General features: G+C 42.1%; 1 long non-coding RNA gene across 1 annotated transcript; it reads left to right on the forward strand.

Moving 5' to 3' along the window:
• The first annotated feature begins 14,869 nt into the window (after positions 1-14,869).
• LOC308525682 lies at positions 14,870-28,817 on the forward strand. The gene is made up of 2 exons (XR_013996462.1): positions 14,870-14,947; positions 27,903-28,817. It is a non-coding gene; the product is annotated as an uncharacterized lncRNA (long non-coding RNA).
• Positions 28,818-72,089: the final 43,272 nt, after the last annotated feature.

The following is a 72,089-nucleotide window of genomic DNA, read 5'->3' on the forward strand; positions in this document are numbered from 1 at the left end:
ATAGTCAGTGTCTCTGCAGGTACGTATTTTCAAAGATTCCCTGGTACACAGTCTGTACACATTTCATAGTCTCTTTTCTTGATTTTAAAAATATTCCCAATGTCTAAAAAGTGTTTTGAAACATTATCCTCTGTTTTTAAAAATAGCCTCCAAATATGAATGAGTTCAGTGTCTTTCCAGAGAGAAGTCCAAGGAGCCCTCAGTGTGTCTTTTGGGATCAGACCAGCTTTTCACCTATTTTGCTGAGGTTCAGAGGTATAGTCATTGTAAGAACAGCCCCCAAGTAATCTGCACATGTTTTAAAATGTAATTTGTTTTCCCACACAAATTCTGGGTGCATCATTCATCAATATCCAGAAAATCACAATTATTTTGATGTGGCAGAGTTGTAACCACAACCCTATGTATTTTCATAAATTATTAGAGTATGATAGATTCATTAGTATTTGTAGTTCGTACTGTAAAAGAAAGTTTTTTAAAACATTTCACCCCAAGAGGGCCTGTCTGAGAACATACCCTGCAGGGAAACCCCTGGAGTCCAGGTTCTGTCACTCGCAGCACAGATTTTTTTGATTATGTAGATTTCTTTTCCTACTGCAGTTTCATATGCAAAGCATGCATCGCCACAGCCACGCTATCTCCTAGAGCAGTCACTCTGAAACCGAATCTGGGGACAGTGCAGACTAAATAAAATTTCATTTTGATTTGGCCTCCCGCTGTGAATGGGGCTGCTTTGTCTCAGCCGAAGGAACCAGGAAGAAAGGTATGTCCTGTTTCGCATGGCTGCTGCGTGCCTGCAGGCTCGGCTGCCGGCTGCCGGCTCTGGGCTCAGCCTCCGCCCTCCTTCCATCCCCGGCTTCCATGGGGGCTGCGCGTCTACCTGCAGGGCAGACCCCTGGCACCCGCACCATTGTTTACTTTGGCATATGCTTAATAGCTTGCATGGCAGTTTGCTTTTTATTTTCAGTGTCTTTGTTGGGGGGATTTTTTCCTATTTCGGTTTTTGTTTTGTTTGCTTTCCTTGCACGTTGGCTTTCCCTGTTTCTCAAGGTGCCGAATACTAAAATACGAACTAACAAAAATTGTGTAAGTGCTGCTGTGAGGCTCCAGAGACGTCACTGGAAGATTTGTCATGCGAATTTTATTGTAAATTTCAAGATGCATTTAACAGCTTTGAAGGACTTCCATTTTCATGGCCCTTTTGAGCCTCTTTGGCTGAAGAGCAACCGCCCATTTTAGATAAGGAAGAAAATATAACATAAGGGCTCCACCCTGAGACTGAGCTCTCTGGCAATCACAGTCTGGGTCTGTTTTACAAAATGCACTGCGGCGTCTGCCTGCAGAGCTGCTGAAGGGGCTGCATTTTAAATGGTGACCTTCCCTGAGTCATCTCACCCCGGATGGTGGCAGGTGCTCTTCTCACACCGCCCCACCCTGTGGAGAAGGCATTGGCACTTGCGGGCAACCTGCTGTGATGCCCTCAGGAGCTTTGGGCATGATGATGAGGTACCAGCGAGGTTGACAGTGGTGGGGACTCAGTTCTCAAGGCCAGATTTCTCCTTGGAACTGTCATTGCCCTTGACCAATTCATATGGTTCCCTAAGGGAAAGAAGTTTTTCCCTGTTTACCTATAGGCCTACTATTAATCTAAATTAGATTATAGCAAACTAGTAACGCTGGATATGAAATAAATGAAAATAAATTGCTTAGAAGAAGAGCAGGGAGTGACTGCACTTTGACTCTGGGTTCAGCATAAATGATTTCACATAAGATATGGAGAGGCAGAAAAAAATACTAATTAGCCTAATAGGAATCCCACCCACCCACCCACCCACCCAGAAGTGTAGAAACAAAATAAATCATGTAACTTCGTTGAGTGTCAGAAAATAACTATTATAAGTCTATAATGGTGTGGCCATTCCACGGCTTGGTGCTGAGTGGGCCTCCGGGGGTCGTGTTTGATGCCATTTCTGCAACAGAGGGAGGCCTTTGCCATTACAAGGCAGATTTCCCTCAACCACAAAACCTTTAATTTCACTGTTCTGCACTTGTTAGCCAAGAGATGGGGGAGAGGAGACTCGGCCGAAGCCTTAGCGTTTGATTGAGAGCCCCTCACTTCTCATGCACCACGGTGCAAGGAACAATGAGAGAGTTAGTTAGGTAAAGAAGACTTCGGAGAAACAGTCGCCTGGAAACAGCACTGAATGTTGTTTGGCGAAGTTGGCACAGCCTCTCGGAAGAAACGGGAAATGGCCACGCTAGGCAGGCTGGCAGGGTTTGGGTTGGCACATGTGTAACTTCTAGGATTACCCGTACCAAGTCCTTTCACCCTGGCCTCACTGACAGGAGCACTTGCTTATTTTACAACTGTTAGTTGAGGATATTAAAAAGACCAAATCCATTTTTTTGTTTAATTTTTAAATGTTCTTATAGAGGCTACTTATTAGCATTATGGGGACTTTTTTGATAACTACATGAATGTTTCAAGAGGCAAAATCTGCTCTTTTTACATAGGCTTTTTAAAACTACACTTGTTAAAAACAAGGTACTGATGGAGTATTTATTTTTCCATAAAAATATAGATAGATTTACAGTAAGTAAATACAGCAGGTCCTAGAATAACTTGGTTTTATTCAACATTGTTTTTCTATAATGTTGATGAGATGCCCTGAGAACTAACTCTCATTTATATCAATTAGCCTATAAGAAAATTGTTATATATCATCTTGCTTAAAGTCACAGAACCTATAGATGATGTTAAGTGAGGACTTACAGTGTGTCTGTGCATATAATATATATATACAAAATGCTATTTTAAAATGTCACAAAGCTTACATTAAGGATACAAACAATAAATACATATAGCAGAAAAAATTCTACACTATGTTTGGTTTATCACATCATGTAATATACACCAAAGGTTAGCATTAAAACATGTGATACTTGTATTGATCCATTAAATTACCTAGGACTCCACTTGCAAGAAGCAAATTATTATAGTATGATTTAAGCTATCATGTGGTTTGGGGAGATGACCTCAACGCAGCATAAATGTTGGCTTTGGCAAAAGTCTATTCATCCCTGTCTTTTGATGTCTGCTGCGCCTGCTGACCTCCATGTTTTAGCTCATGTGTTCCTTAAACACCATAGTACAATAATTTGGTGGAAATATTGACTATAATGAATGTGACAGTGGCTCTTGGCATGTGAATTTAGTTATACATGTTTTATTTGCTGATGTTTGGGATGACTGTAATGTGACCTTCCATACTGCATTATCTGGACCCCTCTTCATTAGGGTTAGGGAATCTTTTTTCTGCCAAGGGCCATTTGGATATTTATAAGATCATTTGTTTAATATAATTCACTTAATATAAGTTTATGCTGCTTTGAAAAAAACTTCTAGGTTTATTGAATTTTGAGTCCTGCCTGTGGTTGCCTTGGCAGGGCCAGATCCAATGATTTTGTGGGCCTTACATGGCCCAGGGGCTGGACGCACCCCACCCCTGCTCTATAAGGAAGAGAAATAAACAACACTGACTGGAGTCCAATGTAAATTGTTGCCAAAGAAGATATTTCTGCTTTCTGTTGACCCCCTCAGGAAACAGTGGATACACAAGAAATGTATTTTGAGAGCGTGAACGACTGTGGTTGTGCACTAGAGAGAGATCAGGAGGCCCTCTCACCAGCTAGAGCCTTTCTCAACCTCCTCATGGTCATCACATGTGAAGGAAGCAAAGAGATTGGCAAGCCAACTGGGACCCACAGTCTTCCTAAGTGTACCAATCCACCAAACCACATGCGCATTTGTCTAAAGGAATAACTCTGTGACATGCTCAAACAGGTCTAAATAGAACCCCCAAATGTTAAGGACCCAGGTGTTCTATGAAGATCTAGCCAGAGCAGAGTCACAAGGGGCAAAGGAAGAAAAATCATAACATTCCCTGAACATGTCAGTATGAAAATAAGAAAAGAGTTTCAATCTATTTACACTCTGTAACTACTTCTTGGTTATAAAGAACGCACATTTTCTAAAGAAGTGTGGATTTTTTAAAAAACACAAATTTATATGGGAAGTTTATATTGTATTTACAGACATTTCGGTAAGAGTGGTAATAAAAAACCAGGAACAGTGAAAAGAATGCAAGTCAGAATGCAGACATTGGGCTTTGGTGAGGTGCTACTGACCACATCTCTGCAGTTTTTCCTCAAAGCAGCACACTGGACCGATATAAAACTGCTTACATTATTTTAATAACTATAGTTACATTTAATAGAAAGGCTATTTCCTACACCAATCTTCATCTGAAAAAAAAATACTCTGCTCTTAGATGTATGTGATAATATTAAAGGACATTCTAGATCCAAAAACTACATCAAGAACTAGGAACATTTTGATTTTTCTGTTAGGATTTAGGTAACCCTGGAAAATGCCCATGGTATAGCAGACTAGGGAAGAGACACAAATAAGGTTAATCCTTGAACAATTTGAAATCAAATTTTCCTGATGAAGAGAAGACTTCTATTTGACCTCTGAAATCAAAAGTTGTGTGGTCAGAGGAACTCTGTACACTGTGGCTTTCACAGACATGGAAATAATCTTAGAACTCAACATTTTTATCTCATGACAGTGTCCAGCAAATTGTAATGTTCAGAAAAAGAAAAAAAAAAAAAAACAACACAAAACAGACTTGAGTGTTAAAGGTACAGCACTAGATATTCTCCATTCAATGCCTTTCCTCAAAACATTGAAGAATTGACATGTTTTTTACAAAGCCCACATCAAATGGCCATTGTTCTTATCTCATGATCAGGCAGCAGGAGACCCTGTGGTTGAACTTCCCAGGCTACTCTTTTTACTCAGGGGTGCTTGCTGCTGTCACAGGGCAGGAAAATCCCGTAGCAGGCTTGGAAATGAACCACTGGCAGCTGAGATGGACTGAGCGTGTGGTGGGGGCTTGGGTTCTGCAGATGGAGAGAGCCGATGTGAGGCCCTGCCTACCTGAGCTGTTTTGTGTTCTTCCCCTATCATTTTTCCCAAGACAAAATAAGGAATTATGAGTTCATCTCCACACTGCTTCCAGGAACATGAGCAGGCATCTAGAGGCCAGACAATGGACTCAGCAAGGAGATGAGGTCCAGAAAATAATGCAAAGTTAACATATGAATCTGAGAATTCCTACTTTATTCCCAAGGCCAGTAGGACTCTTAAATCACATCCACCTTTCCCCACACACTAGACTGTAATCTTAGGGGAAGAAGCAGGGATGGGGGTAAATACATAAGAGATAGGTCATTTTATCTAAATGGAAGAATGACTACCAACTGAGGAAGATGGCTTAAATGATCAGGCCTGACAGCTTCAAACTTGATTGAACATATAATTAATTTCTCTCCCTTATCCTCACTCACTACTGATTGAGGGCTTGAGAAGAAGACAAGATAAGCTGCAACCAAAATGAAGAAAGTAAATTATATTTTTGTTTTATATGCAAGTTGTATTGTGACTGATGTCTTGCAATCACTATATTTGAAAGACCCTAGACCAAGAGTGGGCAAACTTTTTGACTCGAAGGCCACAATGGGTTCTTAAACTGGACCGGAGGGCCGGAACAAAAGCATGGATGGAGTGTTTGTGTGAACTAATATAAATTCAAAGTAAACATCATTACATAAAAGGGTACGGTCTTTTTTTTTTTTTTTTTTTTTTTAGTTTTATTCATTTCAAACGGGCCGGATCCGGCCTGCGGGCCGTAGTTTGCCCACAACTGCCCTAGACTTTCATTCATGACCCAAAGACATCTTAAAGACTTCATATGCCAACCTCAGAAAAATGTGGGAGTAGCATTGGCTGCCATATGTCAAACTAATCTTCTTCAATACCTGCTTTGCCACATAATTTTAACTGCAGAGGATTCAACCTCTCTTATGCATGGATCTCTCATAACAATTTCTCTATCTCTAAGAGGGATCTTTGGTGCCTAAGGATGGGTCTCCAGATGCACTGAAAATAATCTTGAATCCAAGCCTGGCCTAATTCAGGAGCCAACCTCAACAGGGGCACAAATAAAGCTAGGTTCTCCCAGTAATTGAAGAATGGAAACAGTGAGCCCACTTGCTGGGAGTTGTTGGAACTGAGTGACATGAACATCAACATGGCAGAAGACACATGAATTTTAACTCTTCCCAGAAGACCTAGAAGCAGGAGGTCTTCTTTCTCCTGCAGAACTGATCGGTCAACTTCTTAGCTTTAGTGCCTTGAAATACAATCCCCTCCTTCTGACTAAGTTTTCTAGAGTTTATTTCTGTGTGTTTTTTCAACTTAAAAGAATCTTTTATGCTGCCAACAAATATGTGAACAAAAAGTTCCTAGAAATCAGTGCAACTTCCTGGACGGTCAACCACACAGAGTGAAGAAGAAAGTCGGAGACCACAAAGACTCGCCTCTCCTGAGCTGGTGTCCACATACTGGAACGGAGAGGCTGTTGCATTCGGGAATGGTGGCGAATGCTCATGACGTCAGCCAGAAGTGTTCCAGAAAGGCACTAGATGTATTCAGAAATACCAGTGCTTTATAGCATGAGGATGCCATCTTCTAGGATTAAGTGTTCCAGGATACGGTTCTTAGAATAATTTTATGACAGTTATGCAATACTCCTTCTGCTCCATGGGCTTGTTTATTCATGTAAAACATGTATGAGGTATCATGAATGCAAGAAGAAAACTAGCTTCAATGTCAAGATAAAAGTCAAAAGAATCAAGAAGTATGACAGCATTCAAGAACAGAGGCAGAACCAAGCCACTACTCTAAGGATCTAGATACAATGGGGATCTAATTATTTCCCGAACAGAAACCAGGAAAGGAGTTTTGGAACACTGGTGAAAAATAGATAAAAATCTCAATTTTAAAAGCACATATTATTCTAAAGGTTTGCTACTAATACACAGATCTTTTAACTATACCAGTAAATCAAATTGATGAAATGGTCTCAATATAAAAAAGAACAATTAGTGTTATGTATGAGACATAAATTAAGGGTTGGTTTTCACCTAACTAACATCTTGTAATGTTTTATGTAATTATACAGTAACACAAATTATTGGAACTAATGTCAATGGTTTTATTAAACTAATGACTGTTAGTAGATAGTATATTAACAGTGAATATTTTTATAAACTAGGAAAACACTCTTTAAGTTCATAATATAAAAGGATACTATAAAAGGACCAGTAGAGAAATAGACAACTTTGGGGGGAAAGACTTCATCCAATTGTTATAATGGTTTGTTCTGTGTCTGTGTGAAGGGTGAAAGAAGGTGAATTTAGCTATACCGTTATCACCCGCCCACATTAAGCATGTATGTATTCCCATCTAGCCCATTATTGTCTGCTGTGCTTTTCACTTATAGACTCTTTTTATTAAAAAATATTTGACTCTTTTAATATTAAAAGTACTTTAAAAAGAATAGTATATGTGGGAACTGAAATATTTTTCAAAGCAGTAACTACCTGCGGATTAAGAGTTTTGTGGTACTTTTGTTTTTATCCCAGCTATCAATAAGTATTTGGAGAGTGTAAACACTAATGAGAGTGAAGAGCTAGGTGGAACAAGGGGATAGTGCTTGGAGTAATGGAATGAAATTAAGAAAAGGGAAATTTAGGTTGATTACTAATTACCAATTGAAAATCTTCTTAACTTTGAGGTCCATTAGCCGGTAGGGTAATCTTCCAAGGGACGTGGTGGGACTCCCATTGCTTAGATGTTTAAAATTAGAGTGGACAGAGCGCTATCAGGAACACCCCGTGGTGAGTGAACCACCTGGTGTGTGGAATGAGGGAGTTCACCTTGGCTGGCTTTATAGGCTCCCACTCCCCCATGACCTGGGGAGAGAAGAGAAGAAAGAAACTTACCCGTCTGTCCCACACAGACCTGACATGCCCAAGTGACGGGGGGATGATTTTAAAATATTTATCTTGCATTTCATCTGGAACAGTCTTCCTAACATTTCAACAGAAATCCCCAAAAGGCAGCTTGTATTGGCAACTAAGACCTTCCCAACATGACATCTTTCTGAAACTCCCGGACACAGGATCTGTGTAGCATTCTGCTTTCCAGCAAAGTAAAAACTGCAGCGACCAGAGAGTGACATTTAAGTAATGCTGCTATCATTTGTGGGTGTATATGTCCTCTCTTTCTTGGAAGCAAGGAGAGGGGTGAATGGAAAAGAAGGAGAGCAAGAAGTTGAGTGAGAACAGATCCTACTAGCAATTGGTAAGCAATCCACCATATTCTAGGGTCCTATAAGAGTGGATAGCAGCAATTACATGAGAAAAACGAGTATTTCTTTTTGTTCCCTGAGAGCCCATTGTGGTACCTGGAATTCAATTTCAGAAAAGGGTTTTTTGCTTAATGGGAACATTTCTGGATATTAATATGTTAGAGAAGATGTAGTTATTTCTTCTAATTTTAATGTAATATTACCTCATACTCTGATAGGGATTCTGTCAATCATAATAAGAAAGAATGTTATATTCATGTGGTGTTAGATTAGTCTTTCTCAGAATCTCTCTCTTTTGGTTTAAACAAACATACCGATACTCACAAAGAAGTGAGGCATAACCTAATATACACCTTTATGTAAATTTCTGAGCTGAATGAACAGTGGGAGTTAGAGCTGTGAGGCTAGAGATCAGGCACCCAGGCCTGGTACCTCTCACCACCGCAGGGGAGGCAGAGGAGGGCTGTGTCAGGGGAAGGAGGACAGAGCTTGTACACTGAAAGTCTGGGTTCAGGAAAACTAGTCTCCTCAGCCAAGTAGAATCCAACAGACCCCAGTCTTCTTACTTTCTGATAGCCAGTGCTTGTCAAAGTAACCCTTGGTCTTCAGAGAAGGAAATTTGGGGCAGGAGAAAATAAGCATAATGCAAGGATTAAAGTTCTCTTCTAAGTGTGTGCACACGAAGGGAGAAAGTTAACATATTAAAATTGTATCTTACATAAATGTGGGCTGTTTTTGTTTTCCATTTCTTCCTCGTGGCAAATTGTTCTTATGAGTTCAATGTTTTACTCGATTACAAAATTACTGAAGTCTAAGTCAGTCAATAAAAATATCTCACTCCTACCTATGGGTTTCACACATGAAATGAACATTTTTCAGGAAAAAAATTATCTTTTTCTCTCTTTATGACAAAAAATTTCTCCAGAAATGTGTAATTGTAGACAAGGAAATCTATGTTCAGAGTTCAGACACTATTGCTTCGACTTGGTGCTTAAAACAGATTCATGTGGCACCATTTAATAGGAATGGTTCCTGGGGGTAACCTGGGTCTTAGTTTTGAGCTGAAGGTTCACAGCAATTGGCAATGTGTGCCAACCAGTAGGCTGTGCAGTCCCCAGAGAGCTGTGCTGTGACTGTGGCCACCCTCAGGAGGGCCACAGCCTGAAAAGCCAAAGAAAGATACCAAATTTGAGAGGAAGTACAAAAACACCATGTCCATTTTCTTTCTCTTTTTTTTCATTCTTGACCAAGCTGACAAGAAAGGTTGATAGTTGACAAACTAAATTCTCTAGATAAGAAAGCAAGTGATTTGCTTTCAAGAAAGTGATTGGTTCTTGTCAAGATTCTAGCCTCCCCAAATTACCAGTTATAGTATCTTATAGTCAAAATATGAAATCTGAGCAATATTATTAATCTGAAATAAATACAAAAATGTTTTCACTACATAAAAAGCAACATGTCTAGGAATATTTTATAGTCACTCAAATCTACCTTGACAGCTGAGTAGACACAGTATGAAAATATCCCAGTGCTCACTTTGGGGTTCAATTGAAGGGATGACTCTGTTCTAGACTCAAACATTGCAATTTACTCTTGAGACAGTAATACTTCACACGTAACTATACTTTTATTTTACCTTTTAAAAATGTTCAGTTTTTATTACTAATTTAGTTTAAATATAACTTAGTTTCACTTAACCAACTGATAGAAGAAAAATGGAGTTGAAACTACACATCAATAATATTCACATACAATAATCATCTTGGTCATAATAATAGATCTAGCAGATCATGACCGCTTAATGTTCTGCATTACACTTGCTGAAATAAGCTTTCAAATGAGACTGGAATATTCATTTCACATAAAAATTATGAGTTCTTGACATTAGAGATGCACCAACACTGTTTTGTTGGCTGGCAGAGAGTTTAGATTCTATATTTTGTAGATAATTTATGTTCCAGTCCATCTCTTGGGGTTCTGGTTCTCCCAGTCATTCACTTCTTCACTAGACAAAGTCCTGGCTGAGGTAGGATTGTCCTTCTCCTCCTCTGCCTCCCCTTTCTTCCTCTCCTCCTCCTCTTCCTCCTTTCCCTCCTCCTTTTCCTCCTCCTCACCCTCCTCCTCCTTCTTTTTTTCTCTCATTTCCCCCACTTTAACAGCTAATGCTTTAAATTATTTTCCCATATACTCATGCTCACTACTTTAAAAAGTCCAGTAGTTTTGCTCTCTCTGGAAAGCATTTTGCATAATTTTCCTTCTCGTGACTGTGAGATAATATGAAGTACGTGGAGAGCAGCAGGCAAAACAAGAAAACAACACAAGGCCTGTGAGGTGTGAGCGTGCCTGTCCAATGGGGTCCCAGGATATTTCTCTGCAGTCTCTGAAGCAGGATAGGGTGAGAGAGACAAAGCTTAGACTAGCCCCTGAGAAGCCCCGTGTTCAGTGACGTCCCAGACTTACTCAGCATTCCAGCACTTTCCGTCAAGCTTGGCTGCAACCCTGGAGGCAGGCAGGTCAGAGGAGGAAAGGATGGCATTCAAGGCAGGTGTCACTTCCAAATCATAGAGTCTGTGAGAAGCACAAATCAGCATTCAGATCAAGTCTTCCCACTTTAAGCTACTTGTTAGCTTAAACCGGGATCCACTTAGCCAATACATGTGCTTCTACTCTGATTGACAAGGGAGAATTTTAGTTAATATGTCAAAGCAGAGGAGCTTATTAATGCTAAAGTTCAGAGACTGCCTTAGTCAATTTTGTCTTCCGACCCCACCCTGGCAGCCCATTGAATTAAATGGCATAAGGGCAGGTGTGAGGGAGAAAGCACAGGAAACTGAAAAAAATCCACGAATTGGTTTGCAGATGAGACCAGAAAATACTATGTAATTCTGCTGACAAGATAAGGCAAAATGAAATTACCGCAGACACCCCCAACAGATCATGCCGCCTAAGAGCTCTTACCAGTTCCCCGTCTTAACTCACACATGGCCTCAGGATCAACTGCACAGTCTGGGCCCAGTGCAGAATGGGACTGTGGGGCTTGTTGGAAATGATGGGGAATTTCAGGACAATGACAGCGGAGCATCAAGCCGGCAGGGCGTCCTGTGTGATGGCACAGGCTCCTCAGCTGGCAAGGGGGCCTTGGCTGGCATTGACTTTTCTCCATGTCATCTAGTTCTGCTTGGAAAGGCCCAGCAACCAGCTCAATGAAAAGGGAAACTACCTACCATTAGGGCTGCTTACAATAGAGCAGACGGCTTTATTAAGCAGAGTTCGTCTTTCAGTAGTAAGTTCACACAGGACCCAAACGATGATCTGTCAAAAATGTTGAGGGAAGGAGTGATTCCTACACAAGGACAGAGCCAAGTTTGACCTCAGAGGTCCCTTTTCCTGCTACAATTCTGTGAGTCAGACGATTCTCATTTTCTTCAGGTTTTTGGAAGGAGCCACTGTATATGATTTGTTAATGCCACCAGGAAGGACACCAAACTTCTTGACACTTTCACCTCACATGGATACGATAAATCTTAGTGCCCTAAAATCCTGACATTATGGTAATTTGACATCAGGAAAGGTGGCCATAGATCTCTGGGTGTCATGAGCATTTGCATGACTCCACTCAGCATGGAATGACCTAGTTACAAACAAGAAGGACAAGCTACAGTGCTTCATAACTTCAAAATCCATGCATCTGTCAGTGCTGTGCAAACCTCATGGTCCATACCCTTACCCATGAAGTATTCCAACCAACATGTTTTTGGTCATTGCAAGTCTTAGTATAATTGTGATGTTAGTAAAAAGAGAAGCTAATTTGCCCTGGCTGGTTTGGTTCAGTGGATAGTGCGTTGGCCTGCGGACTGAAGGCTCCCAGGTTCGATTCCGGTCAAGGGCATGTACCTGGGTTGTGGGCTCAATCCCCAGTAGGGGGCATGCAGAAGACAGCTGATCAATGATTCTCTCTCATTGATCAATAATATATATATATTTTTAAAAAAAGAGAAGCTAATTTAAAATTGGGAAATCATTTTTTTATTGATTTCAGAGAGAAAGGTAGAGAGAGAGAATGATTCATTGGCTGCCTCCCACATGCACCCCACTGGGATCGAGCCTAAAACCCAGGCATGTGCCCTGACCGGGAATCGAACCATGACCTGCTGGTTTATAGGTCGATATTCAACCAGCATGCCACAGCAGCTGGAGGGAAATCATTTTCATGAACAGTCTCATAAACAATTCTGGCTTGCTAAAAGAATTGTAAGGATATTAAATATGTTTATGTAGTCCATTTTTAAAAAATTCTCACCCGAGGATATTCTTTCCATTGATTTTTAGAGTGGAAGAGAGGGAAAAAGGGAAGAGAGAGGGAAAAACATAGATGTGAGAGAGATAAATCTATCGGTTGACTCCCACACATGCCCCAATTTGACCAGGGATGGAACTTGCAACCCAGGTACATGCTCTTGACCAGGAATCGAACCTGAGACCTTTCAGTGTTCTGCCCATTGCTCCAACCACTGAGCAACACCAGCCAGAGCAAAAAAAAAAAAAAATGAAAGACGCTAAGGTAAGAAGCTACTAAAGAAGTAAATGAAAATGTTGAAGTCATAAATTGAAATGCAAATTAGGATGATGCTGCAGGGTGGAAAAGCAGCTGAGGTGGAATCATGTGCCTTCTTGGGCTGATCAGAAAGAAGCCAGCCCGCACAGACAGCAGAGCAGGACAAGCTGCTCAGATCCTCAGCGCCCGTTTCACGCCAGCACAGGGGCAACAGGGGGAATGAGACTGCCAAAGTTCCCTGGTTTTGCCTAAGTAACAGAATGACTAACATTATTAATATCCTGGTGTTTTATGGAGTCCTTCTGGGCTGTGGGGCTACTTTAAATCTACTTCCCTATTCTGGCTGGCAGGCAGGTCGGTGTGCTCCTGTTTCCTTCCAGTTCTCATTCAGGAGCCCTGGCCATTGCATTTTGTCAGTAAACGAAGACGACGTCGGTCCCTGGCATCCTGAAGTGTTGTTGTGCAAGCAGCATGGTGTGTCAGAGCATGTCAGAGATGTGACGTAAATGGAATCACAGGGGCTCATAATGCAGCACAACAGGTGCACGAGATTGATGTTTAAAATGGTTTCTATTATTTGGCTTTTTTGGAATCAAGTCAGAATCAAGAACAATAGTGGCCATTTCAGATAAATTACTTCTGCACACTCTTGCAGATTGAGCAGCTGTACAGGAGGGGAGGGGGGAGCTGGGGTGCTTCTATTGGAAGGTGGATGCAAATGCATTCGTAATGTGTGTACAGTACAGTCAGTGTTTTACATTTTTGCTTCCATGTGCAATGATAAAAGTAGTCTCCTTTCCAAGATTGCATGTGTCATTAATACCACGGTTTAATAATTAAATACCACAGCTCTAGAGGCAATAGCTAAGATAAAAGTTTGCAGACAATCCATTATTTTTCTCAGACAGCTCTCCCGAAGAGCCCGTGGAGATGTAGCTTAATGATTTCATTTCTAAAATGAGTTGTTTAACAAAAACTTGGGTATTTACGCAGTTTTGTTCCAGTGGGCAGTATTCTCTGTTTTGTCAGGTGTGGAGTTATTAATGGTAGGAGAAGGCGGGAGGGGCTGTTCTCCCCTCGGTACACCATTATTTACTTGGGCCCACTCTCTGCCTGTTTTTCTTACATTACAGTTACTATTTGTAATTTTTAATGTTGGGAAGAGGAGGGTTTGTTGTCTTTTTAATCCTCTGTTAGCACTTCCATTTTATTAGCCATAATCCAGAGGGAGAGCAGGTGAGGGAGGCCGGCACTCGCGAGGGGGTGTCGAATTGTAGTGGGATCAAATGATTACTGGTGGCCACTCCTACTGGATGCCCCATGAAAAGCCCGTGGCAAAGGCATTCCTGAGCCCTGAGGAAAGAGGAGGCAACTGAGCAGGGTTTCCGTCATTGCATTCCCCGCACATGCAGATGCTCCCCGCCCTTTAAAGGTTTAAAGGCACCCAGGCCCCTGGCGGGTTTTCACAGAGACCTGTTCCCTCTGAGCGGTCTGCTCCTTTCCTCTGCAACTTACAATTTGCACGATCATTCTCACAGCCAACCCTGTCATTTAATTTGTTTCCAGCACTGAGCCTTGAATATTTTAAAAAATTATCTGAAATTTTTCAATCGAATGGAGAAGTATGTAAATGTATACAAAAACATGGCCTGATCTTTGATTTTTTTTAAAAAAGCAAGATGTGTGAACATGAATGCCCCCAGGTGATAGGAGTGTGAAATATGATAAGGAACAGTATTTTTTGGTATAAATATTAAAAATTTAAAACAAAGGTTAAATGTGAAAATTATGAAATGCTTTTATGTCCAACTTAGACACCAGCGGTCACACCTGTTCCGGTGGCGCCAGCGCCAGCGGCTGCGCATGCAGAGACCTGGGCGAGTGAGGGCGCGCAGGGCTCCCAGGGTCCTGCTCACCTGCCTGCGCGCAGTTGCCTGGTTTCCTCCGCTTGTGCGGGACTCCCCGCGGCTGATGTGGTGCGAATATGCGCGGTGACCTCCCTCCTTATGTCTTTCTTTCTACTCTCTCTCCCTCTAAAGGTGACTGATCGGCCGTTCCCCCTCTTAAGGGAGCGCGGGATGGACGCCTGCGCCCTGCAGAGAAGCCAGGACAGGTGGCTCAGAGTTATTTGTGTGACCTTTGGTAAACCTCAGGGAGTTTTGATAAAACTTGTATCAAAAATAGAATTACTATAACACTTTACAATAACCCACAGCAGGGGGTGTTTTTTAAAAAGGCTTTCTCCCCGATGAAACCCTTTGAGAATGATGATTTTGAGGCTTCTTTATTTTAAAACTGTATCAGAATTAGTACCAGAAGCCCTGTTTAAATGACAAGTTTGGGATAACATTCTTCCTCAAGTGGATATATAAGGTGCCCCCCAAAAACATACCTACACTTTGAATAATTATAAAGGCGGTGTTTATTAAAACAGATTTCAAAACTGAGCTCTCAGCTGTGAATGTGTGTGTACATTTTTGGGGACACCCTTACTCTTAAAAACCATTTAAATTTTTAAATCCCAGGGCGGGCTGTGGTTCTTTATGAATCGCCTCTGCCTTTCTCCCGGGAAGTCTGCCAGCGTGTGTGACTTGGTGGCATTGGCAGAATGTGAAGGGACCGAGGACGCTGTTCCGCTGGAAGCAGCCTGCCTCCCACATGAAATGTTTATGGAAGCAATTCCGCACGGTATGGTTTCCAGGGAAGGCAGCACACACCCCAGATCCGCAACTGAACCTTCCAACGGCGTGCAGTTTCAGTGTTTGATGTACCCTTTCGCTTTTATAAAACGGGTTCCAGTTCTCATACAGCAACTACCAGGCTGAGAAATGAAAAGTTCTTTGCATGAGAAATAGTATCCTAAGGTATATGAAAACTTGGTGTTGGAAGTAATTTTCACCTTTTTTTCATTCGTTTTTTATGGCTTTCCAAAGTGAAAACTCCATAAACTCCGAAGCCAAAGGGCCTTTTGAAAAATGCCACTTTCTGATTTCAGCCAAAGGCCACAGCTGAATCGACAAGGGAGGTTTCTAACGAGACAGTTGCTTGCTGCCGGCTATAGCTCTCACTTTTGTTTCCTATGGAAATTAACGTGGGACAATTTGAAAGAGTGATTATTTTAAGGCCCCACTGCCTTTCCTGATCCAGTGTCCACGGTATTTTCACAGAAAATGGGAGCAGGAAAAGCAGGGGGAGATGTCAGACCTTGTCAGTTTCAGCTGTGGCTGCTGGCAGAGAGCTGAAAGTTCTAGCTTTTCAAGTAAGCTACAGAAACCTCTGGTCTTTTTAACTTTTAAAACTAAATGTTAGTTGAAGTGTGACTTCACCTTCACCTGTCCCTTCTATGCCTGCCTTTTGCATTATGATTTTTAAGGAGGAAAAAAAAAAGACACAATAGTTCATTTGGGCAGTTATTGGGGAAAATTACACTGCTAAAACTTTGTTCCCCAAATTAACCCATGAATAATGGATTCTCCCTAACCATGGGCCACTGTATCTGTGAATGTAACTGCTTTATCCAATTGGTGATTCATTCAGACCCTTGGATTTTTTTTCCCTTTTGTTCCCTTCCCAATGAACATTTCTTCAGTAGTAACTTTTACTTTTTATGGGGTAGAAAAAAAAGGCAGGAGGTACAATAAGTATCAGTTACTTAGAAAACATGAGTTATTATAGATCATAATGCTGAAACGGACAAATGCGGAATGAGATTGTCTGCATGGGTCAACCTGTCTTGTACTCCAGTACCACCTACTTCTTTAGTATTCTCTAGTGATTTCACAAATTCAATATATCACCAAGTTTTTTTAAATACAATATATTTTAATATGTTTTTACTGATATTTTTAGGGAGTGTAAGGAAGAAGGAGAGATAGAAACATCCATGAGAGAGAAACATCAATTGGCTGCCTCCCGCAGGCCCCCTACTGGGGATCAAGCACGCAACCTGGGCATGTGCCCTGATCGGGAAAAGAGCCAGTTACCTTCAGCGCACGGGAAGAGGCTCAACCCACTGGGCCATGCTGGCTGGCGATGTTACCAATGTTTGATCCCCTAGTGATGTCCAGTTCCTTTCTTGTAACCACATGGTGGTTTAAGTGTGTTTAATAACATTCTACTTTAAGATGTCAGAATATATAATTAAATAAAGGAATGGGTTTTTTACTGCTGTATGTTATCATGGAAATGGAATTCTTATGATTATGTTACTGATGGCATCTGTTGTAAGTGTGTGCTTTCTATGCACCAGGCACTTAGCATGCAATGTTCCAGCTAATTCCCCAATGACATGGAGGTAGCTGCTGCTTTCCCTGTTTCACAGACAGGAGAAGGAGTGGGCTCCGTGAAGGCCCAGCGTCACACGGGAAAAGGGGCGTGGCAGGCAAGCCCAGGTCTTTCTGACCAAAAGCACACATTCTTCATAATTGTGCTCCCTAACTTTCCTTTTACCTCCACTCCCCACGCATGAGAGAGGGAAGGGTGGCAGACGACACGAAATGATTGTCAGTGTAGACGAATACAACACCGAAAGCTGAAAAGCTGACCGTTGGAGGGCCCAGAAGACACACTCAGTGTGGCCCAGGGTATTCGGGAGGACTGAGAGCTGCTCACTGGAAGACTCTAGAGTTTTCTTGTCTCTCACCCTGAAGCTCCCAGTGCTCCAGCCAGCCTCTGAGTCGGGGGCATCCGCCGCTCTGCCCAAACTTGTAGAAGGAAGTTGTCCTGTCCACCTCGCTTCTTCCCAAAGCTGCCAGAGCCCAGGAGCCAAATCCTGAATCTGAGGGGCTGGAGACAGGTGCCCTCCGAGCCATGCGCCCTCCGAGCCATGCTCACCAAGTCCCGGCATACTGGACAGAAAGGAGAGAGAAGGGGGCACCCAGGCATTGTCTCTTTTTCTAGGACATAGTTCCCACCTTTATACACCCCCCACCCCCCAAGCAACCCGTATGTTTCGGTGAAGAGCCCATCTCATATTTAGGTTCCCTCAGCTCAGCATTGCCACTATGTCTTTGATTAGAAGAACAGACGTTCATCCTACAAATGAGTTAGTGCCATTAAAATTCAGATATCTGCGAACTTTAACAATGGATGCAAATGTTGTATTTGCAGTTTGAATGAAGATCCAAAATTATGTCCCACTTTGAAGAAAGCAGAGAGGAACGGGAACTCAGGTGTCACTAAGACATCTGTGGTCTGGAGGGAAGGTCAGAGATGGGTGGGGGAAGGGCAGAGCTGGAAAACCCAGCCACTGCATGCGAAGGGGCCTCATTCAGCGTGCACAAGCATCTCTGCCTACACTAGTTCATTCACAAACTTGTAAAGGAAAAAACTTCTGCTTGCTATTGATACAAGGGAAATTTTCCAACTTAATTACTGAGGCAAATTGTCAACTTCCTTTTCTTCAGGAGAAGAAAGAAAAATATCTGCTCTTAAGGACCAAACTCTTACTGATTCCCACTCGATACTGATATTGTTGAGATAATGTTTATATATGTATTTCTTGAGGAATTATTTTAGACTGCTGGAGTAAAACCCAAAAATTACTTTGTCAGCTTACAAATTAAAAATACATGGTAGTTTTCTCAGCTGGTGTGGCTCAATGATTAAGTATCAACCCATGAACCAGGAGGTTACAGTTCAATTCCCAGTCAGGGTACATGCCCAGGTTTCAGGCTCGATCCCCAGTGGGGGGTGTGCAGGAGGCAGCCAATTGATTCTCTCTCTTCATTGATGTTTCCATTTCTCTATCCCTCTTCCTTTTGCTCTCTCTAAAATCAATAAAAACATTTTTAAAAATTAGAAATCAATTTTAAAATCTTTAAAAAAGAGAAATATTTACACTCTATTACAAAAGTATATTTTCTCACAATTTGTTAAAATTTTTAGTTTTATTTTTCATAATTAAAGCACTTGTCCATCTGGAAAATATTTTTGAAAACAATATTTATCAGTGTAAGGTAGGGATCTAATTTTATCTTTTCAATCTCTTCTTTTCTCCTACAGTTTTTCCTATTTATTGTGTGTGTATTACTCGCTGCTGAGTCAGCTTGGACTCCTGACCACCCGACGAATGAGTGATGTCCGCAGTCTGGCTGCTGAGCTCCTGTAGGCTCATGCCTAAGGCTCCTTTTAAGGAGTCAATCATCTCACATTTCATCGCCCTCTCTTCCTGCCGCCTTCTATTTTTCTTAGCATTGTTGTCTTTTCCAAAGAACCCTGCCGTCTCATGTTGTGCCTGCCCCATCTAGGTCAACTTCAGTTCTGTCATTTTTGCCTCCAGTGATGTTTCAGGCTCCATTTGCTCAGCACTTACTTGCTCATCTTCTGCTGGTCTGCAGAGCTCTCCACCACCATGTTTCAAATGAGCCAATTGTATTGCTCTCAGTCTTCTTCACTGTCTAACTTCTCATTCAGGCATAATTGGAAATATAAGTGTACGGATTATCCTAGCCACATCTTTGCTAGATGATCTTTCCTGATTCTTCCATTGCTGCCCTTCTCCTGATTTCTTGGCGGTAGTCTCTGTTATATCAAGCAAAATCTTTAACAATTATAATATCTTCATTGTCTAAGTGAAGACTGTGCATTTCTTCTATAGTAACCATTTAGTGACAAGTCCATTATTTCTTTTCTTATCAACCCAGCTCAATATAGGGGTGCTATACTAAACTCCTGTGTGTGTAGACACACACACACACACACACACACACATATTTACTCAAGCACAGATATAAAAATAACTATAAATAGAGGTAGATAGCTATAGATAGCGATTAGATAGATGATAGATAGATAGATAGATAGATAGATAGATAGATAGATAGATGATAGATAGATACATACACTCATGTGAATATGTGTCTGGTCCTGAATCTTGGTTCTATTCAATGGTCAATTTGTTGATTTTTCCATGAGCACCACAATAATTTAGTCACTATTGCTTTATAATAAGCCCTAACACTTGTTTTCCTCTTTTCCACTATTATCCTTATATGATTTAATTGCTTTGTCTGCATGATTTTTTATTTCCTCTTGCAATTTTCTGGTTACTTTAGGGCTCAAGTTTTTATTCCTGATGTAGTTGTCCTTCAGTGATGCTTATGGAGGGTAGACACTACATCTTCGTGTGAAAATCTCTAAATTTCAACGATTATTTATCTGCCTTTGGCATTCTATGCTCATAATTTAGTTATGACCTTCCAGTCCACATAAGGCACTGTTCTTTACCCCTGGCACCTTTAGAGCTCAGTGGCTTTAAAAGATTCTTCATTAAATTATATCTAGCCTGTTTGCTCTTTGTACCTGGAGAGCCTCCGTGTTATCTAAGTACATAATACTAGAACCAGAAGTCTAAGTATCCCCTTACCAGATCTTCACCAGATGCCACGTTGCAAAGGAAAACGATGACTCCAATTTCCATGGGCTTTATATTCCACTTACAAAGCAATGGCTGCATATTTTGTGGCTGGCATTCGTTGACTTTCCAGAGCATTCAAAGGCTAGAATTTAGAACACTTCAGGACAAGGACCCCCCTGGCTCTACCCTCAGCCCCTGTGCACTCCTTCTCATTGGTGTTATACTTGTCTCTTGATCCAAGTAGACCATTAAAGCTTCAGAAATAGGGCTGTGTTCCATTTCACTTGATATCTCTACAACCCAGGACAATGCCTGGCACATAGGGAGAATATTTTGAATGCTTGCCAAATAAAGGAACAAATAATATAGAAGCAACAGGAATGAACCAATACAAATCAATCCTTTATTTCATAAAGGACCGTGCTCTTTATATACAAAATGCTACATCAGGTGGGGAAATTCTTCTTAACTTTAAGCATGGATTTTTAAATAAGGATGTTGAAACTAAGATACTATTTTTGTGCTCAGAAATAAAATGTTAAATTCCTCATGGACAGAGAAACAGAGAGTGATTTGCAGCAGAGAGGAGCGTTCAGTCCCAAGAAATGGAGCATTTTCCAACCGCCCAGGATCACAGTTGGGTTCCTACTTAGGACTGATTTGATTCTCTGATGGGTTTGAATCTGAGAAGCATTATCAGCATAACAACTCTGAGGAGTTATTTAAATGTTACACATATCATATGAATACACCTTATTTGAGAACCATCAATATTGTTGTATATATCAAGGGCTCATTATTTTCTATTGCTGAGTACTATTCCATTGTTGCCTATATTGCGTTTTGTTTCTCTATGAAACACTTCATGAATATTTACTATTTCCATCTTGGGGCCATTACAAATAAACCTGGATGAACATTAATATACAAGGTTTTGTATGGAGTAAAGTTTCCACTGCCACTTTATTTCCTAAACACCCACCAGTGAAATGGATGGGTCATATAGCGGGTTTACTTACCTCACATGTGAAACGATATTCCAAATAGCAGTAGCATTTTACATTTCCACCAGCACAGTGTGAGCATTCTAGTTCCTCTACATCCTCATCCTCACATGATTATCAGTGATTCTAATTTTACCCAATCTAATATGTGTACAGTGGTATCTTGTGGTTTTAATTTGTATTCCCTAATCATTACTGAAGTTGAGCAGCTTTTAATGCAATTATGTGCCATCTATCTATCTTTTGTAGTGAAGTGTCTATTTAAAAAATTTTCTCATTAAATTTTTTTAATCCTCTCCTGAGGATATGTTTCTTGATTGTTTTAGAGAGAGTGAGATAGAGAGACATCAATGTGAGAGACAGAAACATCTATCATTTGCCTCTCCCAAACATCAGACCAGGGACTAAATCCACAACCGAGGTATGTGCCTTGACCCGGAATCAAATCCATGACCCGTTGGTGGACAGTATTATGCGCCAACCAACCAACTGAGCACACCAGCCAGGCCTTGCCCATTTAACTTAATTTTTATTTTCTTATTGTTGAGTTTTGAGAGTTATTCCTGTTTGGATACATTTCCTCAGGTGTGTGCTTTGAAAATATCTTCTCCAAAATGTGCTTTGCCTTTTCTTTCTATTAATAGTCTCATTGGTGAAAGGAATTACTTAATTTTGATGAAGTTTAATTTAAATCTCAGGTTTTTTTCTTTCATGGACAGTGATTTTGCTGTTGTCTCTAAGAGATCTCCAGGTAGGCAAAGTCACAAAGATATTCTTCTTGTGTTTTCTTCTAGAAGTTGTATAGCTTTAGGTTTCATATTAGGTCTAAGGTACATTTTGAGTTAATTTTTCACATAAAATTATATGTGTCAAAGTTCACTTTTTAATTTTGGATATCTAACTGGTCCTGCACTCTGTTGCAATGTGTATGTTGTTTTGTTGCATAAAATTTTTCTTTTAGCTTTTTGGTTCAGCTAAACATATCAATCCTTTTGTTGTTGTTGTTGATTTTATGCTTAGAAAAGACTTCTCAACCAAAGACCAAACAAATTAAATTTTCCCTAGGAACTTTAAATTTTCTTCTTCATCTATTTTTTAATTCCATGTTTTAATCCAATTGGGATATATTGTGGCAAACAATGAGTATATATATATATATATATATATATATATATATATATATATACACTAGTGGCCCAGTGCAAGAAATTCGTGCACAGATGGGGGGTGGGGGGGGGTGATGTTCCTCTTCCCAGCCTGCACCCTCTCCAATCTGGGACCCCCTGGGGATGTTCAACTGCTAGTTTAGGCCCAGTCAGACATCCTTCTCACAATCCAGGACTGCTGGCTCTTAACTGCTCACCTGTCTGCCTGCCTGATTGCCCCTAACCACTCTGCCTGCCAGCCTGCATGCCCCCAACTGCCCCACTTGACGGCCTGCTCGCCCCCAACTGACCCCCCCGCTGGCCTGCTTGCCCCCAACTGCCCTCCTGCTGGCCTACTCACCCCTAACTGCCCTCCCCTCCTGGCCTGATCACCCCTAACCACCTCTGCCTCAGCCCCACTACCATGGCTTTGTCTGGAAGGATGTCCAGAAAGTCTCTCGGACTGTCTCCCATTCTAATTAGCATATTGCCCTTTTATTAGTATAGATAATTCAATTAATTATATATTGTTAAATATATATAGTGTGTATATATATATATACTAGAGGACCGGTGCACAAAAATTTGTGCACTCGGGGGGGAGGAGGGTCCTTCAGCCCGGCCTGTGCCCTCTCGCAGTCTGGGACCCCTCAGGAGATAACGACCTGCTGGCTTAGGCTTGCTCCCGGGTGGCAGAGGTCAGGCCCAATCCCTAGGTGCAGCCCCTGGTCGGACTCAGAGCAGGGCCGATTGGGGAGTTGGGGCGCCGCCCCCTGTCATGCACAGAGCAGGGCCCATCAGGAGGTTGGGCGCAGCCCTCTATCACCCACAGAGCAGGGCCGATCAGGGGGTTGGGGTGCCTTCGCTCTCACACTCAGGGCAGGGCTGATGGGGAGGTTATGGCTCTACCCCGTCACACACAGAGCAGGGCCGATCAGGGGGTTGGGGCGCTGCACCCTGTCACACACAGAGCCGCAGGGTGATCAGGGGCTTGGGGAGCTCCCCCCTATCAGGCACAGAGCAGGGCTGATCAGGGAGTTGGGGTGCCTTCCCCACTAACAGAGCAGGGTGGATAGGGAGGTTGTGGCCCCGCCCCCTGTCACACACAGAACCGCAGGACAATCAGGGGGTTTGGGCGCTGCCCCCTGTCATGCTGATCCTGGTGCCAGGAGGCCTCGCGGCTCCGCTGATCCCGGTGCTGGGAGGCATATTACCCTTTTACTATATAGGGTAGAGGCCTGGTGCACGGGTGGGTGCCAGCTGGTTTGCCCTGAAGGGTGTCCTGGATCAGGGTGGGGGTCCCCACTGGGGTGCCTGGCCAGTCTGGGTGAGGGGCTGAGGGCTGTTTTCAGGCTGGGGGTGACTGAAGCTCCCAACCGCTCCTTTTTTTCTTTTCTTTTTTTTAATTCTGGGCCAGCTTTAGCTTTGAGGCTTGGCTCCAGCTCTTAGGCCTCCGCTGCTGAAAGTAGGTTTCTGGCCTTTGCTTATAATGTTGCAATCCTGCTGGCTGAAGCCCAGCAGTAAAGCAGGTTTCTGGGGTTTTGTTTAGCTTCTATATTTGTTACATAGTTGCTTAGAGTTGCAGCTCAGAGGCCTGCAGCGGCAGGTGGGGAACTTTGGAGTCCTCCGTCACTGAAGCAAGCAAGCCTCATGTTAGTTTCAAGCTGCCTGGCTGCCGGCCACCATCTTGGCTGGCAGTTAATTTGCATATCTTGCTGATTAGCCAATGAGAAGGGTAGCGGTCGTACGCCAATACCATGTTTCTCTTTTATTAGATAGGATATACACATATATACACATATATATACATATATGTAAATTTTTAGAACCCTACAAGATATCTAACACCAAAATGCTTCCCATTGAATGTAAGTTTGCATGGGAAACTGAAACTGAAGGAATAAGAACATATACGTGTTGGTTAGGACCAGGTGGAACTGAAACAGGAACTACTACTACGTAAACAAGATGGAAAAAATGTAAAAATATTAAATATAAATTTGATGCTAATACATTTGGAAATATTGAAGAATGTAAGAAAATATAAAATGACTAAATTGGCTGAAAAAAATGGACAAACTGACTATAACAACAAACAGAAGAAACTGGAGTAGTTTCAAAGCATTATCTCATGGAATGCTATGGATACAAATAGTGTTTTGGTTGAATTCTTTAAAAAATTCAAAGACGTTCCATGGCATATAAACTGAACCAGAGCATAAAAAAAGATGAAAAATCTCCTGGTTACATTTGCAAAGCTTATATGAAAACAAAACTATAGTCTAATCTCAGTTGTGCATATGGATCTAAGAATCCTAAACCATATTAGAATATCAATCAAATCTGGAGTACAGAGAAAAATTAATATCCCATACCCAGTTGGACTTTATTCTAGGATGTCATAGCTGGTTCATTATGGGAAATCTATTAACATAAAATCAAAAGAGTAAAATATATGATTACCAGAAGACATCCCCAAAGATCTATTTTTAAAATATTTTTCCTTTTGAGGTAATTCTAGAGTCACACACAGTTGAAAAAAATAATATAGAATATTTATGTGGAAATAATAGACCAAGTTTTACCATTGTATCAGTTTACATAACTATGGTAGAATATCACAACCAAGAAATTTATATTGATGAAATCTATCAGCATGACTTAGATTTCAGCAGTTTCATAGATACACTTATTTATCTGCTTGTTCAATTTTATAATAGTGTAGATTCACCTGAGGAACATCCCTGTCAAGATGTGGAACAGTTCCATCATCAGGGCTCCTCACGCTATCTGTCAGAGCCACAGATACTCCCATGTTAACCACAGCAATGTTCTTTCAATGATTTTGTCATTTCATGTTCAAGAATGTTATGTAAATAAAATGCTATCGTATGTAACCTTTCTGAGAGTGGCTTTTTTCCCTCGGTGTAATGCCCTTGAGACTTACGCAAGTTGTTGCCTGTATCAATAGCTTGTTGCGTTGTATTGCTGAACATCATCCCATGGTATGGCTCCGCCACAGCTTATTGGTTTGTTTTTCAATCATTCATCTGTTGAAAGACTTATGGGTTGTTTCTAGTTTGGGGTTGTTACGAATGCAGATGCTCTGAGAATTTTTGTACGGGTTTTTCTGTGAACAAGTTTTTATTTCTCTTGGATAAATGGCTGTTTTGTCCCAAATGGGTTTTTAGAGAACAATTGCTGTGTCATATGGTATGCATGTTTAGTTTTACAATCAAATGCCATACGCATTTTCATTTTACATTCCCACTAGCGATATGTGAGCTTTCTTGTTCCTCCGCATCCTCGCTGCCATTAGGTGACATCACAGTCTGTATTTTAGCTATCCTCTTAGGTGTGCAGCCATGGCTCCTTGTGTTTTTAATTTGCATTTCCTTAATCGCTAATGATATTGAACATGTTTTGATGTGTTTATTTACCATCTGTGCATCCTCTTCAGTGAAATGTCTATTCATGTCTTTTGCCCATTTTCTAACTGGATTCTTTGTTTGCAAATATCCTCTACCAGTTTGTAACTTCTCTTTTCATTATCTTATACAGGGTATTTGCCTGGCAAAAGTTTTATTTTTTATGAAGTTTTTTTTAAATCAATTTCTCCTCTTATGGTTTGTGCTATTGGTGTCATGTCCAAGAACTCTTTGGCAAGCCCCAGATCCTAAAGGTGTTCTCCTGTGGTTGTTTTTTGTTTTGTTTTTTCTAAAAGTTTTACACTTTCACCACATTTAAATTTGTGTTCCATTTTGAGTTAATTTTTGTATAAAGTGGGAGATTTAGGTAGATGTTCATTTTTTGTTTTTTCATGTGGATGTCCAATTGCTCCAACACCATTTATTGAAAAAGCTATCTTTTCTCTATTGAAATGCTTTTATATCTTTGTCAAAATCAGTTGGGTATACCTGTGTGAGACAATGCTGGGTTCTCTGTTCTGATCCACTGTTATGTGTCTCTCCTCCTGCCAGCCCCACACTGTCTTGAATTACTATAAACTGAGATCTCTCACTTTATTCTTCTTCAGAATTCTTTGTAGCTATTTTAGGGCCTGTGCTTCTCTTTATAAATTAAATGTGTCCATATCTACAAAAAATGTTTCTGGGAATTTGGTCGGAATTGCATTAAACCCATCAATCAATTTGAAGAGAACACATACCTTCACTATATTGAGTCTTCTAATTCGTAGATATGGTTATGTCCTCATTTAGTTAGATTTTGATTTCTTTCATTAGTCATGTTCAATTTCCAGCATAGCGACCTTATATTTATTGCTAGATCTACAACTAAGTATTTTTGACACAATTATAAATTATATTTTGGCTTTAGTTTTACTTTCTACTGGTTTGTTGATAGTTTATAGAAATACAATTGATTTTTCTGTGTTGATCTTATACCCTGCCACTTTGCCAAAATCACTTATTAGTTTCAGGAGTTATTTTTATGATGTCTTGGGATTTTACCTACAGACAAAAAGTTATAATGTTAACTACAAATAGGGGCAGTTTATTTCTTTTTAGATATGCATGCTCTTTATTTCTTATGGTTCTGGTAGAACTTCGAGCGTTATGTTAAATGTGAGTGATGAAGGCAGACATCCATTCATGCTCCTGGTCTTAGAGGGGAGAATTCAGCCTTTCACCACTAAGAATTATGATAAATACAAATCACTTGTGGATGACCTTTATCAAATTGAAGAAGTTTCCCTTGCTCTTTCTTTTAGGAGAGTTTTCATTAAGAATGAGCATTGAAATTTGTCAAGTGATTCAGCTTCATTAATTGATATGATCACATCATTTTTTTACCATGTTGATATGGTGGATTACATTACTTGATTTTCAAATATTGAACCGACCTTACGTACCTGGAAGAAATCCCATTTGTACATTATATATAATTATTTCTATCTATTTTTGGATTCAATTGGCAAATATTTTGTTAAGGATTTTTATGACAAAGTTCATGAGAAATATGGGTCTGTATTTTCCTCTTTCTTTTGCCCTCTTTTTATCTAGTACTGATCTCAGACACAGAAATACCTGGGCCACGGCCTAGGGGAGGAGCCGAGCCATGGTACAGGGAGAGTAAGACCAGGCCGGCCAGGGGCCTGTGTAGTCCAAGGCGTGTGGGGACGGAAACCACATGTGGGCAGAAAGCGCTAGGCAGGGGAGAGGGAAGGGCAAGGGCAAGCCAGCACCAGGAAGAAACGTATCCTCCGCCTCCCTTCCCCGGCCACCTCTACGTCCCCGTTGCCCCTACCAGACGCCCCCATTCACACCGCACCCCACAAGCGCTCTGCTCCACCCCACCCAACGGCATTTTAAAAAGGTTTAAAGGTGTCCTTCTTGGTTTGGTCACATGCTGGTTTGCATATTAATAAGGATCATTAACTCGTTTTCATCTGTTATTACTAAGTGGTCTTAGCTTGGTCTCTTTATGTTATATTTTCTATGTATATACTTTTTTAAAAATTGTTTCTTTTCTTTCTCTTTTGGCAATGTGAACTATGACCTATTTGACTAATTTTCCTCTGGTAATTTTGATGCCTTTAAGACATTTCTGGCCTTGGGGTCCTGCTCCTGACTCCATCAAGCCCCAAGGAACGCTGTCACACCTGCTGCTCTGCTGCTTGATGCAGCCACACCTGATCTCCGTTGGAGATGCTGCTATTGAGAGTGGGGAAACAGAATCCGAGGAGGCTGCTCCCTGTCGGATTTGCCCTCCGAACTGCTGCAGTTACTCTCCGCACAGAGTCTCCCTTAGACCATACTGAAGCACGCTTCGTCCGAGGAAAGGCAGCGCTTCTCCCGGCGTCTTGCCCGAGTCCAGCCCAGCTGCACAGTATCTCACCTGAATTCTAAACATCTCTGTAATGAATGCCGCCTTCATGCGCAGTGCCCACCACCTGCCTTTACAGCCCTTTGCTCGCCCGCATTAGAACCTGCGGGGAGGATTTGGTGCTTGTGCTCTAGGTGCTCTGTGACTCATGAGGAAAAACCAGCCAGGGACCAGTCGTGGAAACTTCTGCCTCAATAAGGGAGCTCTCCTCCGGCTGGGGGCACACGCTTCCCCTCTCCACCCAAGGCTGAGGGCCGTGCCTGGCAGGCCAGAGCAGACTGGCACAGAATGGAGCAGACAGAGCAGGCAGAGCAGACTGGCATAGAGCGGAGCAGAGCAGAGCTGTCTAGCTGGAGAGGGGCTTGATCCCCCAGGCCAGCTCGCAGCTCTGAAAAAGTGCTATTTCACAATTGAGTTGGTTTTCACTAAATAAAGTTTCCTTCTTTATTTGCAAGTTGGGGTTCCTGTTGGGGTTCCTTTTGGGGTTAAATTGGTGCCAACGACCATGGGTTGACACATCTGGCTCAGCCCAGTGACGGAGCGTCGTTTAAAGCTGGTCAGTCTGTTTGGTGACAGTTGATAAAAGCTGATTGGATATTGCTTTGTAAAATAAAAATCTCTGGTCAGGGACTTCAGGACTCACTTCCTTGGAGCCATACTTTTCTAGGTGGGTAATGTGCCAATAGGAAAATTCTATTTAGCCATTTAGAATGTGCATTTGTCACCCTCATGATTGTACCAGGTAGGCACAGATGGACTAGCAGAGTTGGAAGGCAACTTACTTAATCAGCCCCTTGCTCTGGAGGAGCAAACAGACTCAGAGAAGCGAAGAGACCCTGAGTGCTCCCTTTTCCCCATATGACACCTACTGAATGGAGGCGCTGGGAAAAGCAGCCCAAGTAGCAAACAGGGAAGAAGAGACCGCCGTAGCTTTTCTTTGAACTCGGCATCATGGTTAGTCTATTTCAGATCAACACAGCTGCATTGGATTTTGAGTCCGAAGTCAGACTATCTCCTTGGATGGTCATGTTGGTATGCCTGTGGGTTTCATAAGAAATTATTAAATCATGTTTCCTATAGAAGCTCAATTGAAATTTCAATACTTCTTATTCAGCAAATGGAAATACAACTATGAGCGGGAGGTTCTGTATCTAAGATTGCTTTGCCACTGGCATCACCAGGTCTTCAGAAGAAACTAATGAGAATTCAGGGCAACCACTCAGATCATTTGAGTCTAAAGCCCATGAATGCATTTCCTCCTGGGGAGAGAAGACGCCAACTGCAGTCAGTGCCCTAGAATGGAGCGGTTGAGTGGGAAGTTACGGTGAAGCCACAGAGCCACCGCGGCTCAGAGGAGAGAGGACGTCACTGAGTCAGCTTGGGTGGATGCGTTTTCATAGAGGCCAAGTCTGAAGTGATACACAGATTCTGCATCAGGTTTACGTAGCCTGGTCTTTTGTAATAAAGAGTTACAGCTGTCGAACAGAGAAACTTCCTACGTTTAACATTCAGAGTCTAAGCAAAGATTTGTAGATTCTAAAATGGTCTCAGCTATTCAGCATCCAATTGCAGAAAAGCTTTAGGTGGACACTGTCCTGATTCTAAGGAGAACTGGTCAGATGTGACACATAACGATGATTTTCTCTGCCCAAGTTCATAGTCTCATAGGGAGACTGATCCATGAACAACCCCTGAGTAATGTGATTGACAAGGTCAAGTGCTAGTCACAGGCAAGGTCTGTGCTTCAGAGAAGAGGAGAAGAGAAGAGAGGTAGCCTCATAGCAGGTGTGCTAACCACCTGTCAAATAGCAGTGGAGAAAGGGCTAATTCAGAAGGAAAGTGCGCACGGAGACCCAGACGCAAATACGCAAAATAGTGAGTGCCGGTGCCCTGGCTGGGTGGCAGGAAACCTTCTTTATGCTGAACGTGCCCCCGTCGGCAGGAGCAAGTAAAGAACATGGGGGCATAGGTTCCAAGCCGTTCTGTGCCTGAGTAAATTTAGGTCTGATACTGTGCGTTCTGTTCAATTCAAACAATGCAAATCCACTTACTAAAGGATAAATTGTGGGGTTTAGATTTGTTGGCCTGTGTACTTCAAAGCAGTCATTATAAATGTCAGCACAGAGACTTTTGCCCTGCCCGCTTGATAAGGAAATATAAAGTGTGTATTTTCAAGGATAAAATGAGGAAGAGTCTGATTGGTGGGCAGCACTTCCACCTGCCCCGTCCGTCAGAGAGCCACCCAGAGCCCCCTCGAGGCTTGCAGCGCATGTCCACTGTGGATACAAAAGAGGCACAAAAGCCCTTTGTGTCTGTCAAGGCTCCACAAATGTGGAATCAGTTACCAGTCGGGTTAAGAACAATTGGAAGCTTTTCCTGTTTAAGATGGAACTGAAACAATACCTCGTGATGACTGGAAGTTGTCATAATTGTCTTAATTGATGTTATTCTTGTGTTATCTCGGTTTATTGTGTACGTATATGCATTTGCTTATCGCAGGTCATGCTTGAAAATGGGTTTTCAGCCCCATTTACATGCACAGTTAACAAATCAATCATGTCAGGGATGTATATTTCTCAGCCCCACTTGTTTATATCAGATGGGCCTGCCATATGTACTCTCCATACATTTCATGCCCACATGTTTATATCACACAGATAATCCATCTGAGATTGATTTCAACTTCACTTTTAAGTCCTTAGGACCAACACAGCAAATATGCATCTTGAAATACAAGCTGAAGTTGTTATTTTGCCGAAGAAGAACAAAGAGACTCAATGTTTTGTTTTGTTTTTAACTCTTTGTTAGGATCTATTTAAAGTAACCTTCTGGTGATTTGTTACAAGAATTTGCTGGAGAAGAAGCTGCCATCAGAATGCTCCAATGTTCTAATTTCCCCACCAGGCACTTCTCCCACCCCCCCCCCCCGCCCCGCCCACCCAGCACTAAAAGCAAAAAGATGGTATGAACAGAGCTACGAAGGCAATCACTTGTGAAGAAATGCATTCTATTATCAAGCATTTGTATCCCAGCTGATGGAGACATGGCATGTTCAATTTCTACTCTATTTATAAACGATAAACATCTGTACACACATTCCTACCTGTCTTTCATATCCTTATGTCCAAAACATGGCAACTAAACTAACAAATATGCAAGGAGAAATGAGGGAGACAGTGTCATTGTTTCACCTATTTCATTCACAAACTTACAAGCCACAAATATGCCTCTGGGTATGTGTTTTCCTGGAGCTTCCTAACGCTGATGTGTTAATTCGCCGTATTCCCAGCCACGTGGTGCTCTGGCTCCCAGGCAGCACCTGGGGGGGCCCTCTGACACCAGGTAGCGAGCACCACTGGGTGGGCTGTAACACGCTTCAGAGACCCCATGTCTTTGCACCGTAAGTTATTTCATCATCCAGATTAGAATGCAACGCCGAGTGACTGTAGTATTTGGAGTTTTGGAAGAATACTAGTAAACCTGTGTAAAGAACGAAGCATCTCCTTTTAGGCATGAGCCCTTAGAAGTTGCCTGGCTCTTATGTTTCACTTAATAAATAACCAACTCTGAGCATTCCCAGGGTAGGGGGTGGTAAGCAAATCTTCGGGGGAGGGAAGAGATTGCAGCGTGCGGAAAGTATAAAAAACCTGAAAAAGCTATTAGGGTCTATTGTGTCATTCCAGCTGCTACACAGACAGACTGAGTCCATGTGTCAAAATGCTTACTAAGTTTTTCTCTTAGAGGAAAATAAGCCGTAAGTACACAATAGCCTTTGTCTTCTTCAAAGGCTGTGTGATGGAAGGGCCGTGCACATCTGTCCTGAAGGTGCACTGGCTCCCGCACCTAAAGGTCTCACCCACGCCCCATGCTCTGGCCTCTCCCAGCCCGGGCACCGCACAATCAGCTGACGTTGGGCACCTGGGAGACAGGGAGACAGGCCTCTTCATCGAGAGCCTTGAGAATGTCCCTTGTTCCTCTGCACAAACGTGGAGTCATATCATGCACCTTGATAAGTAGGCTAACTGGGCCCTATTGGCCCGAAAGGCTGCACGGGGTCCAAATGTTTAGATCTCAGTTGTAGGCACCAACGAGGATGACCTTAGTTTCAAACACTAAGGAAAGGAAACAAATGCATAGAAAGTTGTGAAATTATCTTAGGAAAAATAATCATAGCTGGGGGCAGTCTCTAAGACCACAGCTGGGGGCAGTCTCTAAGACCACAGCTGGGGGCAGTCTCTAAGACCACAGCTGGGGGCAGTCTCTAGGACCACAGCTGGGGGCAGTCTCTAAGACCACAGCTGGGGGCAGTCTCTAAGACCACAGCTGGGGGCAGTCTCTAGGACCACAGCTGGGGGCAGTCTCTAGGACCACAGCTGGGGGCAGTCTCTAAGACCACAGCTGGGGGCAGTCTCTAGGACCACAGCTGGGGGCAGTCTCTAGGACCACAGCTGGGGGCAGTCTCTAAGACCACAGCTGGGGGCAGTCTCTAAGACCACAGCTGGGGGAAGTCTCTAGGACCACAGCTGGGGGCAGTCTCTAAGACCACAGCTGGGGGCAGTCTCTAAGACCACAGCTGGGGGCAGTCTCTAAGACCACAGCTGGGGGCAGTCTCTAGGACCACAGCTGGGGGAAGTCTCTAGGACCACAGCTGGGGGCAGTCTCTAGGACCACAGCTGGGGGCAGTCTCTAAGATCATAGCTGGGGCCAGTCTCTAAGACCATATGAAAAATAGACTCATTTGGTGGTGGAAATAGAGAAGACCTTTGGACAATATGTTGCCAACAGGGGACTGGAGGGACTGAGCAGCTGAATTATTTGCAGATATTTGCCTAGAGACAGTGCAAAGGTCCTGACTCAGCTCAGCACTCTCTAGGCCAGCCGTGGGCAAACTACGGCCCACGGGCCGGATCCGGCCCGTTTGAAATGAATAAAACTAAAAAAAAGAAAAAAGACCGTACCCTTTTATGTAATGATGTTTACTTTGAATTTATATTAGTTCACACAAACACTCCATCCATGCTTTTGTTCCGGCCCTCCGGTCCAGTTTAAGAACCCATTGTGGCCCTCGAGTCAAAAAGTTTGCCCACCCCTGCTCTAGGCCATTCCCCACTCCACATGTGTGCAGTCCTTCCATGGAAATAAAACTATGAGGTCCCAGAAAGAACACATTACTTCTCTAAGTCATATGCTAAGGGGATTATATGCGCTAAAATTCTTATGACATATTTATCAGTGGAAAGATACATAAACGATTCCACATTACCTGATTTTTTTTTTCATTCTAATCTTATCCTTAATAATATTTCAAGACAGAGTTAAAACAACCAATCTATTGCAAAAGTGGTTTTTCAAGATTCCCAAATAATCCCCCTCTCTTATTTGAACCTACTATGTGGTTCAAATCATATCACAACAGCATTTCTCATGGTAAGTGTTCCATTCAAATATAATTATTCTACTATGGACCCATGGCTGTCCCTTAAAATTATGTCTTTCTAGTCAGTCTTTGAATTTGGGAGTCAGTCTTGTGGGAGTACACCTTGGTCGTATGGTGATGAGAGGACTTACTGCTGGCGCCGAGTGGGTGCTGGCCATGCCTGGCTCTCCAGAGAGTGACACAACTGCATCCCCTGGAGTTTACAGCAGGTGTCCTAGTGAGATGCAGGGGGAGACAGAACCCCGGACTTAGTAAACGTTTAAGCAGGCAGGATGAATTCATTAGTACAACTATTTTCACATTTACACCAGAGGCAGAAAGTGTTAGCAAATAGCAGTGATTTTCTTTTTTAAAAATCTTTATTGTTGAAAGTATTACATATGTCCCCTTTTTCTCCCATTGGCCTCTTCCAGCCCCTCCCCAACCCCCCATCTCAGACCTTCACCCGCCCCCCCCCCCCGCATTGTCTGTGTCCATGGGTTATGCATATATGCATACAAGTTCTTTGGTCGACCTCCTCCCACCCACCCATCCACCCCCACCTTCCTCTGAGGTTCTACAGTCTGTTCCATGCTTCTCCGTCTCTGGATCTATTTTGTTCACCAGTTTATTTTGTTCATCCAATGCAGACTGGTGCAATGAGTTTCTTTAACTAGATAATGCAATGACTACATGAGTAGTGTAGACTCAAACTCTCTGCAGAGGAACCTGGCTTAAAAGGCGAGAGCAAGCGCTGAGCCACCTCCGGGGGCGTGGGCTACCCTGTGCTCGCCAGCTCCACCGGGACCTGTGCAGCAGTTTCCCCTGCTCACCACAGGGTCCCCGGGCAGGGGCAGCTGTGAGCTGGCGGAGTCTTCAGTGACCAAGAGAAAATGATTAATTGACTCATTTACCAAAAAGTTCCTGAACCCACGTGATGCAGGCATGATGCTCAGAGCCAAGCATGTAAAAATGTCTGGACGTGCTTACCTGAGAGCAGTCGCCACCTGAGGGAGGAGTGACAAGTACCTATTCTATACAAATGGCTACAGCCTGAGGAGGTTTCGCAGCCGGGGTCCAGGCCGTAGACAGCATTCCCAAGATGCTGCCTGAATTTTAAAGCTAAAAAGTCGGTCCAAGATGATTGAGTCCAGGAAAGGCATTTCAGGCAGAAATGGGTACAGGTACAGCATGCGGTCTCAGAAGATGGAGTCGTGCCTGCGGTGGGCTTCGCATTGCTTAGCATGAGACTAAGGTTGGTTTGTATTTTAATCTTTATGCTTTTGATATTTTCCACGTGTCATGCAGTAAATGCTTATTGTTTGTATCATCAAAAGAAAAAAGAGCTGATGCTAAAAAAATCAAAGAAAAGTGGCAAGACTCAGGCCCTGCCCAACTCGGCTTTGCACTATGGCAGCCTGGCAGTGAGGGTTGTAACGGGAACGTGGATGTTCAGTTTGCAATTAGGAGGCAAACTTGGCATCAGTGAGAACAAGAGGCTGGGGAGGGGTGGTTACTACTCCAGAAGGTATAGAGCAGTGGTTCTCAACCTTCCTGATGCCGCGACCCTTTCATACAGTTCCTCATGTTGTGGTGACCCCCAATTTCATTGTTACAAATTGAACATAATTAAAGCATAGTGATTAATCACAAAAACAATATGTAGTTATATATGTGTTTTCCGATGGTCTTAGGCGACCCCTGTGAAAGGGTCGTTCAACCCCCAAAGGGGTCGTGACCCACAGGTTGAGAACTGCTGGTATAGAGGGTTTGGAATAGACTAAATTAAGGAATCAGAAACTTGGAAACATTTAATCTAATTTTTAATGCCCAAAGTAACTTCCATAAGACTGCTTAAAATGTTCTTGTAAAAATTCGAGTATCTGCTCATTTCAGTCCCATAATTTCAAATACAGTTAGAATGTTAAATTGTGAATCTCTAGTAAAATCAATTTATTCTTATAGACTTACTCCTTTTAAGAATCTAAAACCCATTCTTCATTAATATATATATATATATATATATATATATATATATATATATATATATATATATATAACATATACAAAGCCGGAAATACAACATTGAACTGTTTAAGGTGTATCTCCATAATCATGTTCACACAAAACCACTTCTCTTACAACAAACTTCTGCTCAGTGGTGCAATGATCTTGGCCATCCTTGGGCTTGGGGTAACTTAAGCGTTACTTACCAGGAAACACAACATAACATGTGGCTATGAATGAATGAAGAATGAATGAAAGCTTGTGTTTAAACAATTGATTTAGAAATTCAAAATTATTTTGAAGTATGCTATTTTCACAAAGATAGGAAGATTGTAAAGGATTAAAGTACTTTTATTTCTGATGAGTGAGTCAAATCTACTTGGTTTTAATGAACAATCATCAGTTCAAAGAGTTCGGGACAAATAAAAGCACATGCAAGCCATAGAAATCTTTAAACCCATTTCACTGCCTTCACAATAAACAAGATAACACATTTTAAAAAGCAAGATTATGGGACGTTAACAGCACGTTTTGGAGCACCAGTGATTTCGGGAGAAGCTGGGTTTATAGAGGCAGCTGAGCAGGGCTGCTGCTTCTTGAGTGGAGAGGTGCAGTGTTGCAGAAGTAATGCTCGCGCTTCCAGTGGAAGGAACTAATGAGTCGTTCTGAAGACCCTCATTACCGGCGGTTTCACGTAATGGCTCCATGAAAAGATGCATCAAGGGCAACAGACTTTATGACCAATAAGAGAGTGGGGAAATAATGAGGTAAACTTGCCCAATCTTTAGGCAGATAAAATCCCAATAAAGCACAGTAGGGGGTGAATGTTTGGGGTTGAATGTTCCTGGATTCAGGTGCTAAAGGTTTTCTAAAGCTTGATAGAAACCAGGAAATGGCAGAGAGAGAGAGAGCCCACCAGTAATGCAATTTTATTTCTCATAAAAGCATGTTTCACTGTTCTTGTCACACACTTGTTTAGACATTATTGAGTGTTATGTTTCTGTAAAACATTTCAAAGGTTGATAGAAGTTGTACATTTCACGAATTATGAAATAGTACACTGTGCACTCTCTAATAACAGATGTAATAAATGTATTTTGACGCTCATTTAAGAATAGTGTTTCTTCTCTTATAAAGATGTAGGGTGGGGAAACCTGAGACATACATAACTGTTCTCATCCGTATACTAGTAGAGCCCAAAATCCACTCTGAGTGGAGAAAGATTAAGTGACACATCAAGCTGTGTATATCAGGGAGGACCTGGTTTTAAAACCCCAAACCCATCCTGATTAATCACACCGTCACTTCCACCTCAGCTCCCTCTGAGGATGCGGGGTGTCTCTACACAAGCCCTCCCTCGTCTCCTCCAACTTGCGATGGTGTTAAAGCTCGTCCTGGTGTTTCACCTACCCTGCCCTGCTGCCCTGTAACAAGCCTATTACTTCTTGTTTGTCCCCATTGGCTAATGAGAATAATTGATCCCGATCCTCTTTACAACATCCCTTTACGTGGGAGTGAAATAGTGAGTATGTCTCCCTCGGGTCTTCTTTCCTATAGACTGAATGTGTCCAGTTCCCTTACCCTTTTCTCAGGGGTCACATTTTCTAAACCTTTTATCCTGCCGCTGCCCCCCTCAGGCACCCTCCCAGTGGTCAGCAAACTCATTAGTCAACAGAGCCAAATATCAACAGTACAACGATTGAAATTTCTTTTGAGAGCCAAATTTTTAAACTTAAATTATATAGGTAGGTACACTGTTATTAACTTAATTAGGATACTCCTAAGGCTTAGGAAGAGCCACACTCAAGGGGCCAGAGAGCCCCATGTGGCTCGCGAGCCGCAATTTGCCAACCATGGCTCTACCCTGTTCTGTCTGTGAGAAGCAGGATGCCCTCACAGGGTTCCGAATGGAGCCTCTGCAGCTCGAGTCAGACGGAGTCATCACCCAGCCTGCTTCCAACACGAACCCCTTTTAACAGGAGCCGTCGAAGGGCATTCTTGGCAGATGGTCCTGTCTGCTGGCACCTCATTATGTCCTCCACACAGACCTTCCACGCAGAGAGGGAACGGGATTGCTTTTTCTCTGATGAATCTTTAGACTCTTCTAAACAGGGAGCTATTTGCTGATGTCTTTTCATTAACTGGACCCTTATTTTGATAGCATGTTTCTTCAAACAACCCTCTTGTGTTGAGTTCCAAACTTTTGTTTTCTGAATTACATATTAAAGCCAACTTATCTGAGGTGACTTCTTAAAAAAAAGAAACTTCTTTTAGTGTAGTTTTAGGTCCCATCCAAGTGCACAGAGAGCCCCCCCCCCTTGCCTCAGCCTCCCTGACTAGGCACACCCACCAGAGTGGTGCACTTGTTACAACCATAACCCTGCACTGACGCATCCTTATCACCCCAAGTCTCTAGTTCACAGTAGGGTTGCCCTCGGTGCCGTCCTGTCTGTGGCTTTGGACAAACGTGTGATGAGATAAATCACCATGCGGAATTCTCCAGAGAAGATTCACTGTTCTAACGTCTGTGCCGGCCCCCTCTCCCTCCCTCCCCTCTAACTCCTGGCTGCCACAGATTTAAAATGAGTTTTGCCTTTTACAGAATGTGGTAGAGTTGGATTCATACAGTGTGCAGTCTTCTCAGACTGTGGCGTGCCCTCAGTGTGGGTCCATCGCTAGGGAGAGGGGGAGAGGTCCACGCACAGAGACCTGCGGTTCCTTCCCAGCTCCCCCCGCCCCGGCTCCTTCCCCAGAGGAAATTCTGCTGGTCTCTCCCATGTGTCCTAGTGTGAGGCCCGTAGATTTTAATTCTGAAGTCTCAGAAATAAAGGCCAAATCTCTCATCATCAACCTTAACATTTCATGATCTTTCAATAGACCTACTTTTAAACACCAAGACAAAAGGGCCAAAATACATTTTCTCTTTCTTTTACAGGAAATGTGTAATGTGCTTTAAAAGTACCGGTACTTATCACTTTAACAAGTCTCACGTCGTTCCAGAGGAGACCCGGACAGCATGAGACAGAGGCCGGCACCCCGTGCAGTGTCCATTCGGAATTCCTGACCCACAAAACCTGGGACCATAATGACATGGCTATTTTCAAGGGCTCAGCTTTGTAAGGGTTTGCTGTGCAGCCATAGATAACTAAGAATGTTCCTGACAGTTTAAAAGGGTGTCATTCTGGACAAGATGAAGAGAAGTTGAAGCTTAGTTTTTGGCTGTAGCTGGTAGGACTTTGTCCAACCGTCATAGTCCTAACCAGAGGGGCAAGACCACACCTTAATAAATATGTCACCCTCTGACTCCTCTGAATACCTGAGAAATTATTCCTAAGACCTGAAATCAAACAAAAGACCCCAAGCAAACTGCAGCAGTTCCTTTATAAAGAATATAAAGGAATTATTCCTTTCAACAGTTGACACTTCCAGATAATTTAAATACCCATCTCATTTTCTAAAAGCTTTCTTCCATGAGTTTGAATGTTAGCATTTTGTTACAGCATTTCTCACTCATGAAAGATGCGTGGATTCAGACCACCATCCATTAATCATTCTAGTTTTTCTAGCGGGAATGGCTGCCGTTGACACAATGTAATTAGCACGCAAACAAAGAACAAAGTGCACACCTAAGTGACAACAGGCTGACTCTGCGGTTGCCAAGTTCCCCCTCGGAAAGCTGCCCTGTGTAACTTCTTAATATCGTAAAGACAGGATGGAAAGTCATCGAGTCAAGATGCTCCTCGTCAGAGACTAACTTCCTGCCCCTTACTCTCTCCTAGGGAGTCCGCAGCGCGGGAGCCACTGCTCCCGGCAGGGCTGAGGGCCGGCTCCCGTTCCACTTTCTTGTCACATCAGATGATTCATCAGAACAATCTCTTCTCTCTCTTTTCTTTAGGAAGGAAAGTGTGACAGGAAGCAAGGCGATGTGTGAAAGGTCTTGTCCTCTCTGTTTGGTTTGTGTGCAGTGGGTTTTTGGTTTTCTAAGCAATGGGATCTCTTCTCCCCTTTCTTTCTTTCTTTCTTTCTTTCTTTCTTTCTTTCTTTCTTTCTTTCTTTCTTTCTTTCTTTCTTTTTCTTTCTTTTTTCAGATGTTTGTGTTCAGTGCATCCACATAACTGATCTAAATGCCAGCAGAGCTCCCAGCTGTGCGGCAGCGGCCCGGCCACCCTCCTCCTGGACGCCGAGATTGCGCCATTTCATTTTGGAAATGACATTTCTTCCCAGTCTTCCTGGACAGCAATTCATGTCAATCATCCGGGAACTCCCTCTGCCCGTAGCAATGTCAATGGGCTTGAATTTTCTATTAACGTTGGGGTGAGAGGGCTATCTCTCTGACTCCTGTATCAAAAAGTTTACTTCCCAAGGAATTTTCCTTGTGATCTAGACCTCATCTAACCTGCCTTTTATACTCTCAAAGCAAAAGGAAAAACTCTGCCCAGTGTTTTATTGCCTGAAAGCACGGGTCTGGCGGACTTACACCATTTTGGACTCCTGTGATCTTATTGCAGAAAAGCTCAGTTAAACTGGGGGGATAAACGCAACTGGGGCCCCATGAAGTGACCATGGTGTGTCGCAGACGTGGAGATGCACCTGTAAGATAGTCCTAACTCTACAAGTTCCAAAAACACCATGTGTGTATGAATAACGTCTCTCTTTATTAATATTACTGTAACATTTTCGTAATATGTGTATCCCCCTTCCCCCGCCAAATGCATAATTGGGAGTGTGTGTGTCACCCACACAAATCAAACATTGGTGTCTGGCAGACACAGGTAAGACTGAAATAAATATGTCATCTTAAAAGTTCTTACAGAATTTCCTGTCCTCCACTTCACTTAAATATGTGGATAGCCTGAGAATAGTTTTATTTTACAAATACTCTGCAAATTCGACTTGAATTGTTAAGGAGACAATGTCCCAGGACAGGCTGTGAGGTGTGGTTAGAAGGTGAATGGCAGGCTCTGTTCACAAGAGCCACGTTTCGCTGCCCCAGGGGATGGATGGCTGTTAAAGTGATGCTATTGCTCTGTTCTGTGTGTGCTGTGTGTGTATTCTGTGTGTACTGTGTGTGTATTCTGTGTGTACTGTGTGTGTATTCTGAGTGTGTGCATGCTGTGTGTGTGCTATGTGTGTGCTGTGTGTGTATTCTGTGTGTGTATTCTGTGTAAGCTGTGTTTGTATTATGTATGTGCTGTGTGTAATGTGTGTTGTGTGTATTATGTGTATGCTGTGTGTGCTGTGCATGTATTATATGTGTGCTGTGTGTGCTGTTGTGTATTCTGTATGAGCTGTGTATAATGTGTGTTGTGTGCGTATGCTGTGTGTGCTCTGTGTGCTGTGTGTGTATTCTGTGTGTGCTGTGTGTGTATTATGTACGTGCTGTGTGTGTGCTGTGTGTGTATTCTGTGTGTGCTGTGTGGTGCTTTGTGAGTATTCTGTGTGTGTGGTGTGTGTATTCTGTGTGTGTGCTGTGTGTGTATTCTCTGTGTGTATTCTGTGTGTGCTGTGTGGTGCTGTGTGTATTCTCTGTGTGCTGTGTGGTGTTGTGTGTATTATGTGTATGCTGTGTGTGCTGTGTGTGAATTCTGTGTGTGTATTCTGTGTGTGCTGTGTGTGAATTCTGTGTGTACTGTGTGTATATTCTGTGTGTGTGCTGTGTGTATGCTGTGTGTGTATTCTGTGTGTGCTGTGTGTGGATTCTGTGTGTGTATTCTGTGTGTACTGTGTGTGAATTCTGTGTGTACTGTGTGTGTATTCTGTGTGTGTATTATGTACATGCTGTGTGTAATGTGTGTGTTGTGTGTATTATGTGTATGCTGTGTGTGCTGTGTATGTATTATATGTGCACTGTGTGTGCTGTTGTGTATTCTGTATGAGCTGTGTATAATGTGTGTTGTGTGTGTATTGTGTGTGTGCTGTGTGTGCTGTATGTGCTGTATGTGCTTTGTGTGTGTATTCTGTGTGTGCTGTGTGTGTGCTTTGTGTGTGCAGTATGTGTATTCTGTGTGTGTATTCTGTGTGTGTGCTGTGTGTGTGCTGTGTGTGTATTCTGTGTGTGTGCTGTGTGTGTATTCTATGTGTGTTATTTGTGTGCCGTGTGTGTGTGTTCTGTGTGTGTATTCTCTGTGTGTATTCTGTGTGGTGCTGTGTGTGTATTCTGTGTGTGCTGTGTGGTGCTGTGTGTGTACATGCCTGTGTGCACTCAAAACATTTAAGCTCGGGCAAAGCTTTGGCAATGTCGATATCACTCAACTCTATTCTCTCTTGAAAAGGGGAATATTCAGCCACCTGCATGGCTCAGTGGCTGAACGTGGACCTCTGCACCAGGAGGACCTGGTTGGATTCCTGGTCAGGGCATCAGTATTCTCTCTCTCTATCCTCTCCCCCGCTCTGTCTAAAATCAGTGACAAGATCTTTAAAAGGAGAAGACACTGAGGATGAAATCTTCGTGAGCCCCACTCCTTTGAAACTGCTCCGTCTGCCACCTCGTTCTGGAGCAGGCCCTGCATGTCCCCGTGTGGACGCTGGCGCCAGGTTGGTTATTCAGTGTTTGATTTGCCTGTTAAGTGTTTTGGTTTGGGAGTTTGGTAAAATCAAAATCTTACCTTCCCCTCATAGGTAGGCATCCTTCAAGAATGAAGACACAGGAGACAGAAGTGAACGTGTCTGATTTAAAAACGTGCTGTAGGTGTGCACCCGGCCGGCTGCAGCTTGTCCGCTCACCCCAGTCATAACAGGCCAAATGCGTGGGGACTCTGCTCCTGAGACAGCTGCACAGAGCTGCCTGTGGCCCGTGTTCCCCACTCGCGTTCGCAGGAAGCCACTCCTCCTGGCCGGGAAGGAGGGAAGAAGACAGGCCCATCAGCTGGAAATGTTTCTACTGTATCATTCTCTCCTGGAAAGTAAAGCAAAAGCGTCCTTCTTTCTGGATAGTTTCCTCCTAGCACTGAAGTCGCAAACGTCACGGGGGAATAGAATCTAGATGAAAACGGTGCGTGTCCTATGCTCACCGGCGCCTGCTCCCTGGGACCGGTGCCTCCTTCATTGTTGCTATCACAGGTGACAGCACCCGCACATTCCAACGGCAAGGTGTCCTCGATAAAATCAAGTCATCTCCTCGGCCCTTTACAACGATGTGAAATGAGTCAGAGACAGCGAATGTGCCTTCGCAGAGCAGGGACAGAGACACGCTGGCCGTGTGCTCCCTCCCAGGGCTTCTGCCCTCGTCCTCCCCTTGAGTCACTGCCTCTCAGGCCATCGAGCACACACCGTTCCTGTTACACTGAACAAGTCAATGTACTATTGCGTGCAGAGGGACCTGTCCTGGGCAGTGCACCGGGTGTTTATGGGGTGACCGCAGAGGAAGTCTGTGCTCAGCTATGATGACGGCCTCAGGCGGGAGGCTGATCCAGTAAACATGACGAATAGTTTCGCTCCCACCAACAATGTGCCAAACGCGTACTGACTCCATCACATGACAGCAAACCTCTGGTCATCACAAATGCCTTATAAGAAAAGTGTCATTGTCCTTATCCTACAGATACACCAACTGGGTCTCCCAGAGTGGACGTGATTTCTTACAGGGGCACGAGCAGTAAGTAGGTGGCAGCTGGTTTGAGCCTATGCCTTTGTAATACAAAATCAAGATTTAGTTTTTCTTTTGCACCAAAACTGCCTTCATTCAAAGGAGAAAATACTCAGAGGTTTGGGGTGTCTTTTATTTTTTTGTTTCATGTTCATTCAATATGCATTCTGCCTTTACGATAAACTGGGCACTGGGCATGGCCTGGGGAAAAGGAGTGTACCTGACAATTACAACACAGAACACAGTATGTCCTGGGGAGGGGTAAGGACAGGCATGCGTAGTGAGGCACCTACGGAGAGGTGCCAGCTGTGTGAGGGCTGCTGGTGTCCCGAAAAGGCATCCTGGCTGAGGGAAGGGGAAGCGGGATTCACCAAGAGGGAGGGTCTGGGGACAGGGGGTGGGAAGTGAGGGCCAGCACCAGCACATGGGAGCGGAGTGAAGAAGGGCGAAGAGCTCTGAGCTGCGTGGAGAACTGGAGGCCGCTCAGCGGAGCCAGAGCCGGGCAGCAGCAAGGGTGCCATAGGGAGACCCAAGGCTGGAGAGGCGAGGAGGGTCCACTCTGTCTATAGCTTGGGAGGATCTCTGGACTTAGCCTGAAGGTGAGGGAAAACCACAGAGTGGGTGAGCTTATGCAGGTTGCAATGGCTGTGACCTGAAACCTGGAGGCAGAGGGGACAGGTGGGGCTGTTACTGGCAGAGATCTTTGGTGAGAGCTGGTGCTAAAAACGCATATGTCTTCACTGTCATATGAAGCTTTTCAGGACAAAGATGTATACCCAGCTGGCCCTTTAGTCGGGGTCAAATTGCTGTCCATACAAATGAGCGCTAACAAAAGAGGTCATAAACAAGTGAGTCAAATCCAGTTTAGATTCGTGTAAATCACACGTAAGGTTTTTTGAAGTTGATTAGCACCTGATAGCACCAAATAATGGATCCCTTCGGTAGTTGGAGAATAATGATGCTTTTAAAGAGACATTGGGCCTTAAGTTGGAAAGGCCCTTTTATTGAAAGATTGTCATTTCATACCTCTCGGATAATTTCTATTTATTTTGGAACTCTTAATTCCAGCTTTCTAAATCTAATCTGGGATATGGACATTGCTTGGACATCACAGATCTTTTGTAAAGGTGTTTTAGTCAAACAAAATCCCAGGCAAATTCTATGTCATTCCGTGGCTTCCACCACAGCCTTGATTTAGGCTACCTTCTGTCTGGATTTCCCCTTGATAGGGTTTCAATTGGTAAAGTGACCCTTAACTGTAGTTGCCAGAGAATCCCCTGGTTCCTCAAATCCTAGACCAGTAAAGGTTTTTGACTAGGCTTGTGCCTTACCCAGTGCAATACTTAGATAGCTGTGTTTTCTCTGGACTTAAATGGGCACTTTTCAAAATGCTAATGATCTGAATAACATCCAAAGGAGAGGTGTGGCTGTAAAGACAAGATGCTGTCCATTGTCCCACTGAAGGCTGTCCTTTCAGTGCGAAGGAACAGCAGTTGCATACCTTTAGTCCATGATGCAGATGTTTTAAGGAGTTTGAGTAGCCATAAATTATAAAAAAAAAATGCGATCTATTTTTGTGTATTCATTTGGTTATAGTATCTGAAAACTTAAGTACATTACTTATGAAATTAGCACCTCCAAACTGAAGCTCAGCAAGAAATCCGTGATTTCTATAGCAAGAATAAAAAGGAACAATTCTGAGAAGGGACTAATAGGTTGGTCAGTTTTGCACCTAGACTCTGGTGACTCTGCCCTATCCTCTCTCCTTGGTATCCCAGGCTCCTCAGCAGGCCATGGAGGAATACCTCAGGTGGCCCCAATGTTTGGGATCTATTTCAGTGAAGAAGGGGAGAGAAGCTGCTTTGGGGTTGTCATGATATAACTTCTCAAGGTGAGATTTCAGACACACATTTATGTATGTTAGAAATGTATGGAAACATACATTCATTCATTCAATGCTGGGGCTGACTGGCAGACTCTGAGGGACAGATGAATGATTACTCTGACACATATTTCTGTGAAAGAGAGGGCTAAGGGGATGCTTGGCTTTAGGAACCAAAACAGCCCTGTTCGCCTGCCTCCTCAAGCTTTTATTGTAACAACAGCTTGAACTAAAATTAACTATTAGATACTATCAGTAGGGTAAGTATCCTTGAGAAGACACATGCATCTTCAGTGTCCTTTAAGGAAGGATGTCTGAAGACTAAGCATACATATTCCAGTAAAACACCCAGGTGCTCAGACTTGTTTGGAAAAGTCAAGGCAGGGGCTGCCACCTTCAGCAAGGTTCCCCTAGACTCTAGGGACTAGAGGCCTCTGACTTTTCAAAAAGTCCTCCTTACAGACTTTCCAACTAAGTCTCATGCTTCCCACATCTCCCCCTTTTTTATTTTGCTGGCTGCAGAAGACTGAAAGAGGCAGGTGAACAGGCCTGTCTGGTTCCTTTAGCTAGATAGTCCCTTAGCCCTCTCTTTCACAAAAACGTGTATCAGAGTAATCATTCATCCATTGCTCAGCGTCTGCTAGTCAGCCCCTACAGGTGGTTCCTGTGTGAGGACCAAGGACTGCAATGAGACACAGTGGAAACCTCAAAAATGAAAATCTGTAAGGCATTGGAGTCCACTTAGGATTTCTAAGTTCTAGGGAATTATTTCTCAGCTAAGGGATTCACTATCTCTGTTATACTTCTTAAGAATGTGAGTATATTTTCCACTGGAAAAATGAAAGTGAGAAAAAAAAAATAGTCTTTTCCTGTATTTGCCTAGGAAGCAAAGGTTTTATATATATGCTAGAGGCCCAGTGCATGAAATTCATGCACAGAAGGGTGTCCCTCAGTCCAGCCTGTACCCTCTCCAATCCGTGACCCCTCGGGGGGTGTCCAACTGCCAGTTTAGGCACTGTGGGATTAGGCCTAAACCAGCAGTCAGACATCCCTTTTCAATCCAGGACTGGCTCCTAACCACTCATCCGCCTGCCTTCCTAATGCCCCAACTGAGCTCCCCTGCTGGCCTGGTCACCCCCAACTGTGCTCCCCTGACAGCCTGGTAGCCCCCAATGGCTCTCTCCTGCAGGTTTTATCTCACCCCCAACTACCCTCCCCTGCCAGCCTGGTGGTCCCTAACCCCCTGCCAGCCTGAACTCACCCCTAACTGCTCTCCCCTGCTGACCTGATTGCCCCTAACTGCCTCTGCCTCAGCCCCTACCATCATGGCCTTGTCCAGAAGGAAGTTGGACATCCAGAAGATGGCCGGTCAACCCAGTCTAATTAGCATATTACCCTTTTATCAGTATAGATAGATTATATAGGATAGGATTGCTTAAATGGGGGGGGGGGTGCTTTTTCAGTAGGAGGAGATTCTCTTGGCAGACAAAAATACATAACCCCTATATCTGGACTGATAGCCAGCCATATGCACTATACTGACAAACTGGTTATTAAAAAATTGAACCACTTTCTTACACCTTACACCAAACAGCTGTTGCCCTTAAAACCCCTCCTCAACCCCCACCTTAGGTTCTTCCCTCACAGTTCACAGAGATTAGGTTCTAACTGGTCAGTTTCTATACCAGTCAGTATCAAAAGCTCCACCTCCTAGGAAGCCATTGGCTCCTCTGGGAAATCCAGAATGTCCCCTCCTTCATGTCGGTGCCAGCCCTTCAGTCATGCCCCCAGTCTGCTACCGGGTGTATCTCTGGCCGCTCTGAGAAGCGGCACCTCAGGTCTGTGCTGGTGGCAGTTGTGAAATCTCACCCCTGACCTAACCTTCTCACAGTGTGAGCTCCGTGAAGGCAAGCGTGTGTCTTGTTCATTCTGAGTTCACTCCCAGGCTTTGCCTATTTTTCTGCTTCTATGCTAGTGCCACATAGCGACCAGGAAACGGTCATTTCAGTCACCATGGCCACTGCCTTTTCATATAGATAGATTATTAAAATGATTATGTTATGTTAATCAGGAACTTTATTACTTTAAATGAATAGATTATTTAATACTGTTTAATAATAATAATATATAATATTTTAGTCTAACTAATTTGACTACTTCCCAGGGTTTGAATTTTAAGATTTGCTTTCTCTCCTTTTGAAGGAAAGTTTTGTACTTAAAGTATATGTAAAGCTCTGTCAAAGAAGGAAATAATTATATTCTATTTATATATGCATATTAAATAGATTCTGATATGCTATTAGTTATAATATTGTAGAATATTGTGTTTTGCAGGACAAGATTCCATGCCATTTGCATTAAAATCAAATCAATAACCATATCATTTTAAATATATTTTATTGATTTTTTACAGAGAGGAAGAGAGAGGGATAGAGAGTTAGAAACATCGATGAGAGAGAAACATCGATCAGCTGCCTCCTGCACACTCCCCACTGGGGATGTGCCCACAACCAAGGTACATGCCCTTGACCAGAATAGAACCTGGGACCCTTGAGTCCACAGGCTGATGCTGTATCCACTGAGCCAAACCAGTTAGGGCTCATTTTAAATTTCTTGTCATTTGGAGACATCACTGTTATGTTATGATGCATTTAGAAAAATGTTACATCTTCTGAGGGATCCATAGAAAAGTTCTCTAACATTTTCAGACCATCCCTTTCAAGCTGGATAACTGTATAGAGTATTTAGATTTTTAAAAATAATGGCAAGAAAAATCAGCAGAAACAGAACTTAATTATAGAAATGAATGAACTAAAAATAATTATAGTTTTTGTAATTATTGTTCTCAAGGCAATATGTTTGCTTGCATAAATCCAATAAGAATCTGTTTTCTTCAGGATATAAGTCAGTTTCCAATTATAGTTTTATTAACCAAAACTTTATTGGAATGTCATGTCTGAAAGAGAGACATGCCAGGACTCTAGATGTCACCAGAGAACTCTAAGGAATGAAGATTAACTTTGAAGCCAATAAGCCCCTTGGATAAATAGCCTGGTACCTTGCTTGGTCACATGGTTCATGGTGGTCTTTCCAGGTAAGGAACAAAGGTTACTTTCCTGAGAGATGGAAGGAACCTCAAGACACCTTGGGGCTCAGACTTGTTTGGAAAAGTCAAGGCAGGGTCTGCTGCCCTCATCAAGGTCCCCCTAGAAGCCTCTGACCTTTTGGAGATTCCTCCTTACAGATTTTCCAACCAGGTCTCGTGCCTCCCCACAATTTGAAGTCTACTAAACAGCTTCCTTATACCAGGAACCATTAAGACTCTGAGGGGCTATGAAGTGGACAGATTGTGGCTCTCTGCTCTCCATAGTTCTAAGGGACAGATGTGCAAGCATATAATTGAAATATAATGTATTTCAATCTCACAAAAAGTAAAAGAAATACAATCTGATAATCCTTATAATCCTATATAATAAAAGGATTTGTCCCCTCAACTGGGAGTTTGACCAGGAGTTTGACCAGGAGGCAGGGCCAGCCCACCAACCACCTGCAGCCCCTCCCCCGGCTGGCCCAGCCCAATTGGCCTCGATTGGGGCAAGCTGGCTAGACCCCACTCATGCACAAATTCGTGCACAGGGCCTCTAGTCACTATATAAGCCAACTGCTATGACAGGATGCTCAATGAGCAAACAGCCTCCTAGGAACCACGTCGTGCTTCAATGAGTATGATATTTGAGCTTCAGGTCAAATGTGTGGCTCATCCAGAGATCACCTTGTTTGAAAAATATATTGGAAATGGTTTTATTTCCATGGATAAATGCATGGATATATCTTAGGTCAATACTCAATACACTGCAGAACCATAGTTACAGGTGGAAAATACAACAAATAATTTTTTTTCTTTTATTGACTTTTAGGAAAGAAGGTAGAGAGAGAAAGAGAAAAACACCTATGTGAGAGAGACACATCAATGGGTTGCCTCCTGCATGTGCCCTGACTGGGATCAAACCCAAAACCTAGGTATGTGCCATGGCCAGGAGTCAAACCCATGACCTTTGGTTCATGGGACAACATTCCAAACAACTGAGCCACACTGGCCAGGGCAACAAATATTTTCTGATGTGTAAATTTTATATTTAGTAGAAAGCCATGTAGTCTAAGTCTGTAAAAGGCTTCTGGAGCTCTCCCAAATTAAAGGTGTTTGATTTTTTTAAATGCTAATCACTCACAAACATGAATGACTAATACACAGTGGATGCCTGTTTATTGAGAATCCAAATTGAGGAGCTAAAAAAAAAAAAAAAAGCCATTAAAAACATATTCTAGGCTGGCCAGTGTTGCACAGTGGTTGAGTGTTGACCTATGAACCAGGAGGTCATGGTTCAATTCCAGGTCAGGGCACAAGCTCAGGTCATGGGCTAGATCCTCAGTGTGAGGCGTGCAGGAAGCAGCTGATCAATGATTCTCTCTCATCGTTGATGTTTCTTTCTCTCTCTCCCCTTCCCTTCCTCTATGAAATCAATAAAAAATATATGTTATAAAAAAACATATTTTAAAACTTATTTAGTGGGAAACATTTTACTAGTCGATGTCAAAGATTTATTATTAAAATTAAAACCCCCAAGGGTTTTTTTTATGGGATCAGGACACTATCACATAATCATTAAAAATCATGAACTTTTAAAACACCATAGAAAACATTCAAATGAGCTTAAGTTTAGATTATCGTTTCTAAATATATGTGACTAAATAGAAATTCCCTGAAAACTTGTCAGAACTTAAAAATAGAAACTGAGCAAACAAAAATATTAGGTAACACCCCCCCCTTCTGTTTCACCCACATTCTCCCCATCTCAGGTGAAGAAGACTCGTTGTTCAGGTAAAAATGTACACTCTCCTTGGGTTCCTCTCTTTCGTGAATCCCTGACTCTACTTTTCCATAAAAGAATTGGTCCTGTGTCATTTGCATACTTATAACTCACTGTCTGTCTCCTGCTGTTAGAATGTCAACCCCACAAGGGCTGGATTGGGTCGCTTCTCTTCAACGGCCTATCTCTGAAACCAGCGCTGGGACATGGGAAGTGCTCACTGAGAATTTGTTGAGCCCGAAGAATTTTCTGTCCTCTTACTCAATGTCTCCATTCCTCCTCCCTCCTGTTTCCTCTTATTCCAATTATGACACCACCCACTCAGGGTTCTTGCTTACTGGTAACATCTTCCTGGCTCCTTTGTCAATTTCTTTCCTCTTTCCACTTAGACACGGATCATTGGACTGCCACAGGGTTCATCCCCTACACCCCTGCTCTCCATCCGCCCAGCTCCCTCGGCGACCTCATCCAGGCCAAGGCTGAAGACACTGACTCTCTGCTGTCAAGGAGCACATGTTCGCCCCAGGCCAGACTTGCCCCTCGTAGCCAGACTTGCATCAAACTACCCATGTATGTTCACGTGGATGTTAAATAAGCCTCTCAGTCCTAACATGCCTCACTCTAAACTTGATCTTTTCTCTAAGTGCATCATGCCAGGCCAGAAGTCCGTGAATAACCCTTAACTTTTCTCTTTTTTACATCTCATGTCTATTGGTTAGATCTTCCAAATATGACTAGACTCTGACCGTCTCCAGCACTGCCACCTTGAACCAAGCCGCCATTCTCTCCAGCCTGAACTGCAGCTTTGTAATTAGTTTCAGATTGTTCTCCAACCTGCACCAGATGACCTTTCTAAAACATGAACCAGATCATCGAATCCCTCTGCTCAAACCCTCTGATGGCTTCCGTCTCAACCAGCGTTACGTTCAAGGCCGCTCCTGTGATCCACAAGGCCCCAAGGGTTCCAGCTCCCCAGGGCACTCTGTTCTCCAAACCTGTCATTCCTCTCTCGTTTCTGATTTCACTGTCCTCCTCGCTGTTCCTCACATACGCCTGATACACTCCCACCTCCGGACCTTGGCAAGTGCTGTTTCCTCTTCCCGGCATGCTTTTCTGACAGGTTTACCCAGCACTTACTCCCTACCATTTTTTTAAGTCTCTGCTCAAACACCACCGTCACTGAGAAGACCTCTATGATAATTCAATAGAAAATAGCACCCTCAGCACTCTATATTCCCATTGGTCATTTTATAGATTTTATAGTTCTAAGACAACTTAACTTAGTTATATTTATTTTTTTACACATGTCAGAATTGGGAAGTTTTCCATATTGTTCACAAATAGTGCCTAGAATAGGCATAAATAGATTTTAATAAATTAATACTGTATTTCTGAGACACTTTTTATCAGAAGAATGTTTAATCCTTCCTGGATAATAATAGCCCTATCAAAAATAGCACAACATCACATCTCACACTGTATATATAAATTTACTCAAAATGGATCAAAAACCTACATGGAAAAGTTAAAACTGTAAAATTCTCAGAACAACAACAACAACATAGGGGTAAATCTCTGATTTGGCAGTGGTTTCTAACACATGAACCCAAAATACAAGCAACCAAAGAAAGATGAGTAAATTGGGAATTCATAAAATTAAAAACTTCTGTGTTTCACAGGATACCATTAAGATAGTAAAAACATAACATACTTATTAGAAGAAAATATTTTCAAATTATATATCTGATAGTGACATATCTAGAGTACATATAAAATAAAGAATCCTTACAACTAGATAACAAAAAGACAAATAACTCAATTTCAAAATAGGAAAATGATCTGAGTAGATATTTCTTCAAAGAAGATATATAAATGGCCAATAAGCACATGAAAATGTTCAATATCAGTAGTCATCAGGGAAATGCAAAGCAAAACCACAAGGAGATATAATTTCACACCCACTAATATCACTATAATGAAAAAGACAGATAATATGTGTTGGGGAGGATGTGGAGAAATTGAAAACTTCATATACTGCAAGTGAGAATGTAAAATGATTCACCAATTTTGGAAAACAGTCTGGCAGTTCCTCAAAAGATTAAACTAAGAGTTACCAGGTAATGCAGCAACTCCACGATAAGGCATAGACACAAAAGACAGGGAAAACCTATGTCCACACAGACCTGTGCGTGAATGTTCACATGCAGCAGCAGTATTCATGAGAACAAAGCAGGGGCCAGCACGGAGGCCCACCAAATGACTAACGAATAAATAAAAATCCATTTAACAGAACATTTTCCAGCAAGTATCAGAGCGTGCTACAACATGAATAAATCTTAAACACGTTATCCTAAGTGAAAGAAGCTAGTCATAAAGACCACATGCTGTACGATTTTGTTGTTACGAAATGCCCAGATAGTAAATCTACGGGACAGAGCCTGGAGTGCTGGTTGTGTAGGGCTGAGTGGGTAAGAGGATTGAGGGTGAGGGTGACAGGCAAAGATGTGGGACTGTGTGGTGTGATGAAAATGTTCTAAAATGGGTTGTGAGGATGGTTGCGCAGCTCTGTGAACACCTACATATCTATGTTAGTTATTAGTCTCCTTGTTTATTGCCTGTCTTCCTCTGAAGGTAAGTTTCATGGGCTTAAGCACTTCGTCCCATTCACTCCTGTTCCCCTATCCTAGAATAGTGCCAGGCATATATTAACCACTCAATAAACATGTTGAATACATGCTAGTTACAATATTGTTAGGAAGACTATAAAGCAATGATTGCAAGCAGAGCATACAGCAGGCCCTGGTGTATGTACACACTGCAGGAGCAGTATTTGGATTTTTCGTGAACAGCACAAATATTGTAGTTTGTATAATTGTATTCATTGGAGAAGACCATTTTAGATATTTCTTTGATAACCAAGAGTTTATTGTGTTATTGAATGTTTTAATGAAGTGTCCTCTCATAGAAATTGTTTCTTCCAAACACACTAGAGTCTCATCTTAATTTTAACTTTGCTAATTAAGTTATACAAAAAGATATGAACAGGGATTTCAAGAAGACCAACAGCAGCTCCTGCTTGGTGTACAATATACACTTGACTCTTCTGACACTCTTAATGGCTTCGTAGATAGCCAGCCAAGTCATACTGATTATGTAATCCAGTGTTAATAATTATCTTTCTGAATTTACAGCCAAATTTCTTAGGAATCCAACTATCAGAGAAGCATCTGTTTGTCCCTCTTCTGTGACTTGTATCTTGCTTTTAATTTCACTACTGAAACCAAATGTCATTAAAGCTGTCCTTTTATTTAAAATTCAAAATTCCATATTCTCAGGTAATGGAGTATTGCACTCTCTCTGCCCTAAGGTAGCATGAAAAACATTTATAGAGACACAGTGTCAGGAAGATAGAAGACAGGTATTCCCAGGTGACTGCCTCTGAAAACAAAGACAACCAATACTGAAATACCTGCTGAAGTTTGGGGGCTGATCACCAGGCCAAACACAAATAAATTTTACCACCGAAGGCGGCCCTAACAGCCTGTATTGAGTTCAGAATTTTAAAAAACATTTTCATTTCTCAGTAGCTCCTTAATTCAAGTCACTTGGATCATAGTTACTTATTTTACAACAAAGATTTGCCCTGCCCCATTTTGTTCTAGGCAAGAGTAAATCTTTCCCCCAATCCCAAAAAGTTACTTTGAAAATGTGTATATTTGTCACACATAAGAGAAGTTGCATTAAACTATATCTACTTGCTGTCAACCAAACGGTCACTAATTACTGCAAATAATACGGGCTCGTATTAAATACATTTTGCACATGTGACAAGGCTTATTTGAAAGCACAGATTTTTTCTTTATTAAATGAACAACAATTGGGACTGACACAATCAAAACCACTGTCAGGGCTTAGTTAGCAGGAGTAGAAAACGGGCTCTTTCAGATGAAATGCGGTGTGAAAAGCCCGCTGTGGCTCGGTTTCCCCTCGCTCTCTGGGGTTGTCTTGGTAAAGGAAATACTTCACTGGAGCTCGGGAAGTGGGCTGGCCAGCGGCCCCAGGGGCCCGGCAGCTGCATGAATGGTGTTTACATGTTGGTGTTGGTGCCTCCACCACCTCCAGTGGCCAAACTCTGTTCCAACCCACACCCACGGAGGATGGCTGGGGTTCTTCTGGAAGGAGTGGAGAGAAACTGAGGAAGAAGACGGAAGCAAAAAAAGCAGAACTGAATGTTAATCCACATTTTAGGACTTTCTCACAGTCAGCCAGTATCTTTTTTTGAAGCAAGATTTAAATGAGAACTAGAGAAACGCCAATTCAAAGCACGGAGTCTTTATAAAGTCCAGGAACGGAAGTGGTAGGATACAAGGGAACTAACTCATAGTCTCCCTCCCCAACTTGTCAAATAACAACAAAAACCCCAGGTCTGGTGGCCAAATTAAGCCTTTGCAAGGAAGTATCTCTTTACAGTATTGGTAATTATTCGCCCTCTACTGCTCCTTTGCTGTGATGCTTTGAAGTAAATTTGATCCTTACTTAAATTTGAACTTATTGATGAAGTCACCACCCAGCATCTTTCCTTTAAGGGTAATATTTTACAAGCAAAGCCTGCCCTTTCCCTTGAAACCTAGACTCCTCTGAAGTCCCACTAAGGACTTCAGTTCACGTCTTTCTTGCAACATCTGAAAGATTTCTCTCACCCGCTTTCCAAATGTTAAGACAAAGGCATTTTTAACCTACATCTGGTTTCCTTTTCTATCCTGGGCACCTTAAAAACATCAAACGTTTCTCCATTCTCAGTGGTCCTGCAAGGGGGTGGGGACATTAGTGGCAGACTGTCACCATGCAAGGTTCTCAGCTGCCCGGGGTGAGCCCGCCTGAGCCCAGGGACTGCCCCTGCCCCGTGACCCCACTGCTGCCCGCAGGCGCCTTGTCCACTTAGCCGCTTTCCCTTCTGCCAGGACCACGCCTCTCTCCTGCCTCAGGAAAGGCTTTTATGTATTTTGTTCACTTTTCATTTCCTTTGTACATGTTTTTCATCACTTTCTCTCTTGTGCTTACAACTAAGCAAGAGAGTTAAGCTATAACAACAATAAAACAATTGGAAAGAGAGTTACTTTTCCCTTCAACTCATAGAAAGTGAACATCACAATAGCAGGGATTTCAGAAGGAAGAAAATTAACTTTATGAATTGCCTTGGTGCCCGGGGGTGCAGTGGGAGAAGGTGTGATAGATCCCCCCTCCACTCGCCGAGGTCACAGGTATGCCAAATTCTAAAAGGACATGTGAACGTATCGCACTGGCATTGTTCGTTTCTTTAATCATCAAAACCGGACAATGTCCCTCTGTAGCTTCAACAATGACTTTTGTCATAAACTCTTTTTTTGTCTGGTATTAATGTTGCTGTGACAACATTTAAAAGTCATTAAATCTATTTCTATTCTTTCATTTGCAATATCCCTGCATTTCCTATAAGCAGAATATAGCTATACTTTTGAAAAAATCACAGTGCTAACGTTGATTTTGTAGCAATATGTTTAATCTGCTAACAGATTGCAATTACTGATATATATGGAACTCATTTTACTAAAATTCTTTTTTGTTGCGCTTTTTTTCCTTTCCTCTAATCCTGATTTCTGTTTGATAAAATTTTCTATATTCTTTTTCTTCAGTTCCCTCAGAAAAGTAACTAGAAATGTTTTTAACAATATCTGTGGTTGTTTGTTGTCCTATTCTCCTTCTCAAAAGGACAAAAAAATAAGACAGGGGCTTTAGCTTACACTCTCCACTGAACAGCACCCCTGGCTCCTCATTTCCCATCTCCTCTCTCTCTCCTCTCTCACATCACACCTTCTGTCCTATTACTGTTGTTTAATACACTTTTAGTTTCATCTTTAAAGACAAAAAAGGTGTTTTCCCATTTACTGCATGATCAGTTTCACTGTTACTTTTCTATTCTACTCCTCTCCGTATTTTTCTTCTTGTTGAAGGCCATCACCAGGAATTTTTCACAATGAGATCTGTGAAACTCTGTCTTCATCTTTCTAGATGAAAAAATAAATTCCTTAATGAATAATCAATTAGCTGGGTATGGAATTCAAGGTTGATGGCACTGAAGACATTTATCCCTTGTCTTCAGGTATCATTTATTGCCAATGAGAAATCTGTCAAAAACTCAGGTGAGCCCTGGGCGGGTGGCTCATTTGGTTGAAGTGCCATCCTGTACACCAAAAGGTGGGGCGGTTCCATTAATGGTGAGGGCATATCTTTATATACATGCATTTCTTCACAGTATATTTTATTAAAATATGATTGACATATAGCGTTGCATTAGTTTCAGTTACATCAGATAATTGTTCTGTATGTATAATGGTCACCAAAATAAGTCTACTTAATATCCATCACCACAAGTAGTTAACAGCTTTTGTGTGTGTGATGAGAGCTTTTAAGGTCTACTCTCTTAACAACTTTCAAATATCATCTAGTATTGTTAACTACAATGATTATCTTTATGTCAGATTCCCTGGACTTCTTTATCTTATAACTAGAGGCCCAGTGCACAAAAATTTGTGCACTCAGGGGGGTCCCTCAGCCCAGGCTGTGCCCTCTCTCAGTCTGGGACCCCTCGAGGGATGACTACCTGCTGGCTTAGGCCCACTCCCTGGGGGATTGGGCCTAAACTGGCAGTCAGACATCCCTCTGGAATCCCAGGAGCCCTCGGGGGATGTCCACTTGCCAGCGGGGAGCAGGCCTAAGCTGCAGTCAGACATCCTTAGCACTGCTGAGGAGGTGGGAGAGGCTCCCACCACCACCACTGTACTGGCAGCGGTCAGCCTGGCTTGTGGCTGAGCAGAGCTCCCCCCGTGGAAGTGCACTGACCACCAGGGGCAGCTCCTGCATTGAGCGTCTGCCCCCGGTGGTCAGTGTGTGTCATAGTGACCAGTCATTCCCAGTCGTTCCGATATTAGGGTCAATTTGCATATTACCCTTTTATTATATAGGAGTGCCTGGCCAGCCTGGGTGAGGGGCTGATGGCTGTTTGCAGGCTGGCAACAGCCCCTTCAGGATAGGGGTCCCCACACCACCTTCAGGGTGGGGGGGGGGCCTTCTTGGGTGCCTGGCAAGTCTGGGTGAGTGGCTGATGGAAGTTTTCAGGCTGACCAAACCCCCCAGCGGGGACCCTCACCCCATGAGGGTGTGGCAAGCCAGGTGTGTGGCTGATGACTGTTTGCAGGCTGGCCACAGCCCCTTCAGGGTGGGGGTCCCCGCTGGGGTGTCTGGCCAGCATGGATTAGGGGCTGATGGCTTTTTGCAGGCTTGCCAATCCCCCCAGCAGGGACCCTCACCCCATGAGGGTGTGGACAGCCTGGGTGAGTGGCTGATGGCTGTTTGCAGGCTGGCCACAGCCCCTTCAGGGTGGGGATCCCCACTGGGGTGCCTGTCCATCCTGGGTGAGGGGCTGAGGGCCATTTTCAGGCTGGCTAAAGCCCCTTGAGCATGGGGGGGGGGGTTCTGCTGGGGTGCCTGGCCAGTCTGGGTGAGGGGCTGAGGGCCGTTTTCAGGCTGGCTAAGCCCCCCAGAGGGAACCCCCATCCCATAAGGGTATGACCAGCCTGGGTGAGGGGCTTATGGCTGTTTGCAGGCTGGCCACAACCCCCAGCCACACAAGCTCCCAGTGGAAGCTGGCTGGAAGCAGGTATCTGAGATGTATTTGTCTTCTATAATTGAAATTTTGTTGCCATGAGAGGAGGCCACAGTCGATTCACAGCAGGCAGGAAGCTTGGCTTCCTCCATCGCCCGGGCAACCAAGCCTCCTGCTTGCTCCAGCTCCGTGGCTGCCAGCAGCCATCTTGGTTGGGTTAATTTGCATACTCATTCTGATTGGCTGGTGGGCGTGGCTTGGGACATAGCAAAGGTACAGTCAATTAGCATCTTTGTCTTTTATTAGTGTAGATTGGAAATTTGTACCTTTTGATATATAGTTTTGCACCTTTAAGGAATAAATATACAGAAACAATACATAGATGATATAGATATAGATGTAGATGTAGGTAGAGATAGAGATTATAGAGATTAGAGATAGAGATAGATAGAGATAGAGATAGAGACAGAGATGATGGAGATAGATACACATACAGATATATGTATAAATATGGGTTTAGAGACAGATTATGGATGAAATCTTCAGAACTATCTCTCAATTTATTAATTCTCTTATGAATGTGTCCAAACTAAAATTAATCTCATCAACTTTGTATTTTATATGAGTTAATATATTTTTTATTTTGAAGATGTCCAAATTGTTATGTGACATAAATATTTTTGTTTTACTCCAGTCTTTTGTTATTGATTATTCTTGTTGCAGTTATTAGTCCCACATTCATCTCATTGATGACTCCAGGATTGTTCTGATGTTTTGATTTTGTCTATAGTGCATTTATATTTGCATTTTTGACATCTTGGCTCTCTTTCTCAGTACTAAAATTCTTCAATACACATTGAAATTTTGATTTGTGGGCTCAAATGTGAAATATTTAATTTTTTGTGTTCATTTCTCTTTTTCTCTGCTCATCACTTGCATAGTGTGTTTTATTATCACTCTACATCCTGGGGTCTTGACTGTAGAACCAGGTGTCTGAGTGGTCATGTGACATTGAGAATGTGCTCATAGAATGGTGGCCAAGTGGAGTCTGTATTTTCCTCCCACGGAGGTGCATGTAGGCCAGTCCCTGAGAGCAGCAGGAAGCAGGTCCTTCCAGTCTTCTTTCACAAACTGAGAACTTCACTCCAGACATGTTTTCAAACAATAATCTCAATTTCCTGCCCCAAACTTGTTTTGAAGAATTTGGGGGCCCTGTTACCCACATACTTTTTTGTCCATTGCCACATACTTGTAAATATAGAGCCAAACAACTCTCCCCACTGACATCAGCACTTTGCATTTACTTTTCACTGGTCTCATGAATAAAAATTTGCCTTCAGTGCCATATGGGTTAAGAGCAGTCTTCTTGGGATCAAATATCAGCTTAATCACAGGCCACCCGCAGATACCTGAACAAGTGACTCCATCTCTCTGTCTCATTTCCCTCATCTATAAGACAGAAATATTTATTGCTGCAAGGAATAAATGAGAGGGCATACACAAAGCACTATAACTTATCAAGTAGTTGCTGTGTGCCAGTTGTGATATCAAGAACACAATTAGGAAGAATAATCAAGATAGTGGTGTAAGTTAATGCGGTACTCACCGCCTCCCACAACCACATCTAAAATACAGACCAGCCATCATTCAGAACCACCTGAATTCTGGCTGAATAGAAGCCCTACAATAGAGAAGTAAAGAGGAAAGCACATTGAGACTGGTAGGAGTGGTAAAGGCATGGAATGGAGTGGTCCGATACCCATGTGTGGCATTATTTTAACCCGGAGGGATATCTAGGCTGTGGAGGCCTCCCAACCCCACACCAGACCCTTCAGCCCAGGGTTCCAGAGCTGAGCAGAGAATTCCCTGTAACTCTGGCCTGTAAAAGCCAACAGGGATTGGGGCTGAGTGACACAGAGGCTGCCAGAGTCCCAGCAGTTTATCCTAAAGGGCTGGCACACAGACTTACTTAGACGTGATCCCTCTAAGCTCCAGCACTGGGGCAGAGGCTCAGGGGGATCCAGGGACTTATGGGGAAGAACTGGATTGTCTGGCATCAGGGCAAGAACTCAGGGGCAGCTTTTTCCCAGGCAAAAATCTTCACAGAGGTCATTGTTCTTATGCTGAGGTCCCCCCAACCCCCCGCCATCACAGAACTGACTGGTAGGGGCTATATCTGAGTCTCCCTATCCTGCTGATTCCCTGCGACCCCACCGCAGCCAATTTGCCTCTCCACTCAAGCTGTTCGCAGTGGCTTTTCCATATGAATCACCGGTCTTGGCTCAGGATTCATACTTTCCTAAAATCTCTCATACAAGCAGAAACTGGTATCAGCATTCCCCATGGCACTCAATAAGAAGCCCCAGGCCTGGCATTAACAACAGCCTGCCTTCCTTCACAGCTTGGCCTCTCCTGGGCACTTTCAAGCCCAACACAACTAGTAGCCAAGTGCAGACCACTCCGTAGCTCCTGAGGAGTTGCCCCGGGCTGACTTTTCATCTCCAGGGGAGGCCAAAAGTCAGTGCACCTGGTGGACAGCTTCAGATCACACCAGATTACAACTCTACACATCTATAAGTGAAACACTCAAGGGACAGACTCAGTGAGCACCAAGCCCCACTGATGCAAGTCCTACCCATAGGGGTGTCTCCTGCATAGCATCTCTTCCACTATAGTCCTCACAGCCAATTGGCCTGGGCGTCAATTCCTCCCAGTGACACCAATAGCAATCAAGGCTCAACTATAATAATAATGTGCACACAGCCCACACAAGGGTTCACCTAGAGTGCCCAGCTCAGGTACTGGGGAGGCTGAGCCACTGGGCCATACAGGACACCTAGTACATAAGGCCACTCTACCAATTCTAGGAGACATAGAAGCTCTACCTAATAGATAGAAACAAACACATGGAAGCAGCCAAAATGAAGAGACAAAGAAACATGTCACAGATGAAAGAACAGAAGAAACCCCTAGAAAAAGAACAAGATGAAGTGGAAGCAACAAACTATTAGATACAGAGTTCAAAACAATGGTTATAAGGAAACTCAAGGATCTTAAAGAGAGCTTCCAGAGACTTAGTGAGAATTTCAAATTTCTTAGTGAAAATTTCAAGGAAATTAGTGAGAACATCAGACATAAAAAAAGGACCAGTCATAAATGAAGGATACACTAACTGAAGTAAAGAATAATTTACAAGGAATCAACAGTAGAGTAGAGGATACTGAGAATCAAATCAGTGATTTAGAATATGAGGAAGCAAAAAACACCTAATTAGAATAGCAGAAGGAAAATCAATCTAAAAATATGAAGATAATGTAAGGAGCCTCTTGGACAACCTCAAGCATACCAATGTTCTCATAATGGGGGTGCCAGAAGAAGAGAGAGAGCAAGATATTAAAAACCTATTTGAAGAAAGAATGACAGAAAACTTCCCTTACCTGGTGAAAGAAATAGACTTATAAGTTCAGGAAGCACAGAGAGTCCCTAACAAGAAGAACCCAAAGAGCCCTATACCAAGACACATCATAATTAAAATGCCATGGGTTAAAGACAAAGAGAGAATCTTAACAACAGCAAGCGAAAAGCAGTTAGTTCCTTACAAGGGAGTGTCCATATGAATGTCAGCTGATTTCTCAACAGAAACTTTGCAAGCCAGATGAGAGTGGCAAGAAATATTCAAAGTGATGAATAGCAAGGACCTACTACCAAGATTACTCTACCCAGCAAAGCTGTAGTTTAGAATTGAAGATCAAATCAAGAGCTTTGCAGACAAGAAACAGCTAAAGGAGCTCGTCACTACCAAACTAGTATACACGACATGTTGAAGGGTATTCTTTAAGAAAAAGAAGAAAAGAAAAAAAGTTCAAAAATATGAACAACAAAATGGCAATAAATACATATCTATCAACAACTGAATCTAAGTATCAAAATAAACAAAGAATCTAATGAACAAAATAAGCTGGTGAATAAAATATAGAACCAGAGGCATGGAAACATGGAATAAAAATCTCAGAGAGAAGGTGGGGGAGTTATCAAAGAACTTACATTCATATATGCATTACCTATGGACACAAACAATAGGGTGGTGAAGACCTGGGGTGGGTGGAAACTGGGTGGAGGAAGGCAATAGGGATGGAGGGAAGAGAGGGATTTGTAATACTCTCAAAAATAAAGATTTTTTTTGGTTGGAGAAAATGGTGGCTGCATAGGCAGATGTGCAGTGTACCTTGTCCGGGGGCCAGACAGGAAAAGCAACTAAATTGGAGAATACCCACCCAGAATTAACAAATTAGAAACACCTGAGGAGACAATTTTCAACAAGGAAAAGCAGAGGATGCCTGGAGAATGGTAGGAACAGGGATCTGGACTTGAGAGCAAATGCCGGTGAGTAGGCCAAGGTGGTGAGGAGGAAGCTGCATTTCACCAAAGCCGCATCCCTTGGTGACAGGCCTAACATCCAACTGTGCTAAGGAAAATCCATATGGCTGCTAGTGACAGGGTAATCTGGACCTAAGACCACAGCCACAAAAGGCAGCTGAGAAAGGGGGCCCAAAAGATGGCCTGAGCAGTGAGGTGCTGGGGAGAGAAACCGGCAGTTTTGTGGTTGTTTTAGTTTCATTTTGTCTTTGCTTTTATTTGCTAAACCCAGAACATAGGACTTTTTAATTGCAAACACTCACTGGAGGCTTTGGTGCAGGAAGAGAGGCACAGATTCGAGGTGCCTGAGGAAAGGCTGGGGAGGGAATCAGGGCAGGGAGACTGGCCAAGATTCCTGCATTGGCACATTCCTAAGTTTCCAAACCTAAGGGGGCCATTTTTCCCCTGAAAAGCTAGCCCCTCCCAGTAGTCTCAAGGCAAATAATGCAGCCTGCCACACCCTACCTGCATTTTGCGATATACAAAGAAAACAAAGGCAGAGGCCAAGTTTATGGTCTGAAAAGGCCCAAAGAGCCCTCGGTGACTGGGTTGGAAGAGGGGCCAGTCCTCCCTGCTATTCTGGGAACCAGACTGATAAAAACTCCAGGTTGCCAGCCAACCCCACTGGTCTCCATACCAGGATCTCTGACCAACCAAGGCCAGAGTAATATTTTGGGCCACTCTTGGAGGAGTAGCTCTGGGTCAGGAAAAAACACCCATCTTACTCCCTGAAAGTGAAACAGCATCAACCTCACCTAAAGCCCTTTCAGAAACAGATGCTTGATTGATTAAGTCTGACAGCTAGCAGGCAGGCAAAGCGGGCATATTGGCCCTGCCTGCTTGCAGCCAAGGCCTTTGGAGACAGACATAGACAGAGGACTGGTGGATCGCTTGAAGCTTCAAGCAGGGTGCTAAAGCCAAAACACGGTGTCTGGCAATGGCCAACACCTAAGTACCATATTTTTCCGTGTATAAGATGCCCACATGTATAAGACACCACCCACTTTTCCAACCCAAAATTAAGAATCAATATTTTAAACATTTTCCCCTTTATTGATTAAGCTACTACAAATGTGTCCTTATCCCCCCAATGTCCCCTCATTCCCCCAAACCTGCCCTCACCCTTACCCCCTATTGTCCACATTCATCACTTATGCTTATATGCATGCATACAAGTCCTTTGGTTGATCTTTCGCCCTGACCCCCACCCTCCCCTGCCTTTCCTCTGAGTTTTGAGCATCTGATTGATGCTTCTCTATCTCTACATCTGTTTTGTTCATCAGTTTATGTTGTTCATTATAATCCACATATGAGTGAGAGCATGTGATATTTATCTTTCTCTGACTGACTTATTTCACTTAGCATAATGCTCTCCAGTTCCATCCATGCTATTGCAAATGGTAGGAGTTCCTTCCTTTTTACAGCTTCATAGTATTCCATTGTGTAGATGTACCACAGTTTTTTAATCCATTCATCTGCTGATGGGCATTTAGGCTGATTCCAAATCTTAGCTTTTGTAAATTGTGCTGCTATGAACATATGGATGCATATATCTTTTCTGACTGGTGTTTCTGGTTTCTTGGGATATATTCCTAGAAGTGGGATCACTGGGTCAAATGGGAGTTCCATTTTTAGTTTTTGGATGAAACTCCATACTGTTCTCCACAGTGGCTGCACCAGTATGCAATCCCACCAGCAGTGAACGAGGGTTCCTTTTTCTCCGCATCCTCTCCAGCACTTGTCGTTTGTTGATTTGATGATAGCCATTCTGACAGGTGTGAGATGGTACCTCATTGTTGTTTTGATTTGCATCTCTCGGATGATTAGTGACTTTGAGCATGTTTTCATATGTCTCTCAGCCTTATGTATGTCCTCTTTCAAAAAGTGTCTATTTAGGTCTGTTGCCCATTTTTTGATTGGGTTGTTTATCTTCCTTTTGTTAAGTTGTATGAGTTCCCTATAAATGTTGGAGATTAAATCTTTATCGGAGATATCATTGGCAAATATGGTCTCCCATGCAGTGGGTTTTCTTGTTGTTTTGTTGATGGTTTCTTTTGCTGTGCAGAAACTTTTTATTTTGATATAGTCCCATTTGTTTATTTTCCCTTTAGTTTCCAATGCTCTAGGAGCTGTGTCAGTGAAGAAATTCCTTTGGCAAATATCTGAGTTTTTGCTACCTGTGGACTCCTCTAATATTCTTATGGTTTCCTGTCTTACATTTAAGTCCTTCATCCATTTTGAGTTTATTTTTGTGTATGGTGTAAGTTGGTGGCCTAGGTTCATTTTTTTGCATGTGTCTGACCAAATTTCCCAGCACCATTTATTGAAGAGACTGTTTTGACTCCATTGTATGTTCTTGCCTCCTTTGTCAAATATTAATTGAGCATATTGGTTTGGGTCAATTTCTGAGTTCTCTATTCTATTCCATTGGTCTATATGTCTGTTTTGTGCCAGTACCAGGCAGTTTTGAGAACAGTGGCTTTGTAATACAGTTTGATATCTGGTATTGAGATCCCTCCTACTTTGTCCTTCTTTCTCAGGATCGCAGCAGCTATTCAGGGTTTTTTTTTTATTCCAGATGAATTTTTGGAGAGTTCGTTCTAGGTCTGTGAAGTATGCCATTGGTATTTTAATGGGAAATGTATTGAATCTATAGATTGCTTTGGGTAGCATGGACATTTTGATGATGTTGATTTTACCAATCCATGAACACGGTATGCTCTTCCATCTGTTTATGTCTTCCTCTTTTTTGCTGGTTTTCCTCTTAGGCCATCTTCTTTTTTTGGCATCTTAAGGAGTTGTTCTTCCTGTTTTCTCCACTGTCTGATCATACACTCAGTGGGAGGAGGTCCAAATTGTCTCTCTGCAGCTCTATTTCCATGCTTTTTTGCATAGCTGATTACATTCAGTTTGAATTTTGCAGAGTAAGGCAATTGCTTATCGATATTTATCTTTATTTTTTAACATCTGTATGGGCTCAGAACACTCTGGTCCCTGTTGCATCTGCATACACCCCACCTCCACCTCCAATTATGGCATCAGCTGACATCAGTAACAATAAGGCTCATGACTGGAGGAAGCCTGTTTGACAAGGTATGGGCAGCTATGCACCCATGCGCTCACTCCTTGGCTGACTTCTATGTATAAGACACCCTTCGATTTTCAGTCTAACAATTTTAGACAAAATAGCAACCTATACACAGAAAAATATGGTACCTAACAGTAAGCCACGAATTTTTATACAGACAGAAGAGTGTGGTACTAAACCAGCTCCCATGGGGCATTAAAACTCAGCTGAAGTGAACAACACTACACTTTTTTATTTTAATTTTTTATTATTTTTTATTTTTCATTTTATCAAATTTATTTTTTGTTTTGTATTTTTTTTACTTTTTTTGCACCTTTTTCTTCCTCACATCCTTCTTTCCTCCCATTTTTCTTTCCTTTCCCCCTTTTAGTTTTTTTCTATTTCCTTTCTTTTCCCCCCCTTTTAAAAATGGATCTTCTTTATCTGCTTTATTGATATGTTATTATTCTAGCCTCTGTTGATTTATTCATATATCTAATTTCCTCTTCACTGGTCCTACCTCTTTTTCCCTTCACTTTCCATTCTCTTCACTACTCAATTTTCTTTTATTTTTTTCTTTCTTCTCATACTCTTTTCTTTTAATTGTTTAACTTGTTTCACTTCCTAAATTTAAGCCTATCTGCTCTCTTCTCTATTTTCCTTTTCAAAACAAAACATTTTTAAATTTTTCTTCAGTCTTCCCATTTGTTCTCCCTACTCTATTCTAAATCATGGTCCTTCCCCTATTCATCCAATTCCTCAACCTTATTTTCTCTATTTAAGCTCTGCATCTACAGATCCCCCCCTTTTTTTCTGGATGCTTTTTGTTTGTGCTTTTTGGTTTATTTGTTTGATTAGTTGGTTTTCTCCCCATAGTCTGTCTTTTATTTTATTTTCCTCACTAACATTCTAACTCTCTTTTCTCTTTCCTAATTCTCTTTTCTCATGTGGTCACTTTTATTAGGGTTATAGGTGTCTTGTATGTATTCATGTTCTGTTCCTTCTGTGTCATGTCTTGTAGTGTTGTATTTTGTGCTGTTCGGTAAGTGCCACCACATTGTTTGGCACAATGTGGTAGGGAGTGAGCCACGTAATCAGACACCCTGAGAGGAGCCTCCATCCACTAATGGAACAGTAACATTCAAGACCCAACTACAACATGAGAACCCAAATATCTTAAATAGGGGCCTCACTAGAACACCCAGCTCAGGAGATCTGAAAGACTGCACCACTGAGACCCACAAAACATCTACTACATAAGACCAATTCAAAAAATCTGGGTGGCATAGCAGTTTGATCTAATGCATATGAACAATTACAAACAACAGCAAAAATTGGGAGACAAAGAAACAACCCCCAAATGAAAGAAAAAGAGAAATCACCAGAAAAAGTACAAAATGAAATGGAGGCAAGCAATTTGTCAGAGAAAGAATTCAGAGTAATATTTATAAAGATGCTCAAATGTCTGGGTAAGAAATTCACCAACGTGTAAGAATAAAGAGGAAATGAAGAATGACATAGCTGCAGTAAAGAACACAATTGAAGGTTCCAACAATAGACTATAAGAAGCTGAGTACTAAATAAGTGAGTTAGAAGACAAGGTAGAAAAAACACCCAAGTAGAGCAGCACCTGGAAAAAAAAATTAAAAAGCAGGAGGAGAGTCTAAGGGAGCTCTGAGATAAGAGGAAATGAAACAACATACACATAATAAGTGTGCCAAAAGGGAAAGAAGCTGAGTAAGGAATAGAAAACCTGTTTGAAGAAATAATGACAGAAAACTTCCCTGACTTTGGAAAGAAAAACGTCACACAAGTCCAAGAAGCACACAGAGTCCCAAACAAGATGAACCTAAAAATACCTACATGAAGACACATTGTAATTAAATTGGCAATTTTCAATGACAAAGTAAGAATCCTAAAGGCTGCCAGAAAAAGACAGAAAGTTAACCATGAGGCATCTCCCATTAGACTATCAACTGATTTCTCAAAAGAAATAAATGCAGCCAGAAGGGAATGGAATGAAGTATATAAAGTGATTCAAAGTGACTGAATCTAAGAATACTCTATCCAATAAGGCTATCATTCAAAATTGAGGGGAAATCAGGAGCTTCACATACAAAAAAAAGGCTAAGATAGTTTATTACCACCAAACCAGCAATGCAAGAAATGCTAAAGGAATTGCTGTAAAAAGAAGAAATAGGGAAGAAGGAACACAGGTATAAAGAATAAAAATGGCAACAAACAAGTAATTATTAATAATAACCTTAAATGTAGCCCTAGCTGGTTTGGCTCAGTGGATAGAGCATCAGCCTACAGACTGAAGGGTCCCAGGTTCAATTCCAGTCAAGGGCACATGTCTGGGTTGTGGGCTTGATCCCCAGTATGGGGCATGCGGGAGGCAGCCAATCAATGATTCCCTCTCATCACTGATGTTTCTATCTCTCTCTCCCCTCTTCCTTCCTCTCTGAAATCAATAAAAATATTTTTTTAAAAAAAAAAAGAATAATAATAACCTTAAATGTAAATGGATTCAATGCTCCAATCAAAAACATAGGGTAGCTGAATGGATAAGAAAACATGACCCATATATATGCTGCCTATAAGAGACCCACCTCAGAACAAAGGACTCACACAGACTGAAAATGAAGGAATGGAAAAAAATTTTCAGAAAAATGGAAATGAAAAAAAAGCTGGGGTTAGCAATACTTATTTCTGACAAAATTGACTTCAAAGTGAAGGCCATAAAAAGAGATAAGGAAGGCCACTTCATAATAATAAACAGATCGATACAAGATGATATAACTCTGGTAAACATATATGGACCCAATACAGGAGCACCCAAATACATTTTTAAAAAATTCCTGAAAGATACCAATGGAGAGGTTGACATCAATACAAGCATAGTAGAGGACTTTAATATCCCATTGACATCACTGGATAAATCCTCTAGACAAAAAATCAGCAAAGAAACAACAATCCTAAATGATTCACTGAATCAGGTGGAATTAATTGACATCTCCAGAACATTTTACCCCAATGCCACAGAATGTATATTCTTCTTAAGTGCACATGGTACATTTTCAAAGATAGACCACATATTAGGACACAGGCTAAGTCTCTACTAGTTCAAGAAGATTGAAATCATATCAAGCATCTTCTCAGATCACAATGGCATAAAATTAGAAATCAACTACAATAAAAAGAATAAAAACCATGAAGGCTAAATAGCATGCTATTAAACAGTGATTAGGTTACTAAAGAAATCAAAGAAGAAATAAAAAACATTCTGGAAACAAATGAAAATGAAAACACAGCAATCCAAAATCTATGGGACACAGTGAAAGCAGTCCTGAGAGGGAAGTCCATAGCACTATAGGCCTACCTCAAGAAACAAGAAAAGCTGGTAATAAGTTATCTAAACCTATAACTTAAAGAACTAGAGAGAGCTACAAGAAAACCCTAGAATAAAGAGAAAGAAGGACATAATAAAGATCAAAGTGGAAAAAGAATGACATAGAGACCAAAAACCAAAACAAACAAACAAACAAACAAAAATCAATAGAACCAAAAACTGGTTCTTTGAAAGGATAAACAAGATTGATGCACCTCTAGCCAGGCTCACCAAGATGCAAAGAGAGAGGACCCCCCCCAAACACACACACACACACACACACACACACACACACACACACAAAATCAGGAATGAAACAGGTGAAGTAACAAACAATCCCAGGGAAATACAAGGAATTATAAAAAGAAAAAAAATACTATATACAAAGCTATTCAAACAAACTGGACAACCTAGATGAAATGGACATATTCCTAGAAAAAATACAATCTTCCAAAAATCAATTAGGATGAATCAGAAAACCTGAATAGCTCAATAAGTACCAATGAAATAGAAGCAGTAATCAAAAACCTTCCAGCAAACAATAGCCCTGGTCTGGACGGCTTCACAGGAAAGTTTTACCAAACATTCAAAGAAGAACTAGCACCTATCCTCCTCAGACTATTCCAAAAAATTCAAGAAGAAATACTTCCAAGCTCTTTTTATGAAGCCAGAATCCCAAAACCAGATAAAGACACTACAAAGAAAGAGAATTACAAGCCAATATCCCCGATGAATATAGATGCTAAAATCCTCAACAAAATATTAGCAAATTGGGTCCAGCAATACTTTAAAAAGATCATACACCATGACCAAGTGGGACTTATTTCAGGGCTGCACGGCTGGTACAATATCCACAAATCAATAAACATGATACATTTAAAATGTTCTACTGTGTCTTCACATTTGAAGAATACTTTCACTGGACATGGAATTCTGAGTGACATACTTTTTTCTTCCATCATTTTAAAAATATGGTTCTTTTGTGCTGGATTTGCTTTGTTTTGTTTTGTTTGTTTTTTTGGGGGGCCTTCATTATTTGTTTCATTTTTTTTTCTTTTGCTATTGTTTTTATGCTTGATTCCACAATTTTCTCTTTATCCTTGCATTTTAGCATTTTTACTATAATGTGTCTAGGTTTGACTTTCTTATTATTTATATTTTGGGTTCATTGAGACTTTTTTGGATATTATATCAAATTTGAGAAGATTTGGGTCTTATTTATTAAAATTTATTTTCTGCCCCATTCTGTCTGTCCTTTCTTGAGACTTCAATTACACATACGTTAGAATACTTTAAATTGACTCATGGGTCTCTTAGGCTCTGATCACTTTTTTTCTGTTATTTTTAGTTCTATATTTTGATTAGATAATTACTATTGCTATATCATCAAGTTCACTAACTTTTCTTGATTATATATACTCTGCTCTTAAATGTAGCCAGTGATTTTTTCCCTCTGTTACCATCTTTTACAATTCCAGAATGTGCACTGAATTATTCTGTATTGTCTCAATTTCTCTGTTAATACTCAATATATGTTCATTTCTTTGGCATATATTTGCCTCTATGTCTTTGAACATATTTATAGTAGCCACTTTAAAGCTTTGTCTGCTAATTATAATATTGAGTCACCTCATGGTTTCTATTGGCTGATTTTATTTTTCTTGATGTGGGTCATATTTCTTGTTTTATTTAGTGATTTTCTGTTAGGAACTGGACATTAGGAATAATATGTTATAGGGGTCCTAAATTCTGTTCTGTTCCTCTGAAGAGAGACTTTTACAGGAGTAGGCAGTTAATTTGGCCAGGCTTACACTGCCACATCTGTCCCATGTGGGTAGCAGCTCAAGTCTGTCCAATTAGTTCAGCTTCCCAGGGCTGCTTTTTTGTTGCACTTCTTAAAGTATCACACTATATGCCATTTGATAAAAATCTACAGATCTAGGGAAAGATTTTATACAAATTGAGGGTTCACCCCCTTTGCAACTCCCACATTTCCAGGATGTTTCCCCTAACTTTCTGGCTGGTCAGCCAACACCCAAAATTGTCTCCTGACACTTCAAGCCAACTGTGGCTTTCTGCCACCAGGGCCACATTCAGACTGGGGAGTGTTCTCGGCCAAAAGCGTGAACTTCCCAGTGGCACCTATGCAATCCACCTCTCAGTCACCTCTCTCTGCCCTAAACGCCTGCCTGCTTCGCTGACCTTGAAAAGAACTGTGAGTTCTTAGTTTGTGTGTGTGTGTATATTTACTCTTTACGTTGTCCTCCACGGGAGGGTTAGCCCTACCAACCTATTACAGGGTCCCAAGAAGCCAGGAGCACCGTGCATGTAAGTGCTTATCTCTACAAACAATGGGATGTGTCCATATATCAAGTAAACTACAACTTCAAGTCGGTCATCTCTAGCCATCTCAAACACCAGTAAATCTTGAGATTAAAAAAAAAAAAAAGTCAAAACACAAAACCCTGAGGACTTAGTACTTTTGCCCACAGTTACAGGAATGCAACAATGCTTAAGTAATAACTGATAGCAAAAGGGTATTTTAACTCTAAAGGAAGAAAAATAACTTGATATTTTAATTTAAATGTGAAATTTCTCCACTTTTCAAATTAGAAATCCAGGGCAGCTCTGTGCAGTAGAAGTTCCTGTAATGGTGACAAGGTTTCCTCTATGCTTTGTACGGCAGCCACTCGCACGCGCAGCTGTGGAGCTCTTGAACTGTGGCCAATGCTAGTAAAACAACAACTGAATTTTTGTTAGAGCTCATTTTAAGTAATTTAAATTTAAATCGCTGCATGCAGCTAATGCCTCCTGTACTGAACAGCATAGGTACAGTGCAAATGAGACAAACGAGTGATGGAAACGAGCAGGAGGCAGAAGTCATTCTTGATAAGATAATAGAGATTATTTTAATGTGGCTTAATATACCAAATAAATAAAGACTTCAGTCTCTTTATAATGTAAAAATATTTCTTTTCAAATATACCACTTTCCCCCAAAAACAGTATACCGCATTTATACTGCTGCTGTTATAAATTGCATTATTAGGAGCACAGAGTCAATGGCAAGAAAATTTCCAAAATGAATTTATTAATACACTAAACATTTCATCATGAAACTTATGTAATAATTTATGGCCCTAAGTCAAGAAGAAACTCACCTGTAGTATACCTGATTTATCACGTTAAATGTGTAGACAATGTAGACTCACATCTTCCTTGGAATTGAGTATTTCAGCTAAAGTGAAAAACAAGATCATATAAAGCACCCTTATATCCACCATAAAAACAACGCCTCGTGCTAACTCTCGATAAATTCATTATCCCTCCCAGATGTCATAAATCACTGTTTCTCGGGTTGAGGAAGGATGGTGCAGTTGTCTTACATTTAGGTGCCAAGCTGTGTGAATAGTGTGTCCTGTATCTAGACTCCCAGAATCCCACTCAGAGAGAAGAGGTGCACCTGCTCTGAGGCTCAGGGTTGTGGCCACTTAAAGATCCAACAGGATCCAGCCTCTATTGCACTGTCCCCCATGGCCATGTTCATTGGCCGGAACCCAGTGTCCACTGAACATTGGTCAGTGTTCAATGTCCATCGGTGGAAGAGGAGACAAGGGGCATTGCCCTGA

Source organism: Myotis nattereri (genome assembly GCF_964212035.1).
Source record: "Myotis nattereri genome assembly, chromosome: 10".
Taxonomy (NCBI): domain Eukaryota; kingdom Metazoa; phylum Chordata; class Mammalia; order Chiroptera; family Vespertilionidae; genus Myotis; species Myotis nattereri.